This window comes from Octopus bimaculoides, chromosome 6 (assembly GCF_046866305.1).
Source record: "Octopus bimaculoides isolate indiv1 chromosome 6, ASM4686630v1, whole genome shotgun sequence".
NCBI lineage: Eukaryota > Metazoa > Mollusca > Cephalopoda > Octopoda > Octopodidae > Octopus > Octopus bimaculoides.
In genome coordinates this window covers 80375672-80447760 of record NC_142933.1, presented here as the reverse complement: position 1 = coordinate 80447760, position 72089 = coordinate 80375672, and the positions used below count along the sequence as shown (strand labels likewise).

Below are 72089 nucleotides of genomic sequence, written 5' to 3'. Positions count from 1 at the left end.
TGAACTCAGAATGTAAAGACGGACAAAATGCCGCTAAGCATTTTACCAGGGGCGATAATGATTCTGCCAGCTCATCGCCTTGTGTTTTGTGAATATTGGTCTCAAATGTTGGCACAAGGCCAGCAATTTCAGGAAAGATTACATTGACCTCAATGCTCAACTGGTATTATTTACTTTATTGATCCCAAAAGGATGACAGGCTAAGTTGACCTCAGCGGAATTTGAGCTCAGAATGTAAAGATGGACGAAATGCTGCAAAGCAGTTTCCCCAGCATGCTAGTGATTCTGTCAGCTCACCACCTTGATGTGAAATAAAATATCATTGGTTGATTGCAGCCTAACATGGCTGTCTGTCTGCCTTTCTGTCTGTTTGTCTTCTCTCTCTTCCTTTTTATTTCACTGTTTATCTCCTACAATCGTAGTCTTTCTTTCATTTTCTCCCTCTCTTTCTTTCTGATTAATTCCTGCAACACTAGCCCCACACTCTCTCTATATATATCTTTCTTTCTTTATATATCTCTCTCTCTCTTTATCTATCTGTCTGTCTGTCTCTCTGTCTATCTATCTACCTATCTATCTATCTATCTGTTTAACTTGTGTAATATCAGTTTCTCTTTCTCCTGATTAACATTTGCAGTCCCAGTTACTCGTTCTCTCTCTCTCTCTCTCTCTCTCTCTTTCTCTCTCTCTCTCTCTCGCACACACATACTCTCATGCATATCCCAACCCCCAACCCCACACACATTTCCACTCTTATAACTAATGCACCCGCCTCCATCTATCCAAACTCTAACTCTTGCAGGTGTCTTACCAAACTCTCATCCACTTTACCCTCCACCTGTTCCATTTCTCTTACCTTTCTTCTCACTCTCTATTAAGCTTTGCAGTTTGCCTTCTTTCTCTCTCTCTCTCTCTCTCTCTCTGTATCTATCTCTTACTCTGCTTAATTCTTGCTATATACCATTTCTTCTTCTTCTTCTTCTTCTTCTTCTTCTTATTATTATTATTATTAGTAGTAGTAGTATTTCTTTTACTTTCTTGTATGCTTAGTTTTGGCAACATATCAATTCTTCATCTCTCCTTCCTTTCTCTCTCTCTCTCTCTCTCACTTTAGCTTTTTCCATCATTTCCTGCCATGCCTTCATGCTTTCCCAGTTCCTATCATGCACACACACACACACACACACACACGCACACACATGCACGCACACGCATGCACGCACACAAACATGCATGCACACACACACACACACACGCAAACACACACACATACACAGACACACACATTTCCACGCAGGCCACCAAACCACATCAGACCCAATCCATCACTTGCTTTTGCCATCATCTCTTCCCACCCTGGTTCCCCTCATATTTTCTTTCTCAGTTTCAAATACACACATCGACCCAATCCAGGCCCACATCATCCAACCAAGACAACAAACCCAATCCTTTTTACCACCACAACTATCACGCACACCACTATTATTACCATACTGTTACATCTCTCACCCACCACCACCACCACTACTATTGCCCCACCACCCCAGTTGCTGTTTGCTACAAAACACTACCATTGCTATCACTACTATTGCCAACAACACCTGCACCACAACCACAACCACAGCCACAACTACAACTATGACTGTTGCTATCATTGTCACTGCCACCATCACAACCACAACCACCACCTCTATGACACCACAGCCACCACCACTACCACTACCATCACCACTATCATTACCACCACTACCACAGCCATCACTATGATGACAACCACCACCGCCGCCACTGCCATCTCAGTGATGACGACAACCACCACCACCACCACCACCACCAGTACTATTACCACTACATCCCTCCCTTACACCACAACTACTACTACTACTACTACTACTACTACTACCACCACCACCACCACCACCACCACTGCCACCCTCCCCGCCACCGCCGCCGCCACCGCCACCACCACCACTGGTGGTAGTTCCTATAACATGACAATCTCAACTGCTGCAAAACCATCATAGATGCATTAAGCATTGTCAAAATAAACAATTAAAGGGAACCAGAGCAGATTGAAGCACTCTCACCTGTTTCGTTTCCACCTTGAGTCCACTTTACATAAAAACATGTTCTTTCTAAGAGATGCCAATGTTACCATTCATGTTTTCTAATCTTTCTTCAGTGTGACTCTCCATTATATGATTGGTATTTAAAGAGCACAGGCATACACTATTCTTTAACGATATACATGAATTCTTTTGAAAATGCTTGTTTCCAGGTTCTTTCTTCCCTGAGCGCAATTCTCATAACCTTTTATTATATTCTTCAGTTATCAAAAGCTTATGTTAACAAGGAGGATAAGCAAAACAAAAAAAAAACAAACAAACAAAAACAAGCAAACAAACAAACAAAACAGAAAGAAAACAAATAAATGAATACATAAGTGAATAAATAAAATGGAAAAAATTCTAGATCCTTCTAAACTAAACTGATTTCCATATGCCAAATAAACACCACAAATAACAATAATGATGATGATGGTGATGGAGATGATGGCAACGGTTGTAGTGGTGGTGATGATGATGGTGGTGGTGGTGGTAGTGATGATGATGATAAGAAGTTCAACAACAACAAAGATGATGACAACTATAATGTTGATGATGATGACAATGACGTCAATGATGATGTGATGGTGGTGGTGGTGGTGGTGATGAGGACGATCATTGTAGAGATGATGGTGATGATGATGGTGATGGTGATGGTGATGATTGTTTATTTATTAGCCACAACAATTTACCATACAATGCAAAACAGATACAGAAGGATTACAAAACATAGCAGCATATATATATATATATATATATATATATATATATCTATATCTATATATATATATATATATATATATATATATATATACAAAACAAAAAAATTAATAAATAAAACATAATATGACAAACAGGTTAAAAATTAAGGTACAATATAAATATATAGAAAACAAGATCCATCCATAAAAGGGATAAGAAACTACAAACCAAAGGAAGATAAGGGGACCCAATGATTCCAGTCACACTTGTTCTTATCTGACTACAACCAAGAACTAGCTCTTTCAAACCCACCAGTTTTGCTGCTCTACACTAGTGCTCTGCAACTGGTATACTGTGGCACACTGGTGTGCCATAAGCCAATGCTAGGTGTGTTGAAGTGTAACTGGAATATAATTTTTTTCCCTATACTTTTAGTTATATTTTTACTGCAACTGGTATACTGTGGCACACTGGTGTGCCATAAGCCAATGCTAGGTGTGTTGTAGTGTAACTGGAATATAATTTTTTTCCCTATACTTTTAGTTCCGGTGTGCCACCAAATTTTGAAAATAATGTAAGTGTTGTTGTTGTTGTTGGCACTCCGTCGCTTACGACGTCGAGGGTTCCAGTTGATCCGATCAATGGAACAGCCTGCTTGTGAAATTAACGTGCAAGTGGCTGAGCACTCCACAGACACATGTACCCTTAACGTAATTCTCGGGGATATTCAGCATGACACAGTGTGACAAGGCTGACCCTTTAAATTACAGGCACAACAGGAAGTAAAAGTGAGAGAAAGTCTTGGCGAAAGAGTACAGCAGGGTTCGCCGCCATCCCCTGCCGGAGCCTCGTGGAACTTTAGGTGTCTTCGCTCAATAAACACTCACAACGCCCGGTCTGGGAATCAAAACCGCGATCCTATGACCGCGAGTCTGCTGCTCTAACCACTGGGCCATTGTGCCTCCACAATATAAGTGTACTGTAAGTGTAAAATAGTTGTGGAGCACTGCTCTACATCCACCTTTTACCAGTTTACTTGAGATCAGCACTGCTTTCTCCAACCTCACCTTCCACTTTGAGTGATACTCTATGAAGTAGGTGAGAAGTTGGTTGGAAATCTGTTCACAAGCTTTTCAGATGTGTTCACCATGTGATCATTAAGCCATAGCCACAAGGGGTGGGTAAAACTGCCTGCCCCCTCCTCGACAAAGGATAATAATATTTTATCTTCTATATTTCTACTTGTTTCAGTCATTAGACTGTGGCCATGCTGGGGCACCACCTTGAAAAATTGTAGTAGAATGAATCGATTCCAGTGCTTGTTACTGTTTTGTCAAGCCTGGCACTTATTCTATTGGTCTCTTTGCCAACCACTAAGTTACAGGGATGTAAACACACCACTACTGATTATCAAGCAGTGGTGGGGACAAACATGTACACAAAGGTAATAACAATAATCCTTTCTACTACAGGTACAAGGCCAGAAATTTCAGAGGAAGATGTAAATCGAGTACATTGACCCCAGTGCTCAATAGGTAAACCTTTAAATGACTAAAAAAAAAAAAAAAAATGAAAGGCAACGTTGACCTTGGCGGAATTTGAACTCAGAATGTAAAGCACTCTTTATACACTTGTCTATCCTCTTTTCACCATCACCAAACCCTGCAATAACTAGAATTCCCAATCCTTCCTTTACAAAATCTCATCCCTCAGGAATTTCTTTACTGCACATATTTTTCCTGCAGTTGTTGATTTGAGATAGTTTAAGTGTAATGTTAACTGCAACAATCTCACTTGTCTCAGAGGATTTGTAAACGCAAACACACTTCTCCTTCTTCCAGACCTATCTTGCAAAAGAAAGGCTTGGTGGATTGAACTATAGTGGAAAATACCTACCCACTGTGGGATCAAACTGGTGACCTTGTAATTTCAAAACTAAAATTCAGCCATGCCTGCTTATAAATTATAGTATTTACAATATAAAATATTTCCAATGTGTCCAAAGCACTTATCAAACAAACATTTTATTAATGTGTCCAAAGAACTTAAAGCTTTACAAATCTCTCTTTCTCTTTACCGAGTCCTTTAGAAATTTTAGAAACACAATGAAACAGTCACCTAACTTAACCATTATTTTTTATTGTTTCTCATGGGATCTCATCAAGTTTTTATGGAATCCTAAGATACACTGCTTAACTCCTCTACTAAATGATTCTATCGTCTTAAGGTGGCGAGCTGGCAGAATCCTTGGCATGCCAGGCAACATGTTTAGTAGCATTTCGTCTGTCTTCCTGGTCTGAGTTCAAATTCCGACGAGGTCGACTTTGCCTTTTATCCTTTCGGAGTCGATAAAATAAGTACCAGCTGAATACCGAGGTGGATACTATCGACATGCTCCCTCCCCAGATAATTGCAGACTTTGTGCCAAAATTTGAAACCAATATTGGATCATCCCGTTAATGTACGTAGACTATGCGTCAAAAACAAAGGATAATAACTTTTTACTAACCATTTCAGAGTTATGTCCCTTGAAATTTGTTAATATTTAAAGGCTAATTTAATCAACAAATCAATTGAAAAGCCTTTATGTGGTCCACTGAATTGTTAGAAATAGTAGTGAAATTTCCCTCAAACTGTCCTATAAGGAACTTACTGGATAATGTCTGAAGAACACTATTCTTGCTGGAAAGACAGGCTGGTCATGGCTTTTAATTATAGATCTGTTTTATCTATAAGGGATGACCTGGGGTTAAATAACAGCAGCAACCTGATCTGTTGAGACATTTGATGCCTCTCACTTGCATGTTACCACATTTACCAACTAAGAAAAAACAATAGACGCTTTTAAAAATCCCAAATGGCTCACCTGTTGTTGAAGGAAGGTGTAGAATATAATTAATAGACATTATTAATCAATAATGCGACTTGTTGATACCAAATCTCAAGATAACATTTCTGCTAATTAAATTAATATGCACTAACTGAATAATAATAATGATGATGATGATGATGATGATAATAATAATAATAATAATAATAATAATAATAATAATAATAATAATAATAATAATAATAATAATAATAACAAAAAACTGTTTTCAGTATTTAAGGAAGCTGACAAATACAAACAAGAAATCAATCTACCTAACAAATACGAAGAAGAAGAAGAAGAAACAACAAAAGCTATAAAACAAATGAAATCCAAACTAAAACTAGAACAGCAACGGACCATGATAAAACGATGGCAAGAAAAGCCCCTACATGGTAAATACTGGGCTAAACTAAATGCGAAAGAAATAGACAGAGAAAAATCCCAGCGATGGCTGAGAAGCTCAGGACTCAAAGCAGAGACTGAAGGATTTTTAATTGCTGCACAAGACCAAAGCCTCCCCACCAGAAATTACCAAAAACACATAATGAAAAGAAATATAACAAGTAACTGTAGAATATGTGGAGATCGACAAGAAACAATAAATCATATTATCTCTGGCTGCCCAGTCCTGGCTAAGAAGGAATATATTCACAGACACGACAGAGCTGGGACCTATATACACTGGAAGCTATGCCAACATTATGGAATAGCAACAGACAAAAGATGGTATAAACACACGCCAGAAAAGGTCACAGAAAACGAGAAAGCAACCATACTCTGGGATATGCCAATACACACAGATAGAGAAATTAAGGCAAATAGACCAGATATAGTTGTCAAAGATCATGAAGGAAAAAAATGCCTTCTAATTGATGTTTCAATACCAGCAGATGACAACGTTTCTCTAAAAGAAATGGAAAAACTTTCAAAATACAAAGACCTGGAAATAGAGATAACTCGAATGTGGAATCTAAAAACAGAAACAATTCCTATCATAGTAGGTGCCTTAGGTATAATAAAAAAATATTCAGACAAATACATAACAAAAACACCAGGACTTACAAATATATATAACATACAGAAAATTGCACTACTGGGTACTGCACACATTCTACGCAAAACACTTTCAATACAGTAAACATAAGAGCACCACAGCAAACCACAGCACATACCCAAGGCGCACAGAGCTGCGCTCGGTAGTGAAGTGAAAGCACGTTATAAAAATAAAACTACTGAATAATAATAATAATAATAATAATAATAACAACAATAATAATAATAAAACCAAAAACCAAAGACAGACCTACCAAAAACTGAGCAAATATAAAGATCTTGAAATAGAAATTAGCAAAATGTGGAATCTGAAGACGAAAACAATACCTATTGTCATAGGTGCCCTGGGAATGACAGCAAAACGGGCTGATTACTACCTAGCTCAGATACCAGGAAACCTCAAAATGGCTGAAGTTCAAAAGATAGTGCTCATGGGAACTGCCCATATCCTACGTAAAATACTGTCTATGTGATCTCAAATTTTAAAACAAACACATAATTTTCTTATGGTTTTTTAAACATTCACTAGAACAAAACTGTACAAATCCAAATATATAGTACCCTAGGCATAACACCTACATGAACTTCTAACTTGTTGTCTCTTGAGGTCTCTGGGTGAGACTTGGATCCAACTTGTACAAATGCAAAACAAAAGTCAAACATAAAATAATAATAATAATAATAATAATAAAAATAATAATAATCCTTTCTACTAAAGGCACAAGGCCTGAAATTTGGTGGGAGGGGACTAGTTGATTACATCAACACCCATGTTTCACTGGTACTTAATTTATTGACCCTGAAGGGATGACAGGTAATGTTGACCTTGGCGGAATTTGAACTCAGAATGTAGCAACAGTTGAAATACTGCTATGCATTTTGCCCTGTGTGCTAACAATTCTGCCAGTTTGCCACCTTAATAATAATAATAATAATAGTGGCTCTCGTGGCTTTCGATCATAACTGATTGGAAGTGTTATCATGTACATTGTTTTGTCTTGGTATAAAAGACGGGCTACAGCAAATATTTTGCTCAATACCACAAATTTGCTTGTCAGTTGTTTGACCATAACCAGTTGAGCATGTTCCTTAGTGGCTGACGATATGTGCATCTCTGATCACGAGCAGAAGTAGTGGGGGTGCAGTACAGCCATGTGTTGAGAGGAATTCTTTGGGGTTTGAATAATTTACCCGTGGAAACAGGTGTTTCGTTTATCATCCCTAAACAAACCTTTTTCAGGGACCTTTTGATCAGGATGGGCTACTCGACCTGAAGAAAATTCTAACTGTTTATCTTGATATAAGATCACCATATTTTGCACATATGGTTGTGATGCATGTGCCTGGTGTACCCTTATCAGACAGGTAGTCATGATGGGTATATTGGGCTTTGAATATTTTACCCCAGGGTCACTTTGGTGGCATACACTGCTCTCTCACTCAATAATAATAATAATGATGATCATCAATATCATCATCATCATCATCACCATCATTTAATGTCCACTTTCCATGCTTATATGGGTTGGATGTTGGAGTTTATTTGAGGCAGATTTTCTATGGTCGGATGCTCTTCTTGTCAACAACAATCACCTGATTCCAAGTGAGGTAATATTTCTTCATAGCCAGGCATGTTCTTGCAGAATATTGGAAATGAATGACATTGCTTTTAAGACAGTGACACTCGTTTACATCTATGACATGATGTCAAAACACACACACACACACATAAATATATGATGGGCTTCTTTCAGTTTCTGTCTACCAAATCCATTCACAAGGCTTTGGTTGGCCCATGGTTAGAGTAGAAGACACTTGCCCAAGGCACCATGCAGTAGTACTGAACTCAGAACCATATGGTTGGGAAATAAACTTCTTACCGTACAACCATGCCTATAATGAAAAAATATGCTAACAGATAGAAGAGCATGTTATAGTATTGGAATCTAAAGTAGGGATGAACACAGTAAGTGGAGCAATTCAACAAGGAAGAGCATTTTTCATCATTGCTGTCTTTATAACACAGTATCATCACCATCATTACCACCACCATCATCAGTCAATAACGAAACTAAATATATAGTGACATCATTAACTGAGGGTGTATGTGACCAAAACATTTTTCTAATTTTGTGAATTAAAATTAATTTTTAATTAATAGAAAATATTTAATTTGAATTTCGTTTTTGAATTTGGTTTGCAAGACTCTCCCAAGACACAAGCAAAATTTAATTTAAAGGAATACAATATATAGATTAATTTTTAATTCAAAAGAATAATACACACACACTTGTATGTATGTATTTATGTATGAATGTATGTATGTATGTATGTGTGTGTGTGTGTGTGTGTATGAGTTTGTGTTCCTGTGTAGATGTTGATGTGTTGGTGAGTGTATATTTGTGAGTGTAAATTATCTCTTTTATGTTTACAACATGGCGACTAGATTTCTTTCTTTTATCATAGTGCAACATTAAAAAAAAAGATACAAAACAATAGCCACAAGCTTATAAAAAACTAATAGAATTCATACTCACTCTAACAATTTGAAAACCATTTTTTTCTTTTTCTGCATGATTGTAAATGATTCAAAGTTATCTATGTTGAAAAAATAAGGAACAGACCATCAATTATTTTCCAGTTGTCTTAGTACAATGTTTTATGCCATTTATGTAAGCTCTGTCATATTTAGATCTTAACTTTGATCAAACATGATGGCTAATGATTCGTAAAGAAAAAAGTATTATCATAAAATAAGTCATTTTTTTTTCTGTGCATTTTGTTTACATAAATAGAGACACCTGAAGTTTGGATTGAAAACTTTATTTTGGGAGAAGAAAGATTAAAATTTTTTTTTTATTTTAGAATAGATATGCTCACTGAAGAGGAAAAGAGCCAATTTTATCTTGTTGAGAAGCACTATATTTCCTAGAATTTCTTAAAGAGAAGACTATTAGAAGATATGAAAAATGTTCCTTTATGGAAGTGACAGCTAAACAATAGCAATATTGAACTCTGTGCTGTAATAACTAAGAAAAAAATACAGAAGACAAGAAAAATACAGAAACTAAGTATTCTATTAGAAAATAAAACTGGAAGCTGTTGTCATCTGAAAAGCCTATTCTGATTATATGTCTGTAATCATAATAGATCTTTTAATAGGGTGATAGATGAGTTATTACTAGTATAGTGTACATTAATTAGACCAGTAATCTCATCTTTTGTTTCTATCAACATTGCTGATTGAACAGTAGTTTTTCCAATCATTCTCAGATGGCATATTTCAATGCTGTCATTCATTACATAAGAATCTGAGAGTCAAATTCGCATTGATAAATACAATACACATAACACACACACACACTTAGAATTCTATTTGTTTCTTTGTTATTCTTGTTTAGCTCCAGATCTGCCTTGATTGAGCAGGCCTACGATCAATAGCATTCAACTCATGAACATCTCGTCTTTCTTCAGGCATTGTAAAGCCTAGACTACATTTTCCAATCTTTGAGGCACAGACATGGCTGTGTGGTAAGAAGTTTGGTTCTGGGTTCAATAACACTGCATGACACCTCGGGCAAATGCCTTCTACTGCAGCCCTGGGCTGATCAAATCAAAGCCTTGCAAGTGTATTTTGTAGATGGCAGCTGAAAGAAGCTCATCATATATATATATATATATATATTATTTATATTATTATATGATTGAATGCCACTCATCCTTTCCCAAGTAAGTTTTATCTTAATAATTAAAATGCATACTCTGCTATTATTTCTATCACTTCCCTGTCTATCTCTCTCCCTCTCTTCTTCATCCTTTCTGTTTTTCTCTCCCACCCTTTCCCTATTCTTCTTTTCTTTTCACCGTTCCCTCTCTCTCTCTCTCTCACTCTTCCTCCTTGACCCTCTCGTCGCTGACATGTGACGAAAGGGGATCTTTATTTCTGCTCACTGCCTTCTTATAGAAAAGACGTGTTTTTTCTGTCTCTTCTCTTAAGCATTCATAATAATTTTTCTATCGTCTTGGCTTAACAGCCCTCACTGTTTTTTTTACTGTCTTGTTCTCACTGTCCTGTTCTTGTTTACACTTTCACCCTCCACAAAAAATTCCAAATTTTATTTAATTTGCTTTGCGGGAAGGACTGTTCCAACGAAGTCGCGTATTGTCCTTGCCTTCGAAACGCGGAGTAGGTGGAACAGGGACAACTGACGAAGGGTTATACTCTTTATGTTGCATGTCTCATTTGTTTGTTTGTTTTTTTTGTTGTTCGAAAAAAGTTTGTTTTCTGTTTTCGTTTCTCATTGTGTTTAGCGTTTTTTCGAGATGTCTTGTACCCATATATGCATGTATGTATACATATAGATGTAGGTATGTACATATATGTATGGATATATGCATATGTCTATATATTATTTATATTATTATTATATACATACACACTATATATCATCTTCATCATTTAACATTAGTCTTCCATGCTGGCATACGTATATGTATGTATGTGCTGGTGTGTGCCTTCTCTAGGCATTTCATGAAGATTGTAAAAGAACATCATTGTCATACAAGCTAGGGTGTTCATTTCCAGTCTTCAGAGAGAAACATATCTGGCCATAGGGAAATATTACTGTGCTTGGAAACTATTGGTAACAGGAAGGGCATTTAGCCATAGAAAATCTGAGTAGCCCGTCGTTCCCTAGTGAAAGGAGCAGTCTGCAAGAGTCCTGTGCCCTTGCCACTTAAAAAGCACTTGTGCTTGTTGTACATAAAAGTGCCCAGCATACTCTGTAAAGCGGGCATCCAGCTGTAGAAACCATATAGAACATAAATTCACCAAGATTTTCTGAAAATTCCGAAAAATAAAAAAGTTAGAGGTTATATGAGGTGCTTAAACCAGAATTCTGCCAAAAATAAAATACTGATAGATTGTTGATAATAATACTGCACTCTTATCTAGAATAGTGTTACTATATACATGCAGACGTCTGAGACCGAATCCACCTAAAAAAAAAAAAAAAGTCAACTGACTGATTAATATTTACTCGCCCTCTACCACTCTGACCCAGAGACATTTTGTCTCCTCACTCCCTTTTCTATTGCTATTCAAAGTGGTTTATGCTCCTTACAACCATCTGATCTTGTACCAGCTAGTTCTATACAGGCCCTTCAGTCTCACCTTCTCTCCTTATCCATAATGTGCTCTGTCCTAATCACATTGTCCATTCTTTCTCTCACAGAACATTTGTTTTCTGGAATTCTTTTCCTGTATGTGTTAATGATACTATTTAGCACCCAGATCAGCAATGATCGAGTCGATCAATGATCAGAGATACTCTATGATCAGCTCTCAAAGAGTGTACCTGAGGTTACATTTATCTAATGTATGGATCTTTCTGATTTGGCGCACACCATTTGTTTTCTAACGAAACACTTTCAAACTTGGGACACTGGTAGAATGTGTCATAATATAAAACATCTTTTACTCTTAGTGTTGTTGAGAAAAGTTTATATTTTTAAAGTTATTTCGTGTTAAAATTGTCGTATTTCGGTAATTTCAACCAATCACTGACGTCTATTGAGGTGAAAACAATTACTGCTGTGGATTGTCAACAACACGTTGTGGCGGTGTAATGGGATCTTTTCCCTTGAATAAAATTAGGGTTTTAGCGTTATGAGTATTTTTGCCAAATTTGGTGATAATCTGTTCAATACACAGTCACAAATTTTTCACCAAATTTGGCAAGAATACTCATAACCCTAACCCTAAAACCAGTACAAACGCACGCACGATGTCATAAATAACAGTACCGCCGATAGTTGTTGTTGACAAACAACGGCACTAATTTTATCCAAGGGAAAAGATCCCATTACACCGCCACAACGTGTTGTTGACAATCCACAGCAGTAATTGTTTTCACCTTAATAGACGTCAGTGATTGGTTGAAATTACCGAAATACGACAACTTTTAACATGAAATAACTTCGAATATAAAATGTTTTCTCTGTTCTATAAGACAAAATATACAAGTATACGAAGTTTTAAAGTGTTTCGGCAGAAAACACTAAATAAAAAATGGTGTCCGCCAAATCAGAAAGATCCTAATGTGTTCCTATATATATTTTTAAGACAGCAGCATATGGTATGTGATTTGACTGCTATTTCTAGCAGGTCACGTGACCACATAAAGGCTCATCTGTGCCCAAGTATTTCAAGCAATCATCAAGTTGCAGCTGTTTGGAGGAACGTCAATTAATCCGTTCCAAAACATTTTCTTTTAAAGAAAGAAAGCCCGCTGGAAAAAAAAAAAGTAGTTTTTTTTAGATGATCTGAGGAGCCAAAAGCAGTGGTAAACAAACTCCAGGTGGGCTTGGTTGGTGACCGCAATTTTTCACAATCTCATATCTGTTTTCTCATAATTCCGAAACTGCATGCCAATGGAAGAAACTGACATTTCTTGCAAGTGAGTTGGCAGGAATAGTTAAGTAGCAGAATTTAAAAAAAAAAAAATGCATCGATATTTCTGATTTTAAATGTCAGCGATGTTCGCTTTTGTCATCGTTTCTGGATCATAAAACAGTTTAACAGTATAGTATTCGGTTAAATTCCCAGGGTTTTAAGGAGCGTGGAATCACTTATTCGCCAATATATTTTCCAGGACCACACTGATCCCGAGAAGTAACGCTTGTCAAGGCTCCATCTTTCGGTTAAAAGCATGTAACCACCCAAGCCAGTGTAGGGGGAATGCAATGTGGTGGAAGTGAACTATTTCGGCAGATGAACTTATTGAATTAACGGCGAATGTCATTTGATGTTAAGCGGATGAACGGAAAACAGACTATTAACGAACCACTGTTTTCATCTGCAGTCGTGGCGTGCACGGATGAAATATTTCAGTTAGCGAAAGAGAAATGTGACTAAAACCCAGGTCAGACATTCGTGCCTCATCGCTGGATGTCTGTTATGAAAGAGTTACATTTATTCGAGCAAGTCGCCCGACCTGGATGGATACACACAGCAGCTTCCACTGAAAACAGACAATTAATTCTTTCAAACATATGAGTGATGACCAATTACTAAAGGGCGATAATTCAAAAGTTTATTCAACAAAGTTTGTTACGAGGTGGCGCTGTCAACCGTACAAAAGCACCAATCAGATATTTAAATGTTGTTGAGGCGTCAGATTTGAATGTTTTCCAGTTTATCATGATTTATTAAATGGTGAGTTTACCTTATTTAACTTTATAATGTTATCGAACCTATTTACAAAATCAGAATAAATTTTCATGAAATAGTATCTTCATTTCATATTGTAATCCGATAACTTATTTTCTTTGTTGCTGATTCTTTTGTAGTCATGTAATTAAAAAAAAAAAAACGATGAATGGCAAGCCGTCGATGACTTGAATTATTTCGCTATAAGTACTTTTTGTTCTTATTAATTAAACATTTAATGTTTACTACGTTCAGAATATTCGTTCTCTATTCGAATAAATTATTCTCTATCCCTACACTATTCTTAAATAATACTCGATTGTTTGAATTAATGATCATGTTATATTTGAAAACATTTTACTAAAGTTATCAAGTATTGTTTCATAATCGTTTTTTTTTGTCAATTATTCTTTTCAAATATTTTGAATATTTCAAATTTATTTATTGATGTCTACCTGTTAAGGTCAAGTCAACCTGTATTTCTCGTCTAATATTGAACTATGGAAATTTTAGCAACAGTTTTTTTAAAGATTTGACTTCGTTATTTTGAACATTTTAATTGACATTTTCATGTATCTAAGAATATATTATGAACTTCCATATAAAGTACACTCTAAACCTATATTTACGTTGCTTTTCGAAACTATCCAATCGTGTAACTGTTAAAGTTCGGTCTATTTGTATAAATGTCAAAGTAAATTCAGGTCGTATGGAAATTATTCTTGGTATCAGACATGGAATATCAAAATAAACGTTTTTATATATATATATATATATATATATATATATATATAACGAATACTCGCCGAGCACTTATTAGCCTAATTCTTATGGGAGATAAGCTACATTTTGTCTCATAAGTAATTATTTCGGTAAATTTTCAGATTAACACCATCACGATTTTCACTAGGGTGTTAGGTTTAGGGTTACGGTTAGGGACGGAATTCTCTAACCCTGACTCTAACACCGTAACCCTAACCCTAACTCTAACTCTAACCCTGACCCTAGACCCCTAACCCTAACACCCTAGTGAAAATCGTGCGGGTGTTAATCTGAAAATTTACCATTTTTTTCTTTATTTTGGTAGAGACGGACTATATGTAATCTGAACCTTCCCCCCCCCCTTATTTATTAATTTTTTTACGGAATCCTACGTTTTAGGGTATGGAGATTCCGATTCTGAAAAAAAATTATTTGAAAAATTTCACCCCCCTCCCACCAAGCAGACTATTTACATGCTAGAAATAACAGCCAAATCTCACAAAACTAGTGTTAGGGTTAGGGTTTGGTTTACCCTGTGGATCTATATAAAAACCGGGGGTGGGGGGAATCGAAATTTTGAAATTGAGATTTTTGAAAAAATTTTTTTCAGAATCGGAATCTCCATAGCCTAAAACGTGGGATTCCGTAAAAAAAAAAAAAAAAAAAGTGGGGAAAGGTTCAGATTACATATAGTCCATCTGGACCAAAAAAGTTTATCCTTATTCCAAATTGGTGCAAGTCATGTAGTTCTTGGGAAGGGAAGGGAAGATTGGGAAAAGTGTTTAGTGTGGGTTCTAGGAGTTGAGATACTAAGAATTTGCTCCATTCTCACCTTAAATTTAAGGCTTCTTAATTTGCACCACCCAATCACAATCAACAAGCGTTTAATTTATAGACAACAATAGGCGAATTCATTACTATGGTACACAACATTTGTAGATGTAAAATTAGCTAGATAATCTGCTTGATGTTGCACATACTCTTCTGGTACTTTTTTCTTAGAGCTTATATAATTTGCATATAAATATCTTTCAGTGTACGTGTTCTTTAGTATGTCGTCTTCAGCATGTCTAGTCAGTAAGCTTTGAACATGTTTGGATCATGTCATTTATTTTAACTATTTTCGAAATATTTGAAGCTTTTCTGTCAAGGGAGCCTTTACACATTCATTCACCTTGATAGAGATAGCAGACAAAATTCAAAAAACTAGAAAGAGAAGGAAATGTTGATTAATGTAGCCCTAGCTACACTGAAAAGTTAGATGAGATGGTTACAGTTGAACCCCTTTGATCATGGGTCTAATGGATTAGAGCTGATTTGGGAGAGAACTTTGTGAAGAATCCTCCAAACACTATGTAATCCCACCACACATTTTGATGTACCAGTGTATAAATCATTGTGAACAGCCGAAAGAAATTTGGTTGTGCTACAAATAGTGTTGATAGATTTTTGTTGATTTCAACTTTCTAGAAGCATTGAACAGTAATTGATGATGCATTTGGTTTTTGCCATTTCAAATATCCGAGAAAACGTTAAAAAAAAAAAAAACAGGTGTTAATTTTTGTTACCATCAATTGTCTTGGTCCCTCTCTTGTTGTAAATGACAGATGAGGGTTCCACAGTTTCTTGCTGAACACCCTGCATAGATGATTCATTTTTATAGTGATCAAAGGTTTGCGCTATACATTACCTTCCTCTCTCAAATTGACATGGCCTGTACGATTAAAAGTGCAACATAGGCGCAGGAGTGGCTGTGTGGTAAGTAACTTGCTTACCAACCACATGGTTCCGGGTTCAGTCCCACTGCGTGGCACCTTGGGCAAGTGTCTTCTACTATAGCCTCAGGCCGACCAAAGCCTTGTGAGTGGATTTGGTAGACGGAAACTGAAAGAAGCCTGTCGTATATATATATATGTATGTGTGTCTGTGTTTGTCCCCCTAGCATTGCTTGACAACCGATGCTGGTTTGTTTACGTCCCCATAACTTAGCGGTTCGGCAAGAAGAGACCGATAGAATAAGTACTAGGCTTACAAAGAATAAGTCATGGGGTCGATTCTCTCGACTAAAGGCAGTGCTCCAGCATGGCCGCAGTCAAAATGACTGAAACAAGTAAAAGAGTATGAAATGAAGTGTTTTGCTCAAGAACACAATGCACTTCCTTGTCTAGAAATCAAAATAATGATCTCACAATCATGAGGGCAACTCCCTAACTACTAGGCCATGTGCATTCTAGTATCTATGGGATGATAAAATAATGAAAGGAAATTTGTATTGCCGTGTAAATTATAAATATCTCATTAATGTGTTATTCTTCATTATTTTTCTATGTTAATATTTACATTTTACTTTTCTTTAGATTCTTGACACACATTAGCTAGAAAGTAAATCTCAGAACAAGCCACTGAATATGACGAATAATACAGGGGTAAAAGTAGTTGTTCGTGTTCGACCATTATCTTCAAAAGAAAATCAGGATTCAATTAGGACTGTGGTCGAGCCCATAAATGACCATATCCTGGTATTTGATCCTGCCGATGACAGATGTGAAATAAATGGTATGTCAACTTCGAAATTTGTGCGAGGAGATATTACAAGACGACGGAACAAAAACTTAAGTTTTGCATTTGATCATGTGTTTGGTCCAGAGAGTTTGAATGTTGAAATATACGAACACACAAGTAAAGTAATACTTGATGGATTACTTAATGGTTACAATTGTTCAGGTAAGTTGGTTTCTTTTTCTGTTTTCTCAAAGGTGAGAATAAGCTGTTAAAGTTATTGGACATCGTCATCATTTAATGTCTGTTTTCCATGCTGGCATGAGTTGGATGGTCTGATCAGAGCTGGTGAGCTGCTACTAGGTGTGGTTTTTACAGCTGGATGCCCTTCCTAATACCAACCACTTAACAGTGTGAGTTGGGTGCTTTTAATGTAGCACTGGCACGAGTGCTTTCACATGGCACCTGCATGTGTAATTTTTATGTGGCATTGGCTCAGGGTTTCTGCAGTGGCCTTAACACCAGTGGGAGAGGCCTTAACATTTCCGCTGTGGAGTACGGATTTTCTTGAGTACAGCAAAGTACCAGGCATCTTGGTCCTTTGTCATCTTGTCTGAAAGGTTCAGCATTGATTTATTTGACTTTGCATCAGTCTCAACAAAAATATTTAAAAGAATAAAAATTAAAAAACACCTAAAAGTCAATACTGGAGTAGAAAAACTAACCAAATACCTGTGAAGATATGTTCAAACCAGTTATTAAAACTGATATGAACTGATGAATCTTTAAAAATGTTGTTTTATGTTATGCTGTTTTTTCTTTAATTAAGTTGCATGTCTTGGGACCAATTGCCAAGATAAGTTGAAGTATGCCTGGTTTTATATATCTACATTATATATATATATATATATATACACGCACACACACACACACACATATATTATCTATCTATTTATATATATATATATATACACACACACATATTATCTATCTATCTATCTATATATATATATATGGAGCTCCTCTATGCTGATGAACTTGCTCTAATTGCTGAGTCACTATCAGAACTAGAGGAAAAGTTTAAGGTGTGGAAGCAGGGACTAGAATTGAAGGGCCTTAGAGTCAACCAAGCTAAAACCAAAGCCTTAATAAGTTGAAAGTCAGACAAGCCACAAATCCCTTCAGGTAGATGGCCCTGCTCAATCTGTAGAAAAGGTGTAGGTAGAAACTCCATAAGATGTACCCAGTGTAACCTATGGACACATAAGAGGTGCAGCAATATCAAAGGAAGGCTAACTAGGAAGATAGTTTTTGTATGTGGCAAAAGCTCAGGAGCAATAAACACTGAAAATGTGCAGAGAACAGCTTCTGTCACATTCCAGGGAGAAAAACTACAAGTAGTTGATAGCTTCCGTTACCTAGGTGACCAGGTCAGTAGCGGGTGTGGATGCTATGAAAGTGTAGCTGCTAGAATAAGAATTGCCTGGGCATAGTTCAGAGAGCCCCAACCTTTGCTGGTGACAAAGGGCTTCTCGCTCAGAGTAAAAGGTAGACTGTATGACTCATGTATGAATAGCCATGCTACATGGTAGTGAAACATGGGCCGTGATTGCTGAGGGCATGTGTAAACTTGCAAGGAATGAAGCCAGTATGCTCCACTGAATGTGTAATGTCAGTGTCCATACACGACAGACTTAAGAAGCATCATATGTGGTGTGCAAGAGAGACGACTGCACTGGTATGGTCATGTGTTGCGAATAGATGAGGACAGCTGTGTGAAAAAATGTCACACCCTAGCAGTTGAGGGAATCTATGGAAGAGATAGACCCAGGAAGACATGGGATGAGGTGATGAAGCACGACTTTTGAACATTGGGCCTCACCGAGGCAATAACTACTGACCGAAACCTTTGGAAATATGTTGTGCTTGAGAAGAACCGACAAGCCAAGTGAGGCCATAACCTGTGCCCTATGCAATTGGTGTATAGCCAGCTCACCTATGAGTATCCTTCATTCATTGGACAATAAACTTTGCTTGCAAAGACCTGTTGAGGCAAGTGAAATCAAAATCGCTGATGTGGCCAATGACAGTACCGCCTGGTTGGCACTTGTGCCAAGCACCATCTGAGCGTAACCGTTGCCAGGGCCACTGACTGGATCCTGTGACGGTGGCATGTAAAAAGCACCCACTACACTCTCAGAGTGGTTGGTGTTAGGAAGGGCATCCAGCTTTAGAAATATTGTCAGCCCTCAGTCAAACTGTCCAACCCATGCCACCATGGAAAGAGGATGTTAAATGATGATGATATATATACATATACACATATAATTAGGTTTATGCATACACACACACACACACACACACACACACACACACACATATATATATATACATAGGTGTGAATGTATATCTGATTAGTATTAGTATAGGTGCATATGTGGGTCTGTACATATATTTGTATGTATGCTTGCTGGAGTGTGAGTATAGACAGGTACAGATAAGAATACCGTATCACTTTTTGTCTACCTATGATATGTTACTCCATACTCCTATTAGGAATACTCTACATAAACTTAGCTTATACACTAGGGCTAAGAACCCCTCTATTAAAGCATTTGCACATGTTTTATAGTATGTTATTTTTCTACTGCTAGTTTAGGAAAAAAAAAAAGCACCTAATCTGCTGACATAACAGACAGCTAAAAAGACCTATTTATTTAGAAATGGCACTCTCTAGTCATTTCTTGGTCTAATTAAGTAATTTTTTTTTTTAGAACTACTTTCCAAATACAGTAATCCCTCGCCATGTTGCAGTTCACCTATCGCAGTTTATTATTTAAGCTTTTGTCAGTTCCTCTGTGGTATTGTTTTGCATTTATATATACAAATTATCAAAAAAAAAAAATACATATATACACAGTTTCTACTTCCGATTTTCACCTATCGCAGGGTGTTTTGGAATGTAACACCTGCAATAGTCAAGGGATTACTGTATGACGTTCTATAAACAAAAAAAATATTGTTAAAAAATGTTAGGTGTAAGCATGGATGTGTGGTTAAGAAGTTTGCTTCTCAGTTACCCAGTTCTGTGTTCAGTCAAACAATATTGCATCATAGTCTTGGGTTGACTAATTGCTTGTCAGTGAAATTTTGTTGATGGAAACTGTGTGGAAGCCTGTTAGCTGAGTACGTGTGTATGTATTGTTTTTGTTTAAATCAGCTTGCAGACAGAAATACCTTGTGCTATTTATATCCCTGAAGAAAGTTAACCCAATAAGTTGGTGAATTTAGTTGTTTTGCTTTTGATAAAATAAGTTCTGGCAGGGGGTGGTGATGATATAATTGACTGAAACCACTGAAAGAATATTTTTATAAGTATGTTTAGACTAAACATACTTGTAAAAATATTCTTGTAAAAAATATGTCATACCAGCTTAATCGAACATTCTTTCTATGATTTAGTATTTGAAATTGTCCTTCTAACTCTCATAGCAATTCTCCCATTCAAGCAACCATATTTTTATCTAAACAATTATACAATAACTGACAATGAAATGAGTAAAAGGAAGCAACCTGTATGGGTTTTGCATGCTTTGCTTGAGTTATGTATGTTTATAGATTTTTATAGAGGATGGGATACCAGACTCTGTTTTATTGCTTTATATTTAATAAATATCTATGCACAGAATGGAGGAAGTTTTGTGGAATGCTTGTGAAGCAGAGATATTCGACCTACTGGAAATAGGTTTCTGAAAGATGGTCAAACTGTGCCTGAAAATCGTCTGTGTGATACAGATATTGGTTTGACCTGGTCTTGTCAATGGCTGTGAGTTGGTTGGCTGTGTTTCAAAAGAACACTGTGTGCTTGTTTTTTAGATTGAGAGATGATGTGTAAACTTAATGCATATAGTGTTCTGTGGAGTCATTATTGTCAGTACCTAGAACCTGCTGTTTTGGTCATGCATAACTGATTAGCATGGAGTCAACTCATGGATACACTCCAATCCTTAGTCCACGCATATACAGTACTTTTTCTACTTCCTCTACAATGGCCTCTATCTCTGAAAGATTGCTAGTTGAGCTCCACTTTTTCCCTGACAAATTTATCACAAATACTGTCTTCAACTCTTTCTTCCTATATTGCCAATCATCCCTGGTCAAAATTTTCTTGGAGTTGTTCATGATAAAACATCAATTTCACCAGTCTTTGAGGACCCGTGAAAGTCAGAAGTGTAGCTCTTCTTCCTTTGATAGTTTTTTTTTTTTTTTCAAATAAAAAAAATCTTTTGAAGACATTTCATTTCATATTTGGGTTGGTATCACTACCAAAGTGGATCATAAAGACAGACCTTGCATTACTTTCTGGTTTATGATCTTGGACAGGCTTCAGACTGCTACTGACCTGTTCAGTGTATTGCAACTATTTGATGTGTAGCTTTAAATGAAGAACATGCTCTGTCTTACAATGTGAACACCAATACTGATAGTTGTAAAGATATTTTATGTTTATATACTTAAATTTCTTCACCTATAAAGAACATTGGATTGTTTTAATTTCAAGTGTTTGTTATTAATTGACATTGAAATATTTAGAAACCATCACCAATTGCTAGTATTTTTTTATCAATTTAGAAATGTTGAGGGCTCATTTTATATATTTTTGATGGTGGTTGGGGAAATAGAAACAAAAATCAATCTGTTTGTAAACTATATATTTGTTGAAAGCAAATTGAAAAACGTAGATCAATGTTCACTTGGATAAACTATGAGCTTTTTATGAATTTGCTCACATAAATTTATTGATTTCATTAGAAGCATTGCAAAAGGTTTATATTTGAAGAATGTACCTCTTACTAATTGCTGAAAGTTAATCAATTTTAGTGATATTGTGCATTTTATGAATGTGCTAAATTGCTTCTAGCTTTGTTCATTGATACTGTATAGATGTAGCTAATAGCTGCCCATTATATAGTTATAGTTTTAATTAAGTGATTTACAGTAAGTGTTGTGGCAGCAATTTGAAGAGTTGTAGCTATTGACCTATAGACCAAGGGTTATCAGTTCAAACCTTGCTTTAGGCATCTGCAGTCTGTCTTTTGAATTCAGTTTAATGTGTTGGGAATAAAAAGAAAAAAGTGCAATACTTTTATTTCTTGTTTTATTGATTGATTAGACTTGAAAAATAAGTTCTATTAATAATTAGTGATTTCTATATCGTAGGCAAAAGCCTTAAATATTGGAGCTGGAGTTTAGTGGATTACTCTTGTTAATCTTGGAAGGCAAAGTTGACTGTGCCAGGAGTACTCAGGGGTAATCTTTACATTCATTTAATAAACTTCTATTTCAAGACATTTTTGATTTATATTTCAGTATTTGCTTATGGTGCTACTGGTGCTGGGAAAACATATACCATGCTTGGTACCAATGACTTTCCTGGAATCACATTCCTCACTCTTATGGACCTTTATCAGAGAATAGAGGCAATTAAAACTGAAAAAAGCTGTGATGTTGCTGTTTCATATTTAGAGGTAGGTTGTTTATTTAATTGTACTCTAGATCACGAGCATAATTAAAGAGGAAGATAAGATCCAAATTATTTGCTATCCTGAACTGTGGCACCTGTTGGCCTTTTTCACTTACTCCCAGTTCTTCTTCCAACCCAACATTGCATATGTACCTACACACCCACCACCATCACCAACAAAAAAACTGTACATAAACTCTTTCTCAACTTCACATGACTCTCCACCATGGCAGCTGTATGCTGCTTCATACCATTTTTTTTATACATGCTGTTTGTTTTAACCCTTTTATCACTATATTTCTCATGAAGTACATTCTCCATGTGTTGCAATTAATATTGAAACTAATCCAGTCTGGAGGGATTTAGTAAAATAACTCAGATATTATTCAGTGAGTGGCTTACACCATAAAATTATGGTAGAAAGTTTCAATTTATATATGAACACCTTCAAACTAGTGGTTTTGTATGACTGAACAAAGGCAGTTATGTGGGTTGGCATCAAAAGGATTAATGTTACATTAACCCTTTAGCATTTAAAACGGCCATATCCAGCCCAGGTATGCTACCTGTTTCATGTTCTAACTTGCCAGATCCAGCCTATCACACATACCCTTCAATGCTATTCTAAAAAAATACAATCACATCATCAAAATTTCAAAGCTACAAAATAATGCATGATTAATTAAAAACAATATGAATGAAAAAGCATTACATTTGACAGTGTAACTTGAATGCTAAAGGGTTAATAAAAATCCAATGTTATTCAAAAATGGTTGAATGCTCCAAGACACACTACAGTACTACATAACAATGGATGGATGGTTACCAGTGTAAATATATGTATTTAAAAAATAATTTAGTCTAAAATGGAAAGATAGTGGCTGTATCCTTTGTAGCAGCAGTCCCTCAGTCAACTGGTGAAGTTTGTATTTAGCTTGAACTTCATGTTGATGCTTAAAGTAAAACATTTAGTATGGGGTAAGTCACAGTAGAGATGACAAAAGAAAGAGAGGTTGGTGCATTGATGGACTAAGTGGTAGGGGGTATACACCTTGGTAGCTCAGGTGACCAGAAATTGTTATCAAAAAGGTGGAGAAGAAACTGTAAAATATTGTTGTGTACATATGTCTTTGCCAATCAGTTGAATATTCATTATCTTTCAACGTGTGTAGGTTATTTGCAAATGTAACAGTGAGTGAGGAGGATAAGAGAAATTGCTTTTCCTAGGTTTGGGAATTAAGTTTTCGCACAGATTAAAGGAGCAGACAGTAGTTTGGTGAGGACAGAAGATAGGTACAGAGTACATTGTTTGAAGCTAATGACAAGGAAACACGAGGACTTGTCATCTTGTTGGATTAGATTGTTCAGAGAAAGCATTGTATGTGACAACGTAGAGCTGCCGTGGTGGAAACTTGGGTGAAGTTGAGAAAGAGTTTATATGCAGTTTGTTGTTGTGTGTGTATGTACAGTGTTGAATTGCAAGTAAAATGGGGAGTAAATGAAGAAACTAACTGGTGCCACAGTTCAGGATAGCAAATAATTTGGGTTTTACATGAGTGTTGTCAGTGTGAGTGAAGATTTTAACAAGGAGTAAGAGACTGACTACAGGTATGCGGATAATTTGAAAATATCTCCTGGATTGACACTGTGTCCTGCATAATTACGGGTTGCTCCTTGGTGAGGCATAGCACCCATTCAACCACCCTGCCAGGGATACAGCAAAGTCATAGGACTGCAACATAGCAGATTGTAAAGAGGCAGCAGAAAAACGCAACTGAGCCAACAGCGTTTCTTACATTAATGCTGAGTAGAGAAATCTTGGAAGGATCACCAAGCTCTATCAAGAGCATAACTGCAATGCATCCATGGTTGTGTAATCAGCTAATGAAAGATTTATCATCACTCAAGCTCCCAATTCAAATAGAATTGAGTGGTGACAGAGGGTCATGGAAATCCATGCCAGCAGTATGACCGAATAAAAGTCTTTGGTGCTAATGTTAAGGTTTATGGTAAGTAAAATGAACATTTTCTCCTCTCTCGTAAGTACAAACTTGACATTTCTGAAAAAGTATTGGAGTAAAGTTTTACTTGGGCATCTGAGAAGTTTTAGAAATTGAGGTTGAGAGGTGTCTCAGAGAGGAATTAGTGGCTTGTGTTGCTGTTATGTCTTAGATTAGCCTGTATGGAACAGATCTAAAGGTGTTTCTGTGTAGTTATACGACTTCCTGGACATAGTCACCAAATCTTCCTCTTATCACACTCTCATGATTTATTTAAGGAAAAATCTCATTTGGTAAGGTTACATAGTTTAAAAAATTGGCAAAATGGTCATGATTAGGGTATTTTGAACTATCAGAGGGTAAATACATGTTGGTACTTTCAATCCAAATGGTTGAAATGAAGGCACCAGGTATTTGTGTAGAAGAAGCAAAGAATAATACCCAGATATTGTAATGGTTGGAAAAAACAATGTTTGGACAAAGAGAGGATTCTGCATCAGCTGTTAGAACAACCTTCTCTATTAACTACAGGTTCAGATCCCTGTACTGTTGCTGAAAAAATTTTCCATCATTTCTCTGACAGTCATCCTATTAAAAGAAAGATGCTGACAGGCAATAGCAGAATACTAATAATAATCCTTGTTACTCTCAAACCAGATGCCTTCATTTTTTTTTTTATTATGTTCATTTCCAGTTGCTGTTCCTAACTATTCTCATTGGAATTAGTTTGTTTTTGTTTACAGATCTATAATGAGCAAATTAAAGACTTGTTGAATTCAAAATCTCAGTTACCAATCCGAGAGGATCCCAAAGCTGGTGTTATAATACCTGGTCTTACATTACACAAAGTAAGTATTATTTTAATGTGTATTTATGTATGTCTGTACAGCTTAAAAAATACTTGTTATTTCACTCATTACTTTATTTATAGTACTGTATAAATTATTTAATGCAGAGACATTAGTCACAGCAGAATAACAATAATCTTATGTTATCAGACCAGTTGGTGATGAGAGCAATCAAACTTAACTAGTGCTGGTTTCGCACGCACGCACGCACGCACGCACGCACGCACGCACGCACGCACGCACGCACGCACGCACGCACGCACGCACGCACGCACGCACGCACGCACGCACGCACGCACGCACGCACGCACGCACGCACGCACGCACGCACGCACGCACGCACGCACGCACGCACGCACGCACGCACGCACGCACGCACGCACGCACGCACGCACGCACGCACGCACGCACGCACGCACGCACGCACGCACGCACGCACGCACGCACGCACGCACGCACGCACGCACGCACGCACGCACGCACGCACGCACGCACGCACGCACGCACGCACGCACGCACGCACGCACGCACGCACGCACGCACGCACGCACGCACGCACGCACGCACGCACGCACGCACGCACGCACGCACGCACGCACGCACGCACGCACGCACGCACGCACGCACGCACGCACGCACGCACGCACGCACGCACGCACGCACGCACGCACGCACGCACGCACGCACGCACGCACGCACGCACGCACGCACGCACGCACGCACGCACGCACGCACGCACGCACGCACGCACGCACGCACGCACGCACGCACGCACGCACGGCGAAGTATAGCATTATTGGTTACAGGTTTCCAATGCCCAGTCACTGGTTCACTGTATTTTTTGTAGGGAGAGTGACAAGGAGTTGTCTTTGTAATTCAAGCAGATATTCCTGCTATTTCTAGCCTCCAGTTATGTGCCGTTGACAAGGCTAAGGAAGGCTGAAATCGTGTGATCTAGGGATCAATATTACCTTTTGGTATTAACACCACTTCTGTCACCAATAACTTTTTTGATGATCCCACTGGCTATTCATGACGCCAGTGTTTGTTTAGACTCTGATTCTGTGCATATCGCTTGCAGAGATATTGCTGCTATCGCCAGTATCTGAGTGTCTACCATTGACAAGGCCAGGGAAGGCCAAAACCATATGTGCAAGCCCTTCATTTATATATCTATGTGTGTGTGTGTGTGTGTCTTAGTGGCTGTGTTAGTCCTACTACATTGCCTGACAACCAGTGTTAGTTTGTTTATGTTCCCATAATTTAGTGGTTCAACAAAAGAGACAAATAGAATGAGTACCAGACACAAAAATAAGTACTGGTGGCAATTTGTTGGATTAAAATCTTTCAAGTTGGTGCTCCAGCATGGCCGCAGTCCAGTGACTGAAACAAATAACGATAAAAGATTTACTACAGTTCTATATTTAGGAGATGAGGAATTATTTACATTATTTACATTTGACGAAGGCTGGAGGGTATATCAGCCGAAACGTGTTAACAACAAACAAGATGAGGAGAAATATCCGTCAAATGTAAATAATGTAAAAGATTTACTCATATGCATGTACACATACACACAATGAAATGGGCTTCTGTGTAGTTTCCTATCACCAAAAATCACTCACAAGCATCGGTCAACAAAAGACAAAGAGATGTACCATGTTTGTATTATCTGTGTCATTTGGTTATAACATACACACATCAGTTTAGAAATGCAGTTCTCCATAAGTAGTTCATAGCTTTGCTTTCCTTTCCTTTAACCCTTTCGTTACTAACCCGGCCGTAGCTGGCCGAAAAATTTTTTGGCCGAGAGTACCCATTGTTATTTAAATGTATATTTGAACCCAAATTTCGTTAGTACATTCGTTAAAACACCTGATTTCACTTTGCAAACAGTTGAGTTATTGTATCCGACATTGTTTGGCGTGATATTTGAACTCGGTGAATTTTGGAAGATTTTTTTTCCACATTTTTTGCGGCGTTAATTTTTTTCAACTTTGAAGATGGAGAGGAGTTTCATGCTATCAAGCAGTGATTCCGAATTTGAAGGTTTTTCAACAGAAGATATGGAGATATCGAAGAAAAGAATGAATGAGCTACAAAAGCACATGGTGAACGATAATGAATCGGATATTTCTGTATCCGAAACTGAAAGCAGTGACGGCGACAGCGAGGATGATTTTACACCAGAATGGAGTAAAGATTTAAAAAATATTTTTATTAACAATTTTTCTGAGGAAACAGGGTCTACCCATAGTCTTTCTGAGGAAGTGAAACCTTTAGACTTCTTTTTCATGCTTGTTTGAAATGATTACTGCGGAAACAAACCGTTACGCAGAATGTAAACAAGCCGGGAAAAAAAGATAGCTTGTGGTTTCCTGCAACTGTAGATGAAATACGGGCATTTTTTGCCATAAATATTATTATGGGTATTAGACAGTTACCCAGAATAACAAATTACTGGAGCGATCAGGAACCTTTTGGCGATGAATATATTTCCAGTATTATGAATGAGTACGATTCGTGAAGCTGAACCAATATTTACATGTGAGAGACACTAGCAGTGCCCCAGTACGTGGAGAACTTTGAGACAAAAATTATGCAACAGAATTAATTAAGAACCCTTTCTTTAATTATGTTCCAAATATCACATTAATATCTTGATAAATAAAAAAGTTACAGGTGTTTAATGAGACTAGTCTAAATTCATGATTATTTTAGAATTTAATTGAAACTCATGAGGGATGTATTTTGGTCAGAAATATAGTAACGAAAGGGTTAAAATGCATTAATCTCCTTTAAAACATTAAGAAAGTATAGCTTGTTGCTAATTGTTTTTGCATTAGTTCTTTCTATGCAATTAAATGAAAGTTGGCGCAGGAGTGGCTGTGTGGTAAGTAGCTTGCTTACCAAGCACATGGTTCCGTGTTCAGTCCCACTGCGTGGCACCTTGGGCAAGTGTCTTCTACTATCGCCTCAGGCAAACCAAAGCATTGTGAGTGGATTTGGTAGATGGAAACTGAAAGCAGCCCATCGTATATATGTATATGTATATATATATGTGTGTGTGTTTGTGTGTCTGTGTTTGTCCCCCCAACATCGCTTGACAACCGATGCTGGTGTGTTTACGTCCCTGTAACTTAGTGGTTCGGCAAAAGAGGCCGATAGAATAAGTACTAGGCTTACAAAGAATAAGTCCTGGGGTCGATTTGCTTGACTAAAGGCGGTGCTCCAGCATGGCTGCAGTCAAATAACTGAAACAAGTAAAAGAGTAAAGAGAGTATTTAAAGGGTTTCTTGCTATGCAATCATGTGGTTGCTAAGAAATTGTGGTTAGAACTTAGATGAATAGTTTGTGAGAACCATGCATACCATGTACTAAAGGCTCAGCAAACAAACTGAGAATTAGCAATGAATTTAGTATGTAGGTAGAGATCCCTCAGAGATCACTTCTCAACCCAGTCCTGTTTATCATAGTCCTCTGGATTATAACAAGGCACATGCCGTCAGTAATTACTCAGGGTAGGTAGTTGGTAACCGTTATGTAGTAAAACACAAAAAATAAATGAAACACAGGTGTGCGACTGAGTTGAAGGCAGATTTACTTCTGCTTTTATAGCATGTAAAAAAAAAACAGGTGTTGTAGGAGTGTACGCAGCACGTGTTCGACAGCAGTACTATGTGTAGCTTAAATACTAAGATTGACAGGCAGGAGCGAATTATGCCTAACTTATCTAGGAAAAAAAAAAGATATTTTGTATTTTATACACAATAATCAGAGTAAACTTCATGATTTTATTGGATTAGGTGCATATTTTGCCATAAAAGGAAAATGTTGCTATTGATCTATTTTATTCAATGTAGGCACTGCCTACCTAGGTGGTATGTCCCTAGTTATAACAGAGGACCTTGAGACTGGCTGACCATAGAAATTCCTGTATGCTGATGACTTAGTTCTTATAGCTGAATCTGTAGGAGATTTAGAGAAATTTCCAGACATGGAAGTGAAACCTAGAATTGAGTAAACTTTAAAAAGTTTTGGTTGGTGGGAAAGACGACAGAAACTTGTCAGGCAAATGGCATGCTTGATACGCAGAATGGAAGTAGGTAGAAATGGGTACACCATATGTTCCTAATGTAAAATACTGGTAACCAAGATGTGTAGTGGTATGACAAGCAGATTAATGTAGAAGGTAGACATCATATGTTGCAGACATGCAGGAGCAGTTAATAGAAACCTGGTACTAATTCTATCGGATCTTTTGTAGAACCACTAAGCTATGGGGGACATATACACACTAGCACTGTTTGTTAAGCAATGGTGGGGGATAAACACATGCATGCACACATGCACGACAGGCTTCTTTCAGTTTTCATCTACCAAATACATTCACAAGGCTTTCGCCTGCATAAGACTATAGTTGAAGACACTTTCCTAAAGTGCCATGCAGTGAAACTGAACCTGGAATCATGTGATTGGAAAAATAGCTTTCTTGCTGTATGCCATTTACAAAGTGTTCCTTAAATAGCTACTTCTCTAAAAGACAAAAAAAATCGGCATTAGTTTCATTCTTCTTTAACATCGGTAATTTAAAACTGGTTTTCTGCTAATTATTCTCTCTAAACCTATTTCTGTGTGTGTGTGTGTGTGGTATGTAAATATAGGTATGTATGTGTGTGTTTGCACATAATATAATTTTTTCCTTTCTATTTCTAGCCTCAAGATGAGCAGGATTTGTTGAAAATGTTATATTACGGGAATCAGAACCGTTCACAACACCCAACAGATGCTAATTCGGAATCGTCTCGATCTCATGCTGTTTTTCAGGTATATCTGATGTTATTTGAGTTATGAAACAAATTTAGGAGTGGTGTAGGTATTTCTATTTAGTTGTATGTCTGCTGCAAGTGAATATGGGCCCTGGTCAATAAGTATTCAGACTATTGCCATAGCAACGAAACTAAAGCGCACAAAGTGAAGCCGCCTGGCAAAGATTGACCTTCAACTCTGCTGTGCATGTGCAATAAGTTTTAACATTCTAACTCACTTCTGCTGTTTACAGCAGTGCTCGGAAAGAAGGTGTGTAGTGTGTGATTGTCACATTGACCACGACAGAAAGTTGAGCAGAGAATCTGCATCAAATTTTGCCAAAAGCTTGGTGATACCTGCTCAGAGACCTATGCAAAGTTTTCAAAAAGTTTTCATTGTTCTCGACAATCAAGGAGACCTTGATTGGTTAGATGAAAGCAGTTTTAGCACAAACTTGGCAGACATGTGTCTCACACCCAAATCTTCAGTGATAATGGACTGAATTGAACCGTATCTAATCTGCACATACTCTGATAACTCATGGATGGTGATTCAACGATTTCCCCTTACAGCTGCATGCACATCTGCAATGTTTTTCTCAGTTCTGCTGGTTGCTGGTCTCCTAGAATGTTCGTCAATATTGACATTTTTTGACCATCTTGGAAGCGTCTGAATCTCTCGTACGCTTGTGTACGACTCATACGCTCCTCTCCATATACTTTCTACAACTATGCATCGGCCTCTGAGCAGGTATCGGCATGGCAACTTTCTCTGTCATGTTCAATGTGACGATCACACGCTACACACCTTCCTTCCAAGCACTGTTGTAAACAGTGGAAGTGAACATGCATGCGAACGTTCAAGGTCAATCTTTGCCAAGCGGCTTTACTCTGCATGTCTAGCTTTGTTACTATAGCAAAAGTTCGGATACTTATTGATCAGACCTCGTAAAATGATTTCTAACATAAGTAAAAGGCTTCAAATTTGAGGAAGGGTGTATCTTCATTTATGTCCACCTCAGCACTTGAATAGTTTTTAATTCTATTGATGTCAGAAGGACGAAGAGCAACATTGGCTTCAGCAGAATTTGACACATGTCTTCTGCCAACATAACCATGGATTGAGCAAAACCCCTTGTGTGAAATTTTGTGGGTGGAGGCTGTATGGAAATAAGTTGTATATGCATGTGTGTATTACTGCTAAACCAGTTACAGTGAACTTGGACTAAATATAACGTCTTGTGGTATTTACTCCGAGTTATGTCCCTTTACACCACGATGGCCTGAGACTTTCAATAAACCGATTAACAAAGATCGATAAAATAAATACCAGACAAATCAATTGCATGCAGTGCTCCATTGTGGTTGCATTCCAAAGTGACTGAAACCAATAAAAGAATGATTGTCTTATTGAATTTCGTTCTCATGTTTATTTTTTGTAATAGTTTATAAAATCAAACACTTGTTCTTTTGAGAACCAAAACTATTTCTTTTTCATATTTGCGTTTTTGAACAAAATGAAATATACAAATATAAAAAGTACAAAATACAAGAGAGAATTGTAACAATATGCTCACATTCTCTTTTTATTTTTTCTCTCTTTTACATATTTCTTGAGTTCTAAAATAAACATTGATGAATTAAATTTGTCTCATAGATATAACGTTTTAACCCATATTGTATAAAAGTATTTAGAAGGAGTTTATATCTTTTCTTTGCTGGAAAATCAAAGCAACATTTTAATTCTGTAAATTAAATTGAACTTATTACTTGAACATTCTATCTGCAAAATTTCTGAAAGTGTTTTTATCTTGAACAAAACAAAAGATAACAATATTTCCCCATCAATTAATTAATCTTATTTTGTTATCAATAATTATTTAATACAATATATATTTTTTGTTTCTTTGTAGGTGTTTGTAAAGCAGTCTGATAGAACAGCTAATTTAGTAAAATCAGTCCACATTGCCAAAATGTGCTTGGTTGATCTGGCCGGTTCTGAGCGTGGTACTGCAACAAGTAACAGGGGCCCCAGAATGCGAGAAGGAGCCAATATCAATCGGTCTTTACTAGCATTGGGGAATGTTATTAATGCACTGGCTGATGAAAAGGTAAGTTATCAAAACTGAGCCATGCAAATCATTTACTTCTATATCAAATGTGAAAGAGTCAGTCTGAGCTAAATGTTTACAGATATTTACCACACTGAAGCAAATGGTTGCATGTTCAAAGTCTAAGACAATATTTCATTTGAGAATCATCGTTCATCGTTTAACGTCCGCCTTCCATGCTAGCATGGGTTGGACGATTTGACTGAGGACTGGTGAAACCGGATGGCAACACCAGGCTCCAATCTAATTTGGCAGAGTTTCTACAGCTGGATGCCCTTCCTAACGCCAACCACTCAGAGAGTGTAGTGGGTGCTTTTACGTGTCACCCGCACGAAAACGGCCACGCTCGAAATGGTGTCTTTTATGTGCCACCCGCACAAGAGCCAGTCCATGGGCACTGGCAATGATCTCGCACGAAAGATATCATGTGTCGCCCGCACATGAGCCAGTCCGGGGGCACTAGCAAACAATCCCAATCAATATTAATTTCGTTAACTGGTTGAATAATTTTTTAGGGTGCCATGGGTTTTATAGAAGGTAGATGACTGTGGCAAATTTGGAGTGGACGAATGGGCTCATCCTTCAGTTTTGCCTGTAGGTTGGAGATGGCAAAAGACATATGCCTTCTGTGGAGGATGTTCTGATTCTTTCTGAGTGAATGAAACTTTTTTTTTAACAATCTTATTTATTGTGTGTGTGTGTAAATTTATGTTGTATTTTGTATTTTCTTTTATATGTGTACCCTCTAAAATATTTGCTTACATCTGTTTCAACATTCTGTACTTGCCTTGTGATGAGACATTTTGTTATTGTTCTTTGTGGAGGAGGTGCATCACCTATAATGTTTGATGTCAAACTGGTGATGTCAATGCAGTTGATTATTAATTTGAGATCCTGCATGTTGATTACTTGTAAGGAAAATAAAGGAGTGAGAAAAGCAAATTTTTGAAGAATAAGCATTGAGAAAGTGTTTAGTGTAGAGGTTAAGGGATGAAATGCAATAGGTAAGTATGGTGGGCTTAGGTGGAGGGGCAAAACCATAGAAGTATTGATAGAAGAAACAGAAAGAAATAACAGACCATTTGTTAGTTAAGGGTTAAAAGGTGTTGTGAGTGAGTCTTTGCCAACCAATTGCATAGTTGTTCATTTAGATATGATGCAGAATGTTTGTGTGTAAAGCAGCTGTAGTATTTTGGATATGTTAGCAGAACCCTAATATAGGTCATACTTGTATGACCTATATTTTGGCACAACACAGCAATTTTGGAGGAGAGAGTAAGATGATTACATTGAGCCCAAAAGGGTGAAAGGCAAAGATGCTTGTGGCAGAATTTGAACTCGGAACATAAAAATGAACAAAATGCCACTAAGAAATTTTGCCCAGTATACCAACAGTTCTGCCAGCTTACCACCTTATACTTGTATATTTTGAAGTTAGCAACCAATCAGGATTGAAATATTTTCTAGACCTAACCAAAGAAAACAAGCCAGTGAAAGAACCTCTACATGGTTGCCTGATCTGTCAAACCTCAAATCACTGGTGTTCTCTGGTAATCAATGGTACTAGGGGTCGACATTGTGATTTTTATCCCAGGCTTAAAAGCTTTTCTGATTTCCACTTTTACAACTCTAAAATTTTCTCTAGTCCAACAAGGGGACCACTTATTGCACTACTTTCCAGTGTGGATCCATGAATTCACTGGAAGATTTTCAAAAAAATACACTGATGGTCTGTGATCTTGTTTAGTAGATACACCCTTTCAAAAACTTGGATGGGTTGCAGCACAAGGACTTTTGTTATTCTCAGGTCAGCTGAGTAATCTTCATGCTTCTATCAGAATGAACTCTGGTTCAGGAGGTGGTGTTGAACAAGTGTACCCTTTCTCCCCAATTTCTTTTATGCCTTATTGTGATGTGAATGCTAGAGACCTGTCCTTTCAAATGTTTGCTTTAAGTAACATTTAACATAATGATTGATTCATTAAATGTTCTGTATAAAAAATATATCCTGTCGAAAATAATAACAAGCCCAGCTACAGCCTTTGAGCAGGAACAAGTAAAATAATACATAGCTGCTACAAGTAGGATATTTACTTTAGCATTTGTATATATTACTGCCAAGGTCAACTTTGCTTTTCATCCTACAAGGGATAAATACCGTTCAAGCTTAACCAATAATGCAAAATTTGAGAGTCCTTGTGCTTCTGTTATTTGTATGTTTTACTATTGTTCTTTTGCAGACTAAAGCTTATATTCCGTATCGGGACAGTAAGCTGACACGTTTACTTAAAGACTCTATTGGTGGCAACTGCAGGACAGTTATGATAGCTGCTGTAAGGTAGGTGCTAAAATTGTAGTTTATTGAAACCTGTTATTATTCAGTTCTGTTTGTATTAAATTGTTGATACATGAAAAATAATGCTATATTTTGAAAGTTACAAAACATTGCACCAACAATTCGTTTAGTTTGAATTGTTTTTGAATAATTTGTTGAATTTTAAGGAGTTGTAATTTTAAAAGAATTGGAAAAAATAGAGAGTTTTAATCAAGTGAAAGTGTCATGGGTGGTAGTCTTTTCAGTGTTAGTTTATTGGCTGAAGAGTTCTTAACTATAACTATTATTAGTTATTGGCTATATCTGGCCAAAATATTCTATCTGTTTTATGCTCAAACTGGCCAGATCTGGTCTCTCACATCAATCCTACAGTATCATTCTAAAACTTAGCAGTTAGTTCATCAAAATCTCAATGCTTCAAGATAATGAATGATTAATTAAAGACATGTGAATAAATAAGCATTACTTTTGACAGAATAATGTGAATACTAACTTACAGGGGTTGGACAAAATAATGGAAACGCCTAACATCATAATTTGGAAATATCTATAAAACCATCGAAAGCTTGTTTTCTTATGTTTTTTGATTTATTATTAGTGTTGCTTAATACGTTTTGCTAAAATTGCTGTTTCTTTTCAGATATCATCTAATTAAAATTCATTAAAATGACAGATCTGTCAGACTTTGAAAGAAGTCAAATTGTTGGTGTTCGTATGGCAGGTGCTAGTGTAATGAAAACAGCCGAAATGTTTGGTGTATCAAGAAGTACTGTCTCGAAAGTAATGATAGTCTTTGAGAAAGAGGGAAAAAACCTCCTTGTCGAAACAAAACTCTGGAAGAAAACCAAAACTTTCAGATAGGGACCATTGAACTCTTATGCAAATTGTTAGAAAGGATCACAAAAGTACAGCTCTTAAAATTACTGCACAGCTTAATGACCACCTTGAGAACCCAGTTTTCACAAAAACTGTTTGCCAGAAGCTGCACAAAGCCGGATTTCATGGGAGGGCTGCAATCAGAGTACCACTACTTTCAAAAATAAATGTTGCAAAGCATTTAGAGTGGAGTAAAAACCTACAGAATTGGTCCAGAGCAGTGGAAGAATGTTATTTTCTCAGACGAGTCATCCTTTACCCTATTTCTGACCACCAGCCGAGTATACGTATGGAGACTTCTTCCAACTGTTAAACATGGAGGAGGATCTGTGATGATTGGTGGGTGGGGGTGGCTATATCTTGGAAATCCGCTGGCCCAATGGTTTCCCTTCATGGCAGAATTAATAGTCAAGACTAAGCATTTTATCTGATCAAATTCATCCTATGGTTGTGGAATTGTTTCCAGAGGGAAATGCAATCTTTCAAGATGACAATACACCAATTCACACAGCTTAAATGTCACGAGGAACACTCTAGTGAAGTTGAACATCTTATCTGGCCACCACAGTCCCCGGATCTCAATATTATTGAACGTTTATGGTGCATTTTAAAAAAACAAGTAAGGAGTCGATATCCTCCACCATCATCACTACAAGAACTGGAGACTGTTTTAGCTGAAGAATGGACAAAAATTCCTTTATGAGTTCACTAGCAGTATAACCCGGCGCTGCTCGGGATTAAGCTAGGATTATTAAATGATTAAGTCCTTTATTTCAAACCAAAATAAGTAACATCGACATCAGATTTGAGCGAAATCCGTTGAAATTGGTTTGACTGAAAATGGTTTGCTGGCAATTTGATTGGGAAATCTCATAAGGAATCAGTTTATTGGTTATTTTCACTTATTGACTCTTTTTTTAAATGTTGCATTAGAGATCTGCATAGGAGAAGGTTGATCTGAGGGTTTGCATTGGAGATCTGGATTGGAGTAACTTAGGAAAGCTTACCAACAACCTTAACCAAAAAATAAAGAGCCTGTCCCTTCTAGGTTAACTCTAACCGTAACTCTGACCCTAAAACCGTAACCCTAATCCTAATCCTAACCGTAACACCCTAGTGGAAATTGTGCGGGTGTTAATCTGAAAAATTACCAAACCGTTTTTGTGGTCCGAAAAACGGGTTGGTGGGGGGGACTGACAAATTGTTACATACGTTTTTGTTTCATAGTTGTGAAATATAAACAAAACTCTTTCGCTCCCAAAGTAATATATGTGCGTATGTGTGAGAGAGAGAGTGGGGGAGAAAGATGAACGATTTAAAATAAATAAATGATTTAAAATAAATATATTTGAATTGTTGTGTGAGAAAGTATATATAATCTTATTATAGAATATAGTGTCTTTCAAAAACATCTTATATTTGAAACTATATCTCATGTTTAAGAAAAAAAATGCATTTTACTCTGTCTTCCTTAGCTACATTTTCTTTCGTAATACGCTTTTTCTCCCTCTTCCACTTGTTCTTTCCTTTTTTTTTTTTTTGTTAGACGCTGTCTTGGTGAGAGAAATGTTTTTTCCTTAGCCGCTTTGTCTCCCTCTTCCACTTTTTCATTTTTTTTTTTAGACTCTTGGCAAACACTCTGTTTCTGATCCTTGTCACAAACACACTATTTCTTTCTCTCTTTTTTCTTTCTCTCTCTCTTTCTTTCTCTCTCTCTTTCTTTCTTTCTCCCTCTCTTTCTTTCTTTCTTGCTCTCTCTCCTTCACGCGCGTACGCACAGATTTGACTTCGCCATGTCAACAAACTTCAAAATTGGTAAAAGTTTATCGATTTTTACAGCTATACGCGGGTGCCTCTGTGAGAAAAAGTTGACAAAAACACAGATAGGGTCATGAACAATGTCCTCCTAAAATTGGAGCGACATGCGTGCTAATTTGTGGACGTGCATAACCCACATTCACGTACACACACACACAAACATCTTCTGTTTTATAGATATTGATACCTCGTAGAATTCAAGCAGTAATTACTGCTAAAGGCAGTCCTGTGCCATATAATAAATTTAACTTTTTAAGGTGTTACCATTATTTTGTCTAACCCCTGTATATCCTATTTGTCATTACTGCAGTGGTGCTTACAAAGTCATTTTACATTATACATGCACAATGTACATTGCTGTAAACAGACAGCATGCATACTAATCTTTCCACAAGCTCAGTTTTGAGAATGACAAGCTCTGCCATATCTTAACAATTCAATGGAAATAAGATAAAATATTGGTGTTCAAAGGAAGTGAGATTAATGTGATAGATATGTTTAGTTGAGAAGAGAGAACACAGATTTGAAGCAGCTACAAATATATCTTGATTTATATTAAAAGATCTATTTTGTCTCGTTTTTATTCAGAATTCTCTTAACCTGAGAAAGTATCAGAAACTGCTTAGAGTTATTCTTACATGAACTTCAGTTTTTTCCAATTTTTTTATTTATCCAGTATTCATTAATTTATTAATATGGATTTTGTCAAAATATAAAACATGTTAAATTTGATGTGAGCACTGCACTTTAATACTTATCTTATGTTGTAAAATTATATATTTGATTATTAGAGTTCCTCATCATTGTTGTCGTCTAACGTCCGCTTTCCATGCTGGCATGGGTTGGACGGTTTGACTGAGGACTGGCGAGCCAGAAGGCTGCACCAGGCTCCAATCTGGTCTGGCAGAGTTTCTACAGCTGGATGCCCTTCCTATTGCTGACCACTCCGAGAGTGTAGTGGGTGCTTTTTATGTGCCACCGGCATGGGGGCCAGTCAGGCGGTACTGGCATCGACCACACTCAAATGGTGCTTTTTATGTGCCACTGACACAGGGGCCAGTCAGACGGCACTGGCAACAACCACGCTCGAATTGTGATTTTTACATGCCACCGGCACTGGAGACAGTCAGGCATTGGTGGTATTTATGGTGAGTTAATTGGTTAGTCAGCAACATCTGTTAAATGTGAATGTTGTGTTGGGATTATATAATAACCTTATGGAGGAGAGTACCATCAACATAGATGTTGGTTTGATTGATGATGATAACTAAGAAGTTATCATTTCATGTATGGAATGTTATAGAACATTAATGGTATATAGTGGCTAATGAAGAAGCTAACAAGATGGACTGCAGACTATAGTCTAGGGCTTGACATTGTGATATTTTTCCCAGGTCTAAAAGCCTTTCTGATTTCCAATTTTATAATCTTCAAAACTTTCTCCACTTCAGCAGGGGGATCACCTAGTGCAGTCTTTCCTGTGTGGATTCCTTGGAAAGTTTTCAAAAAATACATTACACTCTATGGAATGGTTGGCTCTAGAAAAAGCATCCAGTTGTAGAAATCATGCCAAAACAGACAATGGAGCCTGGTGCAGCACCTGGCTTTACCAGCTTCGGTCGAACCTTCCAACCCAAGCCAGAATAGAAAACGAACATTAAATGACGACGACGATGATAGTAATCTGTAAGCTTGTTTAGTAGATACACTCTTTCAAAAGCCTGAATGGGGTAGTCTATAGGAATATTAATTTAGCTAGAAAGATCTCCTGCAGTAAAAAGTGTTCCTGAATACATACAGATGACTGTTGAAGAAGAGTAATAGTTCATTATTGTTTTACCTCAAGTCAACTCTAATCAAGCAAACCTATGATCGAAGTATTCTTGTCATGACCATGCCATGTTATTTCAGATAAGTGCAGAACTACTTTATCCATTGTGCTCTTCTTTTTAAGATGGTATGATGTGGTTTTAGAGGAATTTAGATACTATTTCTTGCAGGTTGAAAACCATATAGAAACTCTTTTGGTTCCTAGTGCAGCACATTGTATGAAGTAATCATGTTTCATCAAGTTTTGTTTTCGGTTAAAAAAAAATTGCTCAATAATTAGGAATGGGGCACATAGACTTGTACTTCAATGTTTCTGACTTGCCTGATATCAAGAGAAATTACGTTTTTGAGAGTGAAGGGTCTATGGCATTTGTTGACCCTCAACACATAGATGGAAGAAAATAACGACAGAATTAAACAAAAAGGATTATAACAATGCTGAATTTTTCATGTGAAAGTACACAGTATTAAGATCCAATATATCTTTATTCCAACATGTTTTCTTGTTTGTTTTTTTTTGACAAAATGATAACTCAACTATTTTCCAGTCCATCACATTTATCATACGAAGATACATACAACACTTTGAAGTATGCTGACAGAGCAAAACATATTCGAGCTAATGTAAGTTGATGCACACTTCATTATATTTGTTTTATCCTATTAGCTGCCATATGTTAGGTCAATCTGTTTTTTTTTATTGGTTTTAGTCCTATTACTTTGTTTCACTATTAATATATCCTGTCTTACTGACAATCAAGGCATTCTTTTATCTATTGTACAATTTTTGTCTGATCTTTAAAAAGATATGTTAAAAAATATTGCGATTGAAATCTGAAACCAGTATTTCAGTATTATTCAATGTTTGATCTATTGCTAACATGACAATTTATTAATATTTAGATTGAAATGCAATATAGGCTAAGAACCATGTTATCTTTGTTATCTTCATGGAACTAAAATGCCAAACTTTTTCCTGCCAAACCTCTTTATTGGAATGTAGCTCACATCTAAACTGCAATGATTCTCTCTCATACAGACATATACACACAAATATGATCCTTTAGCACTTAAACCAGCCATATCTATCCCTAATATTCTACCTACTTTGTAGTTCATACTTGCCAGGCTTTGCCTTTCAAATCCATCCTACTATGTCATTTTAAAAACAAACAGTTATTTCATCAAAATCTCGAAGCTACAAGATAATGCCTGATTAATTCAAAACAACGTGAATTAATAAGCATATTTGGCAGAGTAATCTGAATACTAAAAAATAAGATATTGTTTAGTCTCAGGTCAAATTCCATTGAGCAGACCTATGATCAGAAGTATAGTCAAGTAACCACATTGAGGCACCTTCCTTGTAGCATCCAGTATATGATTTATCTGGAATTGTCTTCATCTTAACAGTTAACATCTAATCTAGATCAATTCACAACTTGTCTATGTACTAATACTAGTGTAATTGACTCATTGTATCATCTGTAATTGAGGACTCAGCCATCGAACACTTCTCAAATGACAGTTAACCCTTTGCCTGTTTTGTGTATTACAGGTGATACACAAGACATTTTCTTGGCGTTCATGCATCATATATGATGTACATTCCCAATTTCTTATCAACCTCTACAGTAAACTGGGATTTATGAAAGGAAAGCTTTATATTAAGCAGAATGTATGTAAAAGGTAAAGACCCCCTTTGGTCATGAATGACCATGGGATTGCACCTAGAAGATTACCCTCCAAGGCACAAGTCTGGGCAAGGTTGTTTATAAAAGAGTAGCAGTCGTCCATGCATACCAGCCTCCTCTCTCCTTGTCACTGATGTTATCCAAGAGAAAGGCAAAGGCTGACACAGCTTGGCACCAGTAATGTTGCAACTCATTTCTGCAGCTGAGTGAACTGGAGCAATGTGAAATAAAGTATCTTGCTCAAGAACACAACACACAGCCTGGTCCAGGAATCAAATCCATAACCTCATGATTGTGAGCCCAATGCTCTAACCACTGAGCCCATTGGCATTTCAGACAAATCTATGAAAATGTTTTGGATAGGCAACTCTAATTCTTGAACTCAGAGGTTCAATATTTTTTATAATACTTGAATCTTCGTGCTTAACTTGCAAAATACTTTATATTTTTCATTTTTTTTAATGCTTTCTGTTTTTCCACAGTTGAAGAAGAATATTATGAATGTGAAGTCCAACATCAGCAAGTATGGAAAAATTGTTGAAGATCTTCGAGACGAGGTTGGTTTCTTTTGGAGTCCTTTATTGTTATAGGGTTGTGATAGAACTGTTGGAGCAAAGTTTTCTTGTTATAGACATTATAGGTGCAAGCATAGCTGTATGATTAAGAAGTTTTCTTCGCAACCAAATGGTTCCACGTTCGATTCTGCCTATGATGCAGCAGTACTCTTTTACTAATTTTAATTTTCAGTCAGAATGGTGTCCCTTAGTATCCTTAGGCCGTTAACATTAACACATTCTTAGCATATTCTAACCAGCACCTCTACCTCCTGAATCTCAAAGTTTTTGTTCCTGTTCAAAAAGTTACTGTCTTTGTATTTATTTAATTTAATTATTTATATTTTACAGGTTCAGCAACTTAAAACTAAATTAAAGGAATACGAAAGTGTAGATTTGAAAGCAAGCATACCCAAACTGCAAGAATGTGAAGAAGAAAAAAGGTTTATATTGAATTTTTAAAAGCATATGTTGTTCGTTTAACGTCCACTTTCCATACTAGCATGGGTTGGACGATTTGACTGAGGACTGGTGGACCAGGAGGCTACACCAGGTTCCAATCTGATTTGGCAGAGTTTCTACAGCTGGATGCCTTCCTAACGCCAACCACTCCAAGAGTGTAGTGGGTGCTTTTATATGCCACCAGCACGAAGGCCAGTCAGGTGGTACTGGCAACGGCCACGCTCGAAATGGTGTATTTTACATGTCACTTGCACAGTTGATGTTTTATAAATTAATTTATCAATGAACATTTAGCTGTTGTATATTTATTTATTCAGTCTTTCAATTTTCATTCAGCAGTAGATATGACAGTAATACTTACTTTTGTTCTCTCTTTAAGATTACAAGAAATCCTTTATAATTTATTCACTGAAAGAAAGTCTATTCGCAAAGAGATCCTCAAGCAAGAAAGTGACCGACGTGCCAACCGCTGGAAAATACACTGCAAACAGCATCTTTTGACACAAATGGAAGCTGATAACCAGGGTGAAACTGATGAACATCTGTTAAAAGTAAGCTGGCCAAGTATATGAGGTCTGATCAATAAGTATCCGGACTGTTGCTATAATAATGAAGTTAAAGCATGCAGAGAGAAGCTGTGCATGTGCACTAAGTTTTAACGTTCTAGCTCACTCCCATTTTTTACAGCAGTGCTTTAAAGTAATGTGTCTTCATCACATTGACCATGACAGAGAAAGTTGTCATGGCTTTACCTGCTCAGAGGCCTATGCAAAGTTGCAGAAAGTGTATGGTGAGGAGTGTATGAGTCGCACACAAGTGTATGAGTAGTTCAGACGTTTCCAAAATGGTTGCAAAAATGTCTATATTGACAAACGTTCTGGGAGGCCCACAACCAGCAGAACTGAGAAAAACATCGCAGAATTGCTTGCAGCTATGAAGTGAAATCGTTGAATCACCATCCCTAAGTTATCATAGGATATGCAGATTAGTTACGGTTCAGTTCAGTCCATTATCACTGAAGATTTGGGTATGAGATGCACGTCTGCCAAGTTTATGCTAAAACTGCTTTCAGCTGACCAAATGGATGGTCAGGTTTCAGTTGCACAAAATCTTTTTGTGTCAAGAACAATGAAAACTTTGCGTAGGCCTCTGAGCAGGTATCACCAAGCTTTTGGCAAAATTTGATGCAGATTCTCTGCTGAACTTTCTCTGTCATGGTCAATGCGATGAACACACCCTGCACATGTTACTTCCAAGCACTTCTGTAAACAATAGAAATGAGTTAGAATGTTAAATTAGTGCGCATGCACTGCAGAGTTGAAGGTCAGTCTGTGCCAAGTGGCTTCACTCTGTGCTTTGGCTTTGTTACTATAACAACAGTCTGAATACTTATTGATTAGACCATGTATGTATTTGTTTGATTTATACTTTTTTAGCAAGCTTGTGAGTAAAATACATTCCAGACATGACCATCCCATCTTAATTTCAGGTATTAGTGTATGCAAGACAACATCATCTACTGTATCTTTTTTTTTCAAATGATAGAACATGATTCATAAAGATTTGGCTGCTGTTTCTAGCTTGTTAAGCAATCACCTAATTTCTTGTTAGTTTGTATAGCTACACTTGTCTGCCTTAATCCTCTGAGACCTGGGTCCCTGTGTCTAATTTTACCTACGCTACTGCCTGGGCTCCTGAGCAAAAAAGCAGAAAAATAAATAGTTGCATACATGACTCAAGAGTTAATGACTGCAGGCAAACTGATGTACAGAAACATAAAAAAATTCAAAAGAATAACAATAAAAGGCCTATCTCTCAACTGTATTTGTTCACCTGAGTCGCTATTTTCCTCATCACTTTCACCAGTTTGATTGTCCAAGTCACTCTCATTGCCAGCATAAGTTTAAACACTTCATCTAAAGAATAAATATCATCAATACTTTCTTCAGTTGTTAAGAGTCTAGGCATTGCTCATTTACCAGACAAAGTGCTGGGTTCATCACATGCTTGTTTCATTGCAAAATCATTTTTTTCCCCAATTAAAAACAAAATTAAATGACAATTATGGGGGACACCATTAACAATGAGTCATAAACACACTTGACTACAAAGCTGCTATGCAATCAGTTGTCTAATTTTCGTATTTTATTTTCTACTTCTATGTGTGTTGTTGATTGCTGCTTTGGTAGGCATCCAGTCAGAGATGACATTTGAGGTGTTCCTTCTATAGTAGTAACATGGCTTGACAGGACCTGCAGTTAAGGAAATGTTATTTGACATATGTCTACTGAATGAAGCTGACATTTTATTTTTCTATTTTGCTCTCTTAATGGGTTGCTTTTAAAAAGTGCAACTGAAGACAGTTGGCATGAATGGACGACACTTTCTAAATATTGAGAATCTGGTTCTTAACTTCATCAGCAACTTTACAGTAATTAGAGAGCCATTTGTTGAAAGAAGATCTGGTTGTAATAAAGAGAGCATGTCAGATAAAAAACATTTGCCTGTGTGAAAAGAGATCTGTGTGTTTTAGAACTGTGATAAAGAGAACATGTTAAAAAGAAGGTTGTCTATAATGTTTCAATTTCCCATTTTTTTCCCTTACAGAAAATTAAGAAAGCTATTGATTTATTCAACAAAAGAATTAAAAGCATTGATACTAATATTGCTAATTTGAAAGAGAAATTTGTCGAGAATGAAAAACACTTGGAGCGACTTCAGGGAGAGATGACACTGAATGGAGAGAAGATAACAGCGGTATTTAATTATTTGTCCTTTTACGCAGTACTTCATAATCTGTCCTAAGTTTCTCCATCTAAAATCTTTATTAATTTTCCTATACATTTTAGAGTTGCTTCCCTTTACAAAAGTTTGTCCGTTTTGTTCGAATTGAATTTTGGTTTTTGGAATATAAAGGTAATTTTTTTATATGTGTTGTTAATATTAACGATTTCTTTCCTCCAGCTCCTTGAGGAGAAACTACGATCTCACCATCTGGAAGTAGAACTGGGAGATTCTCTCACTTACGTCAGTCACGTAAAGAAAATAGCCAACTTTCAAGAGATAGAGAGTAACTCGAAAGACAGGTGTGTTAAGTTTTCTATTCTTTTTTTTTTTCTTAATAAAATTCTGGGCTACCTCTCGTCAGTATCTGAGTTGGTTGTTTCGTCTGAGAGTGTAGGATTCATATTCGATTTGCAAGCCATGTACTATTATTCTCTCATTAAATGCTTCCCCCACTTTTCTTTTGTGTGAACAATGGTGCTATTGGTTTATAGAGTTCCAGCTGGATAATTTTGTGGTTCACTGCTTTTACTATGTCAAATATGATAAGGAAGCATAAGTGCAACTCAAAAGATGTGCATGCACACACATGCACATATACACACACATATATAATAGTTTCTACAAAGTTTCTACTGCCCAGATTCCACTTACAAAGCAATGGTTTAGCCTGAAACAATGAAGGGAGATTTTTGGCCAAAGGGCTATGCTTGAGAACCTATGTGGTTACGAAGTGAGTTTTTTAAGCGCAGTCATATATGTACCCCTATTCAGCATCCTTGCACAGATATTTTCCCTTATTTGTTTATAAGAGGATATTGGTAGGTAATGTACAAAAGCATCTTAGACCCTCTCTGCCTGAAAGATAGGAATTAGTACATCAAATCATAGTAATTTGTATTGTTAATCTCTTTTCTTATCTTTTTCTTGATTTTATCCAAGTCATAACTACGGAATAAATTGTTTGTGAAGAGTCTTCATCATGTTTACATCATCATTTAACTTCCCTTTTTCCATGCTGACATGGGCTGGACAGTTCGGCAGGAATCACCAAGCAAGAGGGCTGTGTTGATCTCTGATGCCAAACGTTTTACAAAGTGTACTAGGTGCTTTTTACATGGCTCTAACACTAGTGGGGTTATTAAGTACTTGCAGGACAAACTCTCTTATCCTCAACTGAGTGGGGTATAATAATAAAAGATCTGAAAGTATAATATGCAAATGTAAGCAAAATAACCAGTTGTCTAGGACTGGAGAAGCACAGATACAAACACAAAGATACACACACATGCATATACATGTATATGACAAGCTTCTTCCAATTTCCCTCTCCCAAATCCACTTACAAGGCTTTGGTTTAGGGCAATAATAGAAGAAACTTGTCTAAAGTGTCACACAGTGAACTGAACCTGAAACCATTTGGTTGAAAAGTGCCTATATCTGTTCTGAATTCTGGTTTTGTTTTCCTTTCCAGGTTGATAAACAGTATGCAGCAAACAATGACAAAGTTGTATAAAACAGTTCAGCAACATCAACTGCTTTCCTCAGATCTTCAATTCGATTATAATCAAACCATGAGGCAAAGGTATGGAGAAAAAGAAGTAGTGTGGGTTGATGAGACTATACTAAAAGAAGCTGACAAAAGCCCAGATTCAATTTCACTTGAAGGTACTTTAGACCTTCCGATTCTCAGCCGAGTTGTTTTGTCACGTAAGTTAAATTTTCTGTTGTAACTGAATTGCCTTTCATAACTGCTTTTTTTAAAACTGTAATTGTATTTTTTCTTTTTTCTCAGTTTCATTTATTTCTTTTGTGTTTTACTTACAGCCACCTTGGATAAAAATGTTAGACAAAGGAGGGACTCTTTAACTCCTATTTTGAAAAAGACAAAATGCTTCCTCAGTAAGTACTCACTCTAAGTTGTTTGGGCAAACACTGACACGTTCATTTAGTATGGTGTAGATTGTTACTGTTTTTATGACAAAATATTGAATAGAAGTTCATATTCTTTGAATCTGTTTGTGATTAATGTTACTTTCCTTAACCTTTTTGATACCATCCCGGCTGAAACCACTTCTGGTTCTGTAGTACAAATGCCCTATTTCCAAAAGTTCTGAATTAAAATCTTCCGCGAAACCTTAGTCACAATTTATGTTCCTAACACTAGCTTAATGATAACTAGGATATTTTACTAAATTCTTGATTATATTTAAAATTAATTGAAAGAAACACAGAGCATCTCAACAGAAATATGGTAACAAAAGGGTTATTTATTGATGCTTTTTTTGCACATCAGCATGGACTGGCTAAAAGTATAATATAAACATCTTTTCAAGCATTACTTTTGTAAGCTTGATGCTGTAAACCAGTGTTTCTCAATCATTTTTCACTTATAGACCCCTGTGATTTCTATTTTATTCAGTTGGGCCCTTCTAGCCATTCCATCTTTTAAAAAATCCTATTATATTTTTATAATTTGATATTATTAGGAATTGCATAAAAGAAAATAAAAATATTTTGTATATTGTAGAAGTATAAGCAATTTATTGCAGATAAATTTTAACAACAAAATCTTATATAACCCCACCAAGGGTCATATGAACCCCAGTTGAGAAACACTGATGTAAACTCTGTTCCTACTACTTTTCAAAATTTTTTGGTCTGTTGATGACACTTTTTCTGTTACATCAAAAATGATGCAAGTATATACATCATCATCATTGTTTTAACTTCCACTTTTCCCATACTAGTATGAGTATGGTGAAACTTATTGTTTGTGTTTTTCTTTTATGGCCATACATCCTTCCAGTTTTTAACTCTTAGTTGTTTCCAATTAAAGTACTTATTGCTCTGGTTTTTTGAGTAACTGGTGCTCAATAGTTGGGCATGTTTTAACAACAAACATAAACAATGGCACTGATTGATATGGTGACACTTTTTTAAACAGTGTCAAGACACTGCTGATAGGACAAGCATGCACATGCATGTGTCCATACATACACATGTTATGAGAAGACCTGCTCTTGGATGTTAAGCCATACAGAGGATATGACTAAGAACTGAGATGACTGGAGACATGGCGTGCTTGAGAAGGCCTGCCCATTTATGCAGACATAACAAAAACTGATATTGTAATGGTGGGACTGCATAATGTGAATGCATACACTTGGGTCCCTGTATCTACTCTGTAATTAATAAAGGAAGAACTTATTACTACATACACCACCACCCTTCCTGTACTGTCAGTCATTCTCCTTTCCCTTATTTAAAACAAACTGATTGTGAACTTTGGAAGTCAAAAGTTTAAGTGAACTGTTAATTAACTTTCAGGTATCCCTGATTTAATCAAAGTACTTGGACATTTCTATGATTGAAGTATGCTTCTAATTTATATTTATACTGAGTTTATAATTGAAAATAATTTTACTTAAAGTTATTTCTACAGATATTCTATAGAAATTATAGCCACCACTGATTTTTGTTACAACTTTTTGTAAAAACTCCCGAAATATGGCATATACTCCCATTATTCATTTTCCATCTTTGATTTCATTGTTTGTTTACACCTGCCATCTTAGATACGAAATGCCATAGCAAAAGACAGTGCTGTCTATAATTTCTAAAGAACATCTGTAGAGATAACCTTAACAAATGATGTAAAGAGCATTGCTAACACTGTAGAACATAATATTGACTTACAAAGATGTTTAATATACTTAATAGTATATTATGGTTGCATAATGAAATACTGTGTCCCTACAAGCAACGTAAATAATTTTGTCCTTTAAACCTTTTCTTTTTCTCCTAAAGATTCGAAATGTAACACTCCTATGAGTCAAATTGATCAAACTCCTAAAATACAAAGGAAAGAAGATTACACTTCAAAGAATTCTACCATTACAAATTCTACAAGAAAGCTGAATAATTCAACAGTATCAGCAGTGGACCAGTCTTTAAAACGGCCAAGATCCGAAGAGAGTAAACCAGCACCAAAGACCTCTGAAAGATTGGTGCTTTTTAGTAATTCTGATGGACTCAAAAGTCCTGGTGTGGAAAATCAAAGCTGTGTAGTAAGTTCTAGTATGAAAGAAAATAACCCAAGAAAGGATACTGTTAGTGACGACGTGACAGCCCTTAATAATACAATTTCAGAAGAATCTGAAGTAGAAAACAACACCAAAGATGTTTCAGAACCTAAGAAATGTAAGTCTTTGTCATTTATAGAATTTTATTCTATCAGTGATAGGAATTTGGTGTTGCCTTAAAATTCTCATCCACCCTACATCACCTCCACTTGAGCAAGCTAATGTTATGGAAATTAAAAAAAAAAACCTGACACTCTATTGGTTTCAGTGTCATGAGTTCCAGTTGATGCAATCAACAGAACAAACTGCACATGAAAATTAACATCTAAGTAGCTGAGTACTCCACAGATACATATACCCTTAATCTAGTTCTCAGAGATTTAGCATGGCACAGAATGGGACAAGGCTGATCTTTTGAAATACAGATACTACTCATTTTTGCCAGCTGAGTGAACTGGAAATAAAATGCCTTGCTCAAGGAAACAATGTGAGGTCTGGAATCGAGCTTGTAACCTTACAATTGTGAGCCGAATACCCTAACCACAAAGCCACATACCTTCACTCTGTTGTGGAAACAGCCAATTAAACAATGCACTCCATAAATGCTTTTAACCATGGCCATCCTTGTTTTATTACAGGCATGCTATCCTGAGATTTGTTGAGGAAGAATAATGATTGCTGTATTGAGTAGCTTGAGTGACTCCATAGATGTTGCTTTTCAACTTGTTGGTGGGGGGGGGGGGGTAGTATTACTGTTCCCTTGAACTAGGCACAAAGGCAATGTAGAATACAGTTACGAAATTTTTTAATAGGTGCAGGCCTAGCTGTGCGGTAAGACACTTGTTTCTCAACCACATAGTTCCTGGTTCAGTCCTACTGCATGGCTCCTTGGGTTAGTGTCTCCTACTATAGTCTTGGGCCAACCGAAGCCATGAGAGGGAATTTGGTTGACGGAAACTGAAAAGAAGCCTGTTGTATATGTGTGTGTGTGTCCATGCCCCACCACCACTTAACAACTGCTATTGGTGTGTTTACATCCTTGTAACTTAGTGGTTCAGTAAAAATGACTGATAGAATAAGTACCAGGCTTTAAAAGAAAAAAAAAAGGTACTGTACTGGAGTTGATTCAATTAACTAAAAGTTCTTCAGGGTGGTGCTCCAGCATGGCTGGAGTCTAATGACTGAAACAAGTAAAAGATAAATATATTTCAAGAAGGTGATTAAGTTGTATAACTGTTGAGAAAAGAAGATAATTATTAAGGAGTGAAAGGTAGGTTTTGTGTCTTTAAGCTATTGATGTACAGAAAAGAAGAGTTGGGAAATAGGGACATTGGAGTTGGATCCTATTGATAGAAGTTGTGATGGAGCAAAAAGGCAAGAAACCTGAACCAAAAGTTGAAAAACATACGGAGTCCATAGACAGGCAAAAAATAGAAAATAGAAAATGAGAGTAAAAATTATTTAGTTAATGACCCTTATTCTGGGTTTGAAATTTGAAGTTACATCAACAAATGATTATGTAGGACTGCTTGGTTGTGTCACTGTTCAATCTATAGTAATAGTGATGTTGTAAACAAATACATCTTGATGTCCATCTTGTGTGTAAATGAAAGCAACTGCTTAAATAGAATTTGATTCTGCTTCAAAACAAACATACCTATGGCTATGTCCCCTTCCGTCTCAAACAATCTTTGTCTTGCAAGCTTCTTGGTGACCCTGCCTGTGGTGATGCCACATAAAAAGGATTCAGTCCACACTGTAAAGTGGTTGCGTTTGGAAGGGCATCCAACTGTAAAAACCATGCCAAAACTGACCTGACTTGTGCTGGTGCCACACAAAAAGCACTCAGTCCAGTCTGTAGTGTAGTTGGTGTTAAGAAGAGTATCCTGCTATAAAACCATGCTAAGACAGACACTGAAGCCTGGATCAATCTTCTCGCTAATGAGCTCCTGTTAAAGTGTCCAACCCATACCAGCATGGAAAATGGTCGTTAATAATAATAATAATAATAATAATAGTGGTGGTGCAGCAAGCAGCACAATCTCATGAATTTAGGCATGGCGGTGTTTTGGATTCCAGGTTTAGTCCTGCTGTGTAGCACCTAGCACAAAGTATCTTCTGCTATAGTCTTGGACTAACCGAAGCCTTGTGGTTGAATTTGGTAGGTGGAAGTTTCTGTCTTGTGTGTACGTGTGTATGAAAGTGATTGTGCCTCCTAAGAGAGAAAGAAGAAAACATCTTACACATGTGCAATTCTCTGCCAGTTGGCTGTAATTCTAATATTTTTTAGATGCTTGTTTGATTGACAATGTATCTTCTTTCAATTGTAGATCATAGAAATACATTACTATGACATCTGTGGTTCTGGAATTTTGGAAGACTATTGGGATTATTTCAGCTAAATATTTTTTTTTTATTCAAGCAACCTTAAAAGAAGCTACAAAATGTAACATGCAACTTATGTACTGGACAAAAGCTGAAACCAAAATATTATATATCAAGAAGAATGTATACATGTAGTGATTGTATATATGTTGTTATTGTGTCTTTGTGTTGTTGGAAGAGAAAGATTTGTATAACCTCATTGGTGAACTGGTTTCTTAAAGGGTCAAACTAATACATTTGTTTATTGTTATGAACGAGAACTAAACACAGACTTTTTTTTCTCCAAATCCCTCTGATTAGATTAGGAATTATTTACATTTACCTGTACAAGACAGAAAAAGAATCTTTCCAAGTTGAAATTTGTTCAAAACAAATGAAAGTATGATGCTGTTCAGCTTCTATGAAGTAACTTTTGTATTTGGGTACTACTAAAGATTGGTTTCAAATTTTGGTGCAAGGCAGCCAGTAATCTCAGGTAATGGGGAAAATCAATTACATTACATCAATCCCAGTGCTCAGCTGGTGCTTATTTTATCAACTCCAAAAGGATGAAAGGCAAAGTCGACCGTGGCAGAATTTGAACTTTAGAACATAAAAATGGATGATATGAAAACTAAGCATTTTGCCTGGCATGCTAACAGTTTTGCCACTTTGGTACTACTAAATATTACAGGGTTGTCACACAGACACCTATTGAAGAATATGATTGCAACAATAGTTGCTGTCAAAATCTTTGCTAATATCTGAAATCTTAAGTTGTAACTGGAACTTGTTAATATCATTTTATTGCTTATTCTCTACAGGGTGCTCAATCGATACTATGAAAAGTCTTTCTGCGACAATAATAGCTACTACCCCCAAAAGAAATCTGCTCAGTATTGCCAGCAAAACACCAAGTCCTTTAGCACGGCTGTTATCTCCAGAGAATCGACCCTCAACTAGGTAAGATTTTGTTTCGTATTTTGAAACCCACTTTTTTCAAAGTTATTCTTCTAAGCAAGCATGGATGAGATTAACTCTTTAGCATTTAAACTGGCCATATCCAGCCAAATTATTCTAGATGTTTTATATTCAAACTGGTCAGATCTGGCCTCTCTCATCTACCCTGTAATGTCATTCTAAAAATAAACAATCACATCATCAAAGTTTCAAAGTGACAAGATAATGCTTGATTAATTCAAAACAATATGAATAAGTATATTTAACAGAATAATCTGAACACTAGAGGGTTAATTTTACAGCAAGGGGCTGGATGCCTTTTTTTCATTTTAGGGCAAAATAGTTTGGATAGTTAAATGAATTAGGTAGGTGGTGATGTACTGAATGATGTATGCAGTTTGGAGTGGTTAGTGTTAGGAAGGGCATCTAGCTGTAGAAACAATGCCAGATCAGATTGAAGCCTGGTGCAGCCTCGGTCAAACCGCCCAACCCATGCCAGCATGGAAAGCGGACGTTAAACGATGATGATGATGAATGTGAATAAGTATGCATTATATTTGGCAGAGTAATCTGAAAGCTAAAAGGGTTAAATAAACAAGTTGTGTTAATTAACAGGAAGGTATTTCATCTTGTTTCAGAGAGAACAGTCACTTAAACTTAGCTGGTGGAGCCACAATAACCAAATCAAAACCAACTTTTCCTTTGAAAATGTTAAATATGAACAAGCCAAAAGGTATGATTGTTAGCGCTATGACAGCGTCAGCAAAGGAAAATATCAAGGATTTGCATCGCTATAAAACATCTTCAATGTTTGAAAGAAGTACAGTATCTTGTAAGTTTAAAAGTTTCTTTACTTGATAAATGTCTGTATGTGAGTGTGCTTTCTCTGTTGTAACTGCCTGTTGGTTCACTTTCTATCTTGTTCGTCTTCTTTTTTTATCTAATGCTTATTTCCTTATATATAAATATAAAATATATACATACATTATCAGTCAAGTATTGTGGTCAGTATAGTCAACAACCTAACTCCCTTCAAAGTTACTGACCCCACCTTATTTAAAATAGAAGCAGTTATTGTCATTAGTCCATCAAACAAAATGTTTGACAGCATTTCTTTCAGGTTTATTTCTCCTGAGGTTGAATACCATGGATGTCAACTTTGCTTTTCATCCTTTAGAAGTCGATAAATTAAGTACCAGTTGAGAACTGGGCTTGATGTTATTGACTTCCCCATCCCCTCAAAATTGCTGGCTTTGTGCCAAAATTAGAAATTTATAGGTGCAGATCTGGCTGTGTGGTAGGAAGCTTGCTTCCCAATCACATGGTTCCAGGTTCAGTCCTACTGCATGGCACCTTGGAAAATGTTTTCTGCTATAGCCTCGGGCCAACCAAAGCCTTGTGAGTGGATTTGGTAGATGGAAACTGAAAGAAGTTCATCATGCACATGTATCATCATCATCACAATCGTCGTTTAGCATCCACTTTCCGTGCTAGCATGGGTTGGACAGTTTGATTGAGAACTGGCAAGCCGGGAGGCTGCTCCATGCTCCAATCTGATATGGCAAGGTTTCTAGAGTTAGATACCCTTCCTGTGCCACCAGCATGGAAGCCAGTCAGGCGGTACTGGCATTGGCCATGCTTGAATGGTGCTTTTTACATGCCACCAGCATGGGTGCCAGTCGGGCGGCACTGGCATCAGTTATGCTCATATGGTGCATTTTATGTGCCACTGGCACTGGCCATGCTCTAATGATGCATTTTATGTACCAATCAGGTGGCACAGACATTGGCCACACTTGAACGGTGCTTTTTACATACCACCGGCACAAGTGCCAGTCAGGTGGTACTGTCATCAGCCACAACTATGATTTCACTCATTTCAACAGGTCTTCACAAGCATGGCATATTGCCCAATGATTGATGGGTGCTTTTTTTTAAATGGGCCAGTTATATGACACTGGCATCAACCACAACTATGATCTCACTTGGCTTGCTGGGTCTTCTCAAACATGGCATATCTCCAAAAATCTTAGTCTCTTGTCATTACCTCTGTGAGGCCCAATGTTTGAAGATCGTGCTTCACCACCTCATCCTATGTCTTCCTGGATCTACCTCTTCTACAGGTTCCCTCCACTGTTGAGGTGTGACACTTCTTCACACAGCTGTCCTCATCCGTACGCATCACATGACCATATCAACGCAGTTGTCACTCTTGCACACCACAGCTGATGCTTCTTATGTCCAACTTTTCTCTCGGGGTACTTTCACTCTGTCGTATATGCACACTGACATTACACATCCAGCGGAGCATACTAGCTTCATTTCTTTCAAGACTATGCATGTCCTCAGCAGCCACAGCTCATGTTTCACTGCTGTGTATCATGGCTGTTTGCACACAGGCATCATACAGTCTGAGCAAGAGGCCCTTTGTTACCAGCAGAAGTATGAGCTCTCTGAACTTTGCCCAAGCTATTCTTATTCTAACAGCTATACTCTCAGAGCATCCACCCCTGCTACTGACTTGGTTACCTAGGTAACGGAAGCTATCAACTACTTCTAGTTTTTCTCCTTGGCATGTGAGGGAAACTGTTTTCTGTACATCTTCGGTGTTCATTGCAACTGTGCATCTGCCACACAAAATCTATCTTCCCAATTAACCTTCCTTTGATATTGCTCCACCTCTAATGTGTCCATTGCTTACACCGGGTACATATTATGGAGTTTCTACCTATACCTTCTCTACAGATTGAGCAGGGCCATCTACCTGAAGGGATTTGTGATTTGTCTGCCTTCCTACTTAATAAGACTTTGGTTTTTGCTAGGTTAACTCTAAGGCTCTTCGATTCTAGACCTTGCTTCCACACCTAAAACTTCTCTAATCCTGGTAGTGACTCAGCTATTAGAGCAGGGTCATCAGCATAGAGGAGCTCCCAGGGGCAGCCTGTCTTGAATTCCTCTGTTATTGCCAGGAGGACGATGATAAAGAAGAGGAGGCTGAGGACTGATCCTTGGTGAACCCCTACTTCTACCCAGAATTCTTCACTATACTCATTACCAACCCTCACCTTACTGACAACACCCCTGTACATGGCTTATACAGCTCTCACCAATCACCCGTCTATCCCTAGTTTCCACACTGACCACCAGATAAGGGATCAGGGGGCCCTGCCAAAGGCTCTCTCTGTATCAACAAAAGCCAAGTACAGAGGTTTATCTATGGCTCGGAATTTCTCCTGCAGCTGTCTTACCAGAAATATAGCATCAGTGGTGCTTCTACTTGGCATAAACCCAAACTGCATATCATCTAAACTAACCTTCTCCTTAATTAGTTGGGCTATGATCCTTTCTGTGACTTTCACCACCTGATCCAACAATTTGATACCCCTGTAATTATTTTTAAGATGTCACCATTACCTTTGTAGCAGTTGATTAAGATGTTGCTATACCAGCCATTGGGTGTAACTCCTTTGTGTATCACCTGGTTATGTGTGTGTGTGTGTGTGTTTGTGTTTGTGTTTGTGTGTTTGTTTGTGTGTTTGTTTGTGTGTTTGTTTGTTTGTTTGTTTGTTTGTTTGTTTGTCCTTTATCACTGCTTGACAACTGGTGTTGGTGTGTTTACATCCCCATAACTTAGCAGTTCAGCAAAGAGACTAATAGAATAACTACCAGGCTTAAAGAAAAAGTAAAAAATAAGTGGGGTTGATTTATTTAACTAAAAATTCTTCAATGTGGTGCCCCAATATGGCTGTAGTCTATTGATTGGAACAAATAAAAGACAAAAGAAAAGATAAAAGTGGTGAGCTGGCATGATTGTTAGAATATCAGAATAAATACCTTGCTGCATCTCTTCTGAGTTCAAATCCCACTGTGGTCAACATTTCCTTTTATCCAACTTGGTGGTATCAATTTCCTAATTTCAGATCTTGTTCTTACTCTAGGAACATTATTATTATCATTATTGTTATTATTGAGTTTCTATCAGTCAGACATATTGCATCTCACTTTCCAAATTCATGGATTTACTGAAATAAATTAAGTGAAAAAAACCATTATATTTAATTCAGAATTTCTACAGAGAGGTAATTGCATGATTTGCCAATGTTTGGAGAGGGAATGACTAATTCATGAAGAAAATATTTTATTCATTTGTAAACAAATAAAATGGCTTCTTCAAACATGAATATTTCAAATTTTTGAAACCAGAATGAGAAGTTGAATAGAAAGAAAAACTGTTTTTTACGACAAAGCACATGCATTTTGTAAGAAAACAAACGTGACACTTCTGTAGACGGGAACATTTATACCAGCAAGTTTGACAACTCTTTCTGTCTCACTCTCTCTCTCTCACTCTCTCTCTTTCTATCACTCTCTCTCTCTCTCTCTCTCACTCACTCACTCTCTCACACACACACTAAGCCAAAATGTTAATAGAAATGGAAGTAGTTTCACTGACATTTATGGGCATGGATAAATCTAGAGAAGGAAAAGGAAGCAAGGTGGTAGTGTGTCACCAAAGAATGTTTCTGTGTAAGAATAGTAACAGGGAAAAAAAACGACATACTTCTGCCTATTGAAAAGCTGAAATTTGTCAGTGTACCTTCAAAAGTGAAACTAAAAGAAGCACTGTCCAGTGTGTCGTGATTTATTTTCCTTTGACTATAGCAAAGTATATGCGTACAAGAGTGCTTGCCTGGTTCTCAAGGATGAGGCGAGCTGGTGTATCACACACCTTTCTGTAGTCTTGTAATATAATGCATAGGCCAGCACACTAAGGACACAATTAAGGGACATTGGGAGTGATTCCTGACATGCCATCTTTGTAATGCACTATGAGCTGGTTGTGAATACATCACTGATGCAGGAGTGGCTGCGTGGTAAGTAGCTTGCTTACCAACCATATGATTCCAGGTTCAATCTCACAGCATGGCACCTTGGGCAAGTGTCGTCTACTATAGCATCGGACCAATCAAAGCCTTGTGAGTGGATTTGGGAGATGGAAACTGAAAGAAGCCTATCATATATATGTGTGTGTGTGTGTGTATGTTTGTCCCCCCACCATCGCTTGACAACCACTGGTGTGTTTATATCCCCATAACTTAGTGGTTTGGCAAAAGAGACCGATAGAATAAGTACTAGGTTTGCAACAAATGAGTGCTGAGGTCAATTTGTTCGACTAAAGGCGGTGTTCCAGCATGGCTGCAGTCAACTGACTGAAACAAATAAAAGAGTAAAAGAGATAATATGCAACCAGGAGACAGCTTATCATTAATGCAGAAATAAAAAAAAGTTAAAAAGTAATGTGACTGGTTGTGCAGAACAGAAAAAGTTTAATTGTTACACTTGTGGCAGTTAGAATCATTTGAGGGATTTTGTTCTAAGGAACTAGAAAAGAAATAAGTGACGGAGAAGTCTGACTGGAGCAGAACTGAAAGCAACAACAGTAGGTTCCAGAAACTGCTGTTAGAACAGAACCACCAGTCACACCATTGGTTACAGCTGTGAAGATGATTGAAAAGCTTGCCTCATCTGCTGATAAAGCCAAGCTTCACTCTTTTTGTAGTATCATTGTATCCTTTTGCAACAGTGGGGGTGAGAGTCGTGCACTGATGTCAATGAAAAGAAAGAAAGAAAATTGTTGAGTGTAGTACATTGTTGTCAATGAAAAGAGAGAAAGAAAATTGCTGAAAGCAAATAAAGGGTATGTAAAATGCAGAAAGAGTAATTCTCCTCCTTTTTGTCGGTGACATATGGTTCACAGTGGTGATTTGCTTTGTGGGAAAGAGTAATTGTGGGTGGATTCCAAGAGGCACACATTATAATAGAATGTTGTTAAGGATCACACAATTGGTCAGTCATATGGTCAAACAAACTTTACCAGAAGGCTTTGGATGCTTTCCATTCTGCTGAATATAAAAGTGCTCGTTGGCAGCTGTGGTTTTACTGTCAAATGAAAAAACAAAACTAGTCATAAATATCAACTTCAATTATAATACTATTTTACTTGTTTTAGCCGTTTGACTGTGGCCATGCTGGAGCACCATCTTGGAGGGTTTTATTTGAACAGTTGAACCCGGGACTTATTTTAAGCCTAGTACTTATTCTATCAGTCGCTTTTGCTGAACTGCTAAGTTATGGAGACATAAACACACCAGCACTAGTTGTCAAGTGGTGATGGGGGATAAACACAGACACAAAGACACACACATAGATGTATACACACACACACTCACACACACACACACACAAAATGGGCTTCTTTCAAAGCCACTCACAAGGCTTTGGTCAACCTGAGGCTATAGTAGAAGACACTTGCCCAAAGTGCTATGCAGTGGGACTGAACTCGGAACCATGTGGTTGGGAAGCAAGCTTCTTATCACAGTTACAGTAGATTATTTTTATATGTATTTTTGTTTTAGGTTTCAGTTTTTTTTGCATTTATTTTTTAGCTTCATTTGTGTTGCATCCTTTTTGTCACCAAATCTTTTTTTTTTTTTTTTTAGCAGGTAAGAAACTCCAAAGGAGTGATTCCCAGAAATTGAAATCTCTACAGAAATTTCCGATGCGTTTTGGATCACATACCATTAAACAGTAAGTGTTTGAATGACTTTCGCTTCCAGTGTATCTCACTTCTTATTTAACACGTAGATAGACAGGAAGAAGTATAGGGGTGTCATTGTAGCATTTTTTTCACTTTGTTTCAGTTTTGTTTACTTGGCAGTTTTCTTTTCAGGTACTCTGCCAAGTGCTATCAGATTTAACTTCTGATTTGTCTGGTGCCAGTTTTTTATGTAGAATGTAACTAGGAAAATGACAAAAGACATTGTACTTAATGAATTAGAGTGAATAGCATAAACATTGTCACCAACTCTGATATGAATTTAAAGACAGGCACTTACGCATGTGTGCACACACATGCACACATGAATTTATACATGAACACATGGTGGGGTTCTGCACAGTTTCAATTTACCAAATATCTACAGAGCATGAATCAAGCCATGGCTTGAAAACACTTCAGAAGTGTCTTCGAGGAAGACAGTTGTCCATGTTGCCACATAGTTGGAGCAAACACAAAATCACATGGTTCTAGAACAAACCTCATAAACCACATAGTATGCCTCAGCCTGTAAATTTTACTCCTTTTATAATGTTTCAGGAGAGCTTGATATGCAGTGGGATTACTTGTTGAATGTTTAGAATTTAAAGCACATTTCAATCCGTTTATTATGTGTAACTCTTTCATTACCATATTTATTTTGAGATACTCTGTGTTTCTTTCAATTAATTTCGAATATAACTAAGAATTTAGAAAAATAACTTAGTTATCATTAAGCTAGTGTTAGGAACATAAATTGTGACTAAAGTTTGGTGAAAAATTTTATGAAAGCCAGACATATATGCTATAGAGCCAAAGGCAGTTTCAGCCGGGTTGGTATCGAAAGAGTTAAGCCGAGCTTGATATTCAGAGGGATTACTTGTTGAATATTTAGAATTAAAAGCACATTTCAATCCTTTTATCATGTTTAAGGAGAGCTTGATACACAATAGGATTATTTGTTGAATGTTTAGAATTAAAAGCACAGTAGCTGTGAGGTTAGGTGCTGATCTACTGGTCACATGGTTACTAGTTCGAATCTTATTACTACAGGGTTTTACATTGTATTCTGAGTAAGGTACATAACAATATCTCTTCAATTCTATCTATTGATAAAAACAACTTCTATTCCATACTCACTCTCCTTTGTGTATCTTAGTTTTAATGTGACCTTATATGTTTTTTTTATGTCTATTCTCTACCAGACCACAGATTACATTATCTGCAAGTAAAAAATCCTCCTCCTCCTCCTCCTCAAAATTCACTGGGAAGCAAAGGTAAGATTTTAATCAATTTACATATCCTTTTTAGTAATTTCCAATCATCATCATCATCATCATCATCGTTTAACGTCCGCTTTCCATGCTAGCATGGGTTGGACGATTTGACTGAGGACTGGTGAAACCGGATGGCAACACCAGGCTCCAATCTAATTTGGCAGAGTTTCTACAGCTGGATGCCCTTCCTAACGCCAACCACTCAGAGAGTGTAGTGGGTGCTTTTACGTGTCACCCGCACGAAAACGGCCACGCTCGAAATGGTGTCTTTTATGTGCCACCCGCACAAGCCAGTCCAGGGGCACTGGCAACGATCTCACTCGAAAATCCTACGGGAGCCAGTCAGGCGGTACTGGCAACGGCCACGCTCAAAATGGTGCATCTCATGTGCCACCCGCACAAGAGCCAGTCCAGGGGCACTGGCAACGATCTTACTTGGCTTGCCGGGTCTTCTCACGCACAGCACATTTCCAAAGGTCTCGGTCAGTAGTCATCGCCTCGGTGAGGCCCAATGTACGAAGGTCTTGCCTCACCACCTCAGCCCAGGTCTTCCTGGGCCTACCTCTTCCACGGGTTCCCTCAACTGTTAGGGTGTGGCACTTTTTCACGCAGCTATCCTCATCCATTCTCACCACATGTCCATACCAGTGCAATCGTTTCTCTTCCAATGTTGTTATATTATTCTCATGACCTTCATAGTGTCCAAACGGTCATATTTCTGTCATGTTTTGTGTAGATTGGACAATAGCATTTTGCTCGGCCTTCCCTAGCATCCTCTTTACTCATCAGATTTTATTCTATAAAAACTGAACTATTGAGGTTAATTATTAAGACACTCTGGTCACATGGAACACAATAGTTAGGTTAGCACACATAATAATATAGTGAACATCAAATCTAATTACATATGCATATGTGCTGAGGAAACTGTCAAACTTCTAGATTTTTGATGCTCACTATATTATTTTAATACTAACTTAATTATCAATATCTTTTAGAGTGACTAAATTAGCTTCCTAATGATGTTCTTGTTCTCTAGATTCCCACCAGTGTATAGCAGTGTATCATTGTTCAACAATAGTCTCTATTTCCAATTATAGGGTAACATCTACACAGACTTCTTTCTTGCTTCTGATACCCACTTCCTTAAGATAGTCTGTTGCTTGTGTTCACAACATCCAGCTTACTTCATTTCTTTCAAATTACTACACATCTTCCTATTTTGCTACTATAAACCATTACCGTATTTACTTCATTTTGTATCCTAGATGGATTACTTTAACTCCATCCCAGCACTAATTAGGATGTGCAAATAAAACTTCTCTACAGCTGCCAGTTAATGACTGTTTCAGTCAGAAACTCCTTGCTTTGTTGCTTGGCTGTTACTACTGTTTAACTATATTACTTACATCTTATTCTATATACCTCTATCCTGAGCATGGCTATTCCTCTTGTTATCAGGTTCGGGACATTGCAAGTATTCACATCATCATAATTTTAGCATCCGTTTTTCCATGCTGGTATTGGTTGGCTGATCTGAGAGAATCTGACAAGCATCAGGGCTGCACCTAGCTCCATTATCAGCTTTGGCATAGTTTCTACAGTTGGATGTCCTTCCTAGCACCAGCCACTTTGCTATGTGTAATGTGTACTTTTTCATGTCACCAGCATTAGTGAGGTTGCTAGGTAACTTGCTTGACAGAAAATGAATGGAAGAAAGTGAGATGGTAAAAGCTAAAGGTGTGTGTGTGTGTGTGTGTGTGTGAGAGAGTATTTGAGAGTGGGATCTGGTCTTATGTCAACTCTTGAAAAGTTAAAATATGATAGAAAGATAAGCATAAATATCTTGCTATAGAGGGGACACGTGGCTACCCAGCACTGTGTAGGGGTGGGTGGAAGTAGTTGGAAAGGAGATAAAGCTGGTAGTGATGGAGTGCCAAGGCAAGCATAAGAGAGGATACAGACAGTGGATCAGTGGATGGGAGGAGAGGGGGAGTACTTACATAAGAGTGTTTGATGAGTGGGGAGGAAATCTTGGATTGTCCTGGTTTTAGAACTGATTCTGTCTAACTTTGATTTAAAGAATATGAATCCTAGAATAAATAATTTTATTGCAGTATGGCTTAGATAATTAGAAAAAGCATCATTTACCATGTTTTATGATAAATAATGCCTTTTCTGATGATCTGACTACCAACCAGGAGTTGACTGAATCAGCTTACACATATTGGAGTTTGATGAAGAAAACTGTAAGCTTCAGATATCTGCCTGTACAAAATAAAAAAAACAAGTCTTACTCCTTACTTTACAGTTAAGTGGTTGATTTAGTATGTGTAGGACTCCACCCATGCCAGCCTGTAAAAATGCTATAAATAAAACATTGAGCATCCAATGTACTAGGTCAAATGCCATTTTCAACCATTGTAAATCACAAGCTTTTTCTTCCCAAACTTCACATAATTTGTTATTAAATGGGTCTATGTTTAAAGAGATCGAGAGATACACTGAGAATAGTTTCAAAGCCTGTGACATCCACTTCTTTGTGGTTTTATTTTACGCTGTGCTTACTAGGAAACAGATAATATTAGTTACATAGTTAGAAATTTAATAAACACAAGGTAGATAACTCTTTAAAGACCTAGTCACTTCATTCTCGCATTGGCATCTCAGGAATTTTTAACCCAAATCAAATTATACAATACCATTAATTTCTCTCTCTCTCTCTCTCTCTCTCTCTCGTTCGTTAGCTACAAAAAAATTTAGTAGTGTAAACAGCTTTCCAATGAAATTAGTTTTAACAAATACACTCATGTTTAATCTCTGTTTTTACAAAAAGTTGCAGTTATTTCCAGATATGCCTCTTAGAGATTTTCCAGTTTTCGCTTTGTCCAGTCTGTTTGGTTTGGACCACTTTCTAATCTATCTTTTTCACATAACCAACAAGAAAATCGAATGTCAAATTGTTGATTTTATTTTTTTCATAGTGATTATTTTATGCTTTGAATCAATCGTGCATCATCTTGCAGATTTCAATGATGTGATTGTTTAATTTTAGAATGACACTAGGATAGGTGTGAGAAGCCAGATCTGGCCAGTTTGAATGTAAGACAGGCCAAATATTTGGGCCATATATAGCTTGTTTGAATGCTAAAAGTTTTTTAAAAAACCCAACTAATTTCAGTTTTACACTATTTTGCTTCTTTATTATATTTCTTTTCTTTTTATCTTTATTATTTTGCAGGTCATTATTTCGAAGCAAATCTGTCAGTGATCTGCGTAATTGACCAAAATGTGAACATCATAGGACAAATCCGATTTGCAACCTTGCTTCCTGGTTACAATTTTTCAAGCTTTTTACTCAACACAAATTAATATTTTCGTGATTTGGTGTTTTATCTCCTCCAAAGTTCTCTACACATCTCACCAATTCTTTTTAAATGATAAAGACAATATTTGTCTTTAGGTAAGCTGAAGAATTTCACAAAAATCTCAATAGAGATTAGAGAACCATGAGCAGAGTATATCAAAACAAGTAAAGATTTTAACATTATAGTCCCCAATATCTTAAAGATGTCAGATCATAGTTTACTCTCTTAGCTCTTGATCTGTGTGCATGTGGGTATGTATATATGTACATATGGAGTCATGGAATAAAAAACTGTCCTTTCTGTGAAAGGGCTTATATCTTGCTCTAATGGAAATTTCTGTAACTAAGCAAACCTTCTGTTTTGGAATACACGCATACAGACACACATACACACATGTGGGTAATATATACATATATGTATGTATATATGTGTATGTATCCTATTTATATTTCAGGACTATGTTGTGAGGTCATTATTGTTTTACTGAAAATGATATAAAAAGAAATCTCATGGACCAAATGTACATACATATGGGTGATTCCATGAAAAGGAATTTTGGAACCCACCATCTCAAATTTTCATCAAATTTTGACCAGTTCTTTCTATCAGTAAGAACAGAAAAAGTGCAAAATTTCAGACCCGATCTCCCAAAGTTATGCCAATTTGAAATTTGGCTCAAATCACCCACTTTTGGGCCTGCGGCAGCTGTCTTGATTTTGAAAGCCACAATAAATGATGTAATAACTTTCAATCCACATGGACTATTTTTCTAAAAATTTGTACCTGAATTTGAAGAGAAAAAAGTGTATTTCTCATGGCAAAGTGATTGTTTTCTTGAATCAAAATGAAAACACTTCACCGTTTTTTCTCGACGCTGCTGTGTGCTCAAAGCAAAATTCTCAGAAGTGCCCAAATCCTACAGCTTCAAAACATTTTGCTCATAAACTGAACATAATGTTTTACTTGTGTGTAAAAAATCTCAATGGTACTCTCAAGACATCAAAAGGTTATTCATCACAGAAGCATAATGTTTGAATTTTTCTCAAAAGCAAATGTGTCAGAAAATTGATTGCGTTTGACCAGTCAGTTAAAGACAATCAATGCATCCAACATTGATGGCAAATCACAGTCCAAGAGGTAATAATGCAACAAATATCATTTTCAGACTTAATATTGCTTACATATAACATTTCTGAGTCATATTAATCCTGTTGTGACTGAGGGACTTTGTACCCTCCTGTCCTCACCAAATTTTCACAGGTTCCAGGAATGTTTACACCATGACGAAACTCTGCATACAATGTCATGTTCTTTCCCACACTGACAAAATCTTTTTTCCTGGGCATTTTTCAGGAAAATTCATCATCACAAAAAAAAGCTGTAACTACATCAATAATCTCTTCATTGAGCCCCTGTAGTGGTACAATATCATCATGCAACAACCTGGCTTTTTGAATGGTATTTTTTGACACACAATTCTTTTGCAGCTTTTCTAACAGACCAAGAATTTGGAACCAAAGTCAAGATCCGAATTTTTTGCCTTTGGCCAGTGCTTTTAATTTTTTCCTTCATACACTGCACCAAGTAATCTAGATCATTTGCTTTTGACTGTGTCTCTTTGCCAACGTTCACTAGTTTTTCTTCTTGAAGATCAGAATCATTGACTTTTAGCACACCGACAAGTTTTTTTGCAACTGCATTCTCAACTTGCTTCAATTTTCTCTTGCAAAGGGAAGTCTTGGAATATGGAGCGACTGAGTGAATCTTGATCGGTGACAGATCAAGATCATTTGTGGTGTTGTTTAGAGATTCCTTGGTGGGGTCTAATTGGAAATGTTCCTCATCAAACACTAAGTTATCAGGTTCATCTGTATCATGTTTGTTTTCCTCTTCTTGGTCACTTGACATGACCAAAACTCTACACTTGGGGCAAAACGTTTGTCCAGGAATGACACAATGGCCATTGTTGTATAATTCTTTCTGAAGGGACAGACCAATTTCTCATAGACTGCCTGAAAGAAAGTAAACAACCATTTGGCTGCGATATTTTTGTTCTAGGAAAGTGATGATGCAGAAACTTGGTGACTTTTTCTGAAAAAGTTGATCGCTTTTCTTGCATCAGTTACTTGTTATGACCAGACACAAGCTGCATACACAGAGTTCATTCTGTCAAAGATATCAAATTAACTGAAAAAAAAAGAATGCCAGATGAATTGACAGTACACACCTCTGCACCAAGCCAAATGGTTCACAGCATGTCTTTTGTTGCATTGGATAATGCTTTAGAAACTAATACTTGTGAAGGCAAATTGTTGCATCAGGGTTGAGCATGCTGACACCAGTTCTCCAGAACAGAATTTCTTGTGCTTCAGGTTCCAGTTCCAAAAAGGACTCAATCCCACATATTTTTGAATATGTTTTCAATTAATAGTCTTTGCCATGCAATACACCCACAGTGCACAATGTTTCTATTTTGGACCTTCTTATCAGAGGAATGATGTAAAAGAATTATTTTGGTTATCTATGTGGAATTTAAAATATAAATAATATCAAGGCAACACATTGATAGGAGACAGTCACAGATTAATATTTTAATTGAAAAGGTTAAAGGAAGACCAATTGAAATTTGAATTCATACTTCGATCTCTTTCCCTGATGATCAAAACACAGAGAAGCTGAAGAAAAGTCATTAAAATTACAAATGTGGCTTCCCTTTTCATGACAGGGAAATATTATGCCTACCAAGATGAATGTTTATACATGATGAACTGACAATAACACAATTCAAACCAACACCAGAATCAGCTGTACTGATATGAACATTGTGAGAACAGAATTTGAAAAAGAAAACAGGAAGTGACAATTTCCTTTGCTGTGTTTCCTGTGATTGTGGTTGAAAAATATCAAATGAATGGCTCAACTTGGTAGTTTGCAACTTTTGATGTCTTGAGAATACCATTGAGATTTTTCACACGCAAGTAAAAGATTATGTCCAATATATGGGCAAAAATTTTTAAAGATGTAAGATTTGGGCACTTCTGAAAATTTCGCTTTGATTACTCAGCAGTGTCAAGGAGAAATGGTGAAGTGTTTTCATTTTGAAAACAAGCACTTTACCATGAGAAATACACTCTTTTCTCTTCAAATTCAGTTTCAGCACCCCAAAAAATGATCAGGTACAAATGTTTGTACCTGATCATTAGTCCATGTAAATTAAAAGTTATGACATTATTTGTTGCATCATTGAAATTCAAGATGGCAGCCACTAGCCTAAAAATGGGTGATTTGAGCCAAATTTCAAATCAGCATAACTTTTAACCTGTTGGGAGTTGGGGTCTGAAAGTTGGCACTTTTTCTGTTCTTACTGATAGGAACAACTGGTCATAATTTGGTGGAAATCTGAGATGGTGGGCTTCATGCCTGTCCCACATTTATATGAAATTACCCATATACCATACATATACATGTGGCTGTATGTACATGTGTACACATAGATTGCTGCAACAATTGAAAACAAAATGATAATACATTGAGATTGCTTACTTTCGTTAGTAAATCCCTCTTTTGTTACTTTTCCTTCAACATATTAAATAGACTTTTTAAACTTTTAATATACAGAATTTCTTAATTTGATCTGTTCAGTTCAATCCACCCGGGAATTTTATATATGACTACCCTTACACAACACAATAAAATACAGAAAGACAAAATAGCAAAACCTGTCTTGTATATATACAGACAAATGCACGCGCTAGAATTGCATACATTTTATATAAATTATGAATAAAAGCATGAAGCATCTATTAGTGTTTGTTGTTATGTACTACACACACTCACACAAAAAATTTTGGTTATTTTTATGTTTACTTTCCATAGTCATGGGTTGGACATTTTGACAGGATCCATTGGGCTGGAGAACCATGTCTTGCTTCAGTTTCACAGTTTTACTTAGAGAGAAGAAATTATAAAGGAATTAAACTTTTGGATTAAGTTACAAAGGTCATAGAGAGCGTTATAGCACAATTGGTCTGTGACAGAGCAGACCTAAATGAGATGAAGTTTGGTTTGATGCCCAAGGTACCACAGATGCTATCTTCCTAATGAGGCAACTGTAGAGAAAATACTTTGCTCAAAGTAAGTCACTATTCCTGGTATTTGTTGACTTGGAGTGAATGTTTGACAGGGTACCAAGTTCAGTAATTTGGTGGTCACTAATGAAACTAGGTGTAGATGAGTGACTTGTGATTGTTATACAAGCCTTTTTTTTATTTCTTTTTTTTTGTAACTAGCTTCAGCCCAGTTTGTGCTTGGGCATGTACAAAAATGCAGTAAAGAAAGTGAAAGTTTGTAAATCTAGCTTGAAGTCCATCGAGGCTCTGTCTGTAAGAATTACTATATATTGATCAGTTATCATTGCTAAATCTATGGGCAAATTAGAGGGGAAATTCCAGGCTTGGAAACTAAACCTATAATTGAGAAGTCTTAAGAAAAACTTAATAAAGACTAAGGTTTTAGTGAGTACAAAAGAAGACCAGGCACTGGTATCCTCAGGGAAATAGCCTTGCTTGATATGTAGCAAAGAAGTAGGTATAAACTCCTTGTGCTGTGCCCATTGTAAGCTATGGATACACAAAAGTACATCCAATTGATTTCTATTTTGTACCTTTTTTTTCTTTATCTAAAAATGCTTTCACAATAGAAATGATCACTGGACTAGTATGATATAATCCTAAAATAATGTGATATTATTATCCATTCTTGTTCATGTTATCATTTAACATCCATCTTCCATGTTATCATGGGTTGGATGGTTTGACAGAAGTTGGTAAGTCAGAGGGACTGCACCAAGCTCCAATGTCTACTTTGGCATGGTTTTATGGTTGGATGACCTTCATAACACCAACCACATTACAGAGTACACTGAGCGCTTATATATATATATATATATATATATATATATATATATATATATATATATATATAATCATCATTTAGCATCAGTTTTCCATGCAGACATGGGTTAGACCAGTGGTTCTCAACCAGGGTCCATATAAAATTTTGGTGGGTCAATGCAGCAAAATAATAAATTGGGGATCCACAATAGTATTTTAAGGGCCCTTGAAAAAATTCTGTTTTAGATGTATGTTTTGCAAGAAACAGATTTCTTTCTATAACATTTTACGTAGTTCAACCTACAAGTTAATGTGCAAAAATCTTAATAACATTCTATAAAACTAGCTTTTAAACATAGAATGGTTATAGGGCTCAACCAGAATAAAATAGTAATGAAATGGGTCCATAGATAAAAAATTGTTGAGAACCCCTGGGTTAGTTTTACTGGAACTGGTAAGCCAAAGATCTGTCTGATTTGGTTTGGTTTCTATGACTGGATGCCTTTCCTAACATCACCCACTTTACAGAGTGGACTGGGTGCTATATATATAAATATATAATCATTGTCATCATTTAGTGTCAGTTTTCCATCCTAGCATGGGTTAGACAGTTTGACTGAAACTGGTAAGCTGGCGATCTGTACCAGGCTCAAGTCTGATTTGGCCTGGTTTTTATGGCTGGATGCCCTTCCGAATGCCAACCATGCCAAGAGTATTAGAGGGTGCCTTTTGTGTGTCACTGGCATTAGCCACAACTATGATTTCACTTGGCTTGACAAGTCTTCTCAAGCACACTGAGTTGCCAAAGGTCTCAATCACTTGTCATTTCCTCTGTGAAACCCAACATCTGAAAATCATGCTTCACCACCTCGTCCCATGTCTGCCTGGGTCTACCTCCTTCACAAGTTCCCTCTATATTTGTGTCTATATGAATGCATGTATGTGTGTGTATTTTTAGGTCATCTCATTATGACATATGCTAATTCAAAAACAAATGTTACTGTCATACTAGTGACACCATTTTTCGACAAATTTCTATGAAAACATAGCTGGCCTTTGTGGTGCTTGTATTTGAAGGACTACGAAAAAGATTACTTTGCAGATGAGAGATGACAAGAAAAGCATCCAGCCTTAGAAAATTGTCCTCAAAGAATTTTATCTGAGCCAAGCAAGCATGGAAAAAAAAAAGAGTGGAAACACTGATACATATACATAGTAGTAGGTCTTAAAATGATCTGCATGCAGATGAAAGATATAACACAACGCTGAATAGAGAGGGGAAGCAATGAAATTGAGGAGGTAAAGAGATATGTCTTCTTAGAGCACATAGTGAATATTTCACTGAGGCATAAATGTTGAAATCTCGAAGAGAATGAGGGCAAGATAGAAGGTATTTAACTCAATAAAGGAAGTGCTCCAATCAAAGCGAAACAATGCCATATGTGCCAGACTCTTCAATAGCACTGTCCCACCTGTGCTCTTATATGCAAGAAGGGAACTTCTAAGAAGAGGATAGAACATCAGTAGGCTACAATGCAAAGGGCCATGGAATGGAGTGAATGATGTGATTGCAAAGTACCAAAAGCACAAATTCTGCTGGGTCAGACATGTTGCAAGGTTCACAGATAACAGGTGGGCCTGTGCAGTTACCGAGTGGTATCCAAGGGATCAGAAAAAGCCAATTGGAAGGCCTCAATGATGATGGGAAGACAATTTAGTGAAGTTATTTGGATCAAGATAAAGACAGAATTGGAAGTGCAGTGTGTAACAGCATCTGATGGCCTGGTCAATGCTATGGTGTATAACACGACTCCGTACCATTTAAAAGAAATGAATAGATTGGATAATGTAGCTAGGTGTATACTGCAGCTATAAGTAAAAATAGTAGATGGGAGTGGTCATGATTAGAGTGCCTTTGCTCAAAGGTCTCCACAATAAAAGCCATATTGTAGAGAAATCTTAACTTTATTATTTTGTGCAGTCACAGGAGTGGCTGTGAGGGTAAGAAGTTTGCTTTCCAGCCTCATTGTTTTGGGTTCAGTCTCTCTGTGTGGCACCTAGGGTAAGTGTCTTTTACTATAGCCCCAAGCCAGAGTGGATTTGGTAGACAGACACTGAAAGAAGACAACCATGTGTGTGTGTATATATATTATATATATGGGTGTGAGTGTGCGAATGTTTATTTCTCCTTGTTTTGACTTTGTGTGACTAGTGTAAATGAATGTCATTCATTTCCAGTATTCTGTGAAAATGTACCTGGCCATGGGGAAATATTATTTTGCTTGGGAACAGGTGAGGGTTGGTACAAGAAGGTTATCTGACCATAGAAAATCTGCCTCAGTAAACTCTGTTTGAACCATGCAAGCATAGAAAAGTAGTTGTTAAAATGACGATGGTGGTGATGGACCAGCTACTTTAAGCAGTGTTAATGTACCTCACTGTGTATATATGTATTTCTAGGTGAATTGCATCATCTACTGGTGTCTGAGAAATGGACACAATGCAAATTAAGGAATCATTTGCCTTTCCACTCAGGTATTTGCAACTAGTAAAGACAGGAACAATTGACAATCCTAGATTTTTTTTCATAATTAAATTTTATTTCAAAACTTTGCTTGAATAACTGTCTAAATTCATTAACTCAGGCAGACAAGCTTAATTAGACGTGTAATTTTATCATGTAAAATAATTAATTCTTGACACTGAGCTGCGATCTCTCGTTTCAAGTCTGTGGTTTACGCATTCCACAAGAATTACACTTTAGTTTACGTCTCCAACTATATTGTAATAGAGCTTCAATAGTTCTCTCTGGAATTCTCTGGAAATATGCTAACATGCTACTGATAGCTAACATCTCTGTTTAGTGTGTTGTTGGAAAGCTTTTAATATACATATATTATTCAATATTTGTGTTCCATCGTCATCGTATCCTTCTTCCGGGTATAATGTTTGAGATAACAAATAGGAAATGATCAGTTTCCATATTTCCTTTTATATATAAATCTAGCAACCTAATATATATAAAAAAAGTATTCAATGTAAGGGACACAACCGTGCTTTGACTAATTTGTTATAGCTTCCAATTTTTGTCTCCAGTCGCTATCGCAGCGAACTTATAATCTTTTTGATAAAGACCAAATTTATAAAGAAGTGCTGCAGTTTAAATTATACTCGCCGTTTGCGTTACGTTATGTCTTCGATACATTACCCTCCGTAAACAAATATTTCGCTAACTGCATCACTTACCGCTAGTCAAACTGTGTCCACTGGATTCTTTATTCTGCAGTGTTGTTACACGAGATGAAATATTGTTAAAGTGTATTGCTTGTATTAACTGAATTGGTGAATTCTATTTATAATATGTTTTGATACAGAAGCTTTTCTTTTCCTGCCTTATTGCAATAACACAAAGGAAGATGAAGCCAGTATACTCGTACCTCGAGGGGTAGGAGAAGGGGTTGTTAAAATACTGACCGTTTTCGATACTTATTTCATACAAGAGGAACTTGTCGGTACAAGCTTTCACGGGAATAAAGAAAGATTTTTACATCATGTTATTTTCTTTTTCAGGCGTTTCTGTGATCTTTTAGAAATTGGTATTTTTGATAACTATTTAGAGCGGGGAAGGTGGAGTAGAGGAAGACAGAAATAGTCAATTGCTTGGACTAAAGAACTTTAGAAGTATACAGTTTTTATCTCTC

At 36.9% G+C, this 72089-nt stretch overlaps 2 protein-coding genes across 7 annotated transcripts; one reads left to right on the top strand and one right to left on the bottom strand.

The window, feature by feature from the left end:
• The first annotated feature begins 12927 nt into the window (after window positions 1-12927).
• On the top strand, window positions 12928-67297 carry LOC106874568 (kinesin-like protein KIF18A). 6 transcript variants are annotated; one of them, XR_016242335.1, is made up of 22 exons: window positions 12945-13948; window positions 17062-17428; window positions 22574-22731; window positions 25471-25575; window positions 30292-30402; window positions 32297-32494; window positions 34735-34832; window positions 39902-39977; window positions 41530-41604; window positions 41953-42044; window positions 42443-42614; window positions 44671-44820; window positions 45028-45149; window positions 46322-46557; window positions 46675-46749; window positions 48658-49050; window positions 52121-52259; window positions 52895-53088; window positions 58757-58844; window positions 60057-60128; window positions 63370-64148; window positions 66787-67297. XR_016242335.1 is itself a non-coding variant. In XM_014922343.3 (21 exons), exons 2-21 carry the CDS (start codon window positions 17113-17115, stop codon window positions 63410-63412), a joined length of 2913 nt encoding a protein of 970 aa, XP_014777829.1. In that variant the 5' UTR covers window positions 12928-13948; window positions 17062-17112; the 3' UTR covers window positions 63413-67297. The 6 variants fall into 6 exon arrangements, 2 of the variants coding, with proteins under 2 accessions (XP_014777829.1, XP_014777831.1); XR_016242334.1 differs by having other exon boundaries at window positions 63370-64324; window positions 66585-67297; XR_016242333.1 differs by having other exon boundaries at window positions 63370-64401; window positions 66448-67297.
• On the bottom strand, window positions 64576-65404 carry LOC149135283 (uncharacterized). The gene has a single exon (XM_089354137.1). The coding sequence runs from the start codon at window positions 65402-65404 to the stop codon at window positions 64928-64930; it is 477 nt and encodes a 158-aa protein (XP_089210263.1). The 3' UTR covers window positions 64576-64927.
• Window positions 67298-72089: the final 4792 nt, after the last annotated feature.

Coding starts and splice junctions, on each gene's coding strand:
- LOC106874568 (XM_014922343.3), top strand. CDS start 17,113: ATGACGAATAATACAGGGGTAAAAGTAGTTGTTCGTGTTCGACCATTA. Junction 41,605..41,952: donor TTGAAGATCTTCGAGACGAG/GTTGGTTTCTTT, acceptor TATATTTTACAG/GTTCAGCAACTTAAAACTAA. Junction 44,821..45,027: donor ATGGAGAGAAGATAACAGCG/GTATTTAATTAT, acceptor TCTTTCCTCCAG/CTCCTTGAGGAGAAACTACG.
- LOC149135283 (XM_089354137.1), bottom strand. CDS start 65,404: ATGTCAAGTGACCAAGAAGAGGAAAACAAACATGATACAGATGAACCT.